Source organism: Micropterus dolomieu, linkage group LG15 (assembly GCF_021292245.1).
Source record: "Micropterus dolomieu isolate WLL.071019.BEF.003 ecotype Adirondacks linkage group LG15, ASM2129224v1, whole genome shotgun sequence".
NCBI classification, from domain to species: domain Eukaryota; kingdom Metazoa; phylum Chordata; class Actinopteri; order Centrarchiformes; family Centrarchidae; genus Micropterus; species Micropterus dolomieu.
The window spans coordinates 667530-720163 of record NC_060164.1 but is presented as its reverse complement, the minus strand read 5'-3'; the positions used below and the strand labels follow the sequence as shown (position 1 = coordinate 720163).

Genomic DNA, 52634 nt, shown 5'->3' with positions numbered 1-52634 from the left:
GGATCGGGTTCCTGTTCGGTCAAAATCTTTGTGAACTCTTCCCAATCAGAAAAAAGCAATGGACTAAATATTTAAATATGGTTAACATGCTTGTGAAGGAAAATAAACATAACTATATAACTCCACTGAATGATTGGAGGGGACTGTGCATTCTTGTAGTCCTTCCAACCACAACCAAATTTAATTTAGCTGATCAATTTCAGGAGTCAGAATTTCTCAGTTAATCTTTCATCCATTACATAACAATACGTAGAGTAGATCATCTTAATAGTTTGGAATCAGGACATCCAGTATTTGGAGTAAGTAGCTCATGAAAAATAAGGCATAAAAGTCAGTAGGTCATTGTGTCAACATCCCTTCTTTAATCAACATTTCTTCTGCTATTCAGCTTATTTTCAGGTTGGAACAACTGTTTCTGCCTCCTCAAACTACATATTTAAATGTGGACATTTGCAAATGTTGCAAGCTAAACCTAAGCGTATCTGTTAATTAGTGCGGCAACCAATGATTATTTTTGTCCTTAATCTGTTGATTATTTTCTTGATTAATTGATTAGTTGTTTGGTCTATAAAATGTCAGAAAACGGGGAAAAACTTCAGTGTTTCTGACCAAAGACAACGTCATCTCTTGTTTTGTCCACAACCCAAAGATATTCAGTTGAGTGCCCATTTAATCACCTGCATTACACATATTTAATCATATTTAAACGTCCATCACTGGTAAGAGGGCTGGGGCTGTGAATGGAGTCAAGTTACCGCTCTTGGTCTACAAGAAGAAAGGAATCAGAGAGTCATAGACTGCAATAATTTGAAGAAAAGAATGCACAAAGATAGATCTTTTTAAAAGGGCACTTGCTTTGGCTTTGCAAAGGCTGTAAGGATTGTCTCACATGGATGGATACTAAAATGGCCTTTAAGAGGTGGATACCAGAACAGCAGCAACAGTGCAAGGGCTGTTTCAGTACAATAGGATCTCTGTTACCAAAACTGAGGAACTCTTGGTGACACAATATAAGCAAGAGTTTAATGAAAGGTCTCAGGAGGAAAAACCTGAAATGTGAATGTATGACCTGAAGTTTATGGAGATACTGCTATCGCTCTGCTACACGTCATAGAGTTCGCTACATCCTGGATTTGCAAAAATTACAAAAATAATCATTGCCCAACAATTGTAGCATTCTGGAGTAGCGTCTTCAGAATTTTAAAAGAAAGTTTAAATAGAATGCAAAATGTCTAATATATAAAGAACAGTGGTTGGTGCGGCAGCAACCACTATCTTTAGCGCCCCTAGTGGTAGCGACCAATATCTTTAGGGGCCCTAGTGGTAGCGACCAGTGGTCTGTGTGGCAGCGACCACTATCTTTAGCGCCCCTAGTGGTAGCGACCAGTGGTCTGTGTGGCAGCGACCACTATCTTTAGCGCCCCTAGTGGTAGCGACCAGTGGTCTGAGTGGTAGCGACCAATATCTTTAGCGCCCCTAGTGGTAGCGACCAGTGGTCTGAGTGGTAGCGACCACTATCTTTAGCGCCCCTAGTGGTGGCGACCAGTGGTCTGTGTGGCAGCGACCACTATCTTTAGCGACCAGTGGTCTGAGTGATAGCGACCAATATCTTTAGGGGCCCTAGTGGTAGAGACCAGTGGTCTGAGTGATAGCGACCAATATCTTTAGGGGCCCTAGTGGTAGCGACCAGTGGTCTGTGTGGCAGCGATCACTATCTTTAGCGCCCCTAGTGGTAGCGACCAGTGGTCTGTGTGGCAGTTGATCACTATCTTTAGCGCCCCTAGTGGTAGCGACCAGTGGTCTGAGTGGCAGCGACCAGTAGCGTCCCTAGTGGTAGCGACCAGTAGCGTCCCTAGTGGTAGCGACCAGTGGTCTGTGAGGCAGCGACCAGACCAAAGAATTGACTACAACACCCTCTCCACATTTCTGACACATCGCCAACGTCTGCCAGATATCTAGCATGCCAAATATCTGGAAGATTCGGCCGACTCGACATCCATATTCAGCCAATGACAGCAGGCCGCTGGCAGAGCAGGCAGCTACTTTTTCCACTGCAAAACACTTTTTACTCACCTCCAGCTCTCTGTAGCTCAGACAATCCCTGCTGCCTGCGCATGCTAATCCATTCTTTCACCCAGATTCTTTGTCTTTATAATTGCTATCTTTATAATAACAAACACCAGCTGTTTCATGTGTAGGTTCGCGTCTTTTCCCGTTTCACATTTTACCTGTGTTTTCTTGACAAAACATGGTTGGGAGACCTGCGTCAGGTGATACAGCCGCTGTCAGCTCATATAGTGTGTGACCCCCTGTCACCGATCAGTCACGTAGTGTGAACGCCACAACCACTTCAAGACTCCCGTCACAAGACGGCAAGTGTGTAGTCTGCACAAGGAATGAGCTGCTAAACGTTTGTGTGCCATTTCGGCACTATACTGATTTTTGTTTAGAAACTTCTCCAAGAGTTGCTTCAGTAAATCACATACTCTCAAATGTAAAACTACTTAATCAAAGCAGATCCCAGGACTGGCTGATAAATCAGTAACCACACACACCAGTAAATACTCAACTTGGACTTGCCTTCAGTACTTTGCACTAAATAAATAATAAATAAATAAATGAAATTGTCATCAAAAGGAAGTCTCATCCCATTGGATGAATATAAACCTTTGGACCTTTTCAGAGACGTGTGTGATTGTTTCTGATTTTGTTTGTCTTTTCTTGTGCTGTGCGTCTTCAATGCTTTACATCTCCAGCATATCTTATCCCAATCCAACAGTACTGGCTACTGTCACTGCACAAAATGTAAAATTTGCATGTTTAAGGGACATCATCTGTCTCACCAGGGATAACTGCTTGTTTGTTTATCAATTCAAATCAGCTTTATTGGCATGATTGTATAACAACTAGGGCTGTCCCCGACTAAGGATTTACATAGTCGAATCAGAATCGTCAAGTCCTGCCTATAGTCCAATCGTGTGTGTTTTTGTGGGCGGAGGGGGGCGTTACACACGGTAGCTTCTCTTTAATCTTGAGAAGCTGCAGAGCTGCAGTCGCTATTCATTCTTACACTGTAAATTTCCAGCTAAACTGAGGCTTTTTGAAGACCCTCTCCCCCTCTCTCTCTCCCCCCTCCCACTCCAGTTCTGTGTAAAATCAGACGTTGAGCACCCCCATATCGCCAAAATGGTATGATCCTTGTTTCACTGCGAAGCTTCGACTGTGAGATTGACAGTCGAAACACGCTCCGCCCATCGAATCTTTGACTATTGGGAGTCAGCTCTAATAACAACAATATTGCCAAAGCTATAAATAAATTACATAAGAAAATTAATTTCATACATTTCATTAAGTAAATAAATAAAACAGTAAGTGTGTGTTTGTGTGTGTGTTAGAAAATGAAAATAATATAAAATATAAATATAAAATATAAACATAAAAATTATGTAAAAATAAAAGTAAATAAAACAGTAAATAAAACAGTAAGCGTTTGTGTCTGGTAAAGCAAAAAATGTTTAAAGTTTAAATAAAATACCTAATGTGTGTGTGCTTTTTCAAGCTCCTTTATATTGCAGTTCTATTTAAAATATGTAGCTTGCTTTCAGAACTTAGTTGTGGATTACTAGTGTTTCCCACAGAATGAGTGTCGCATGGGGGTGGGTGGGGTGGGTGTGCCTGCAATCGACTACCAGCTATCTACAGCATGCTAGCCTCGAAAACCCAGGTGTTTTCTAACCTTAACTTAGCTCTCCCTATTAGCTAGGCTCCTTACATGCTTGCTAATAACCTTTTTTAAGCTGGGTCTCCAACATTGACAGCGTTGTGTTAGACAGACTTGTGCAGCTGTGTTCATGAGGGAGAGGGAGGGAGAGCAAGAGCGAGAGGGACGGGTGAGTGAGAGAGAGAAAAAGAGTGAGAGGATGTGCTGCGCGAATGTGCTATGGCGCCCTGCAATAAAATAATATTTTAAATAGGCCTAGTAAAAAACAATCGAAAATCAATATGTGGCGGTCAGCGTTACTATTGTGGCGGGCCACCACAAATAAATGACCGTATGGGAAACACTGCTACAGCACAGTCAATGGAAGGAGAATCATTATAAACATAGACTCTAAAGTGTGCGGACGTTTTCTTTTTATCAATTATCACAGGAGACCAAACATTTAAAAAAGCTCTCTTCTCTTAGTAAAGCTCATGGCTGGCAGGACATCAGCAAATCTGTCAGTAGTTGACATGATTGACAATCAGCACATCCCTAGCAAGAGATGAAGAAATTAAATCCGGGTTATCTTTGTTCTCACCTGATGTCCTCCTCATTCTCGGGGAAGCTCCAGTAGGCGATGCGGAGCTGAAGCTGTTCTGGGACAGGGGGGTAGACCTTCTCCACCACCTCGAACGGGATGTGGAATGCTACCTGCTTCGCTGACAACTCCACCAGTGGAATCACCTGGCCATCTGAGGAGGACCACAGGAGAGAGGAGGATCAGCTCACAGGTCAGCCACATGGGACAAGACAGACTTCAGGTAGTGTGTGCATTTATGTTCCTTCACTCTGGCATCGCATTACTGAACACTGCAGGTTGAAGGACCTCAACTACCAGACAAGAAGTATTAAAGAGCAACTTTAGCCATCCACAGACCAACACTGCACAAAAGTTCCCTCCCTCCGATAGACAGCTTGCCATTTTTCCTCAAGGAGAACTGGAGGTTTTCAGGGGTCCAACCTGTGACCTGAGGTGGGTCCATAGTATATTTCGACTAATTGGGTTTGGCATGGTCCCCTTGGATTGTATTTAGGTCTGTGAATAAATCTGCCTAATACCCAAGAGAATCTACGCTATATGGACAAAAGGACTGGGACACCGCTGTCCTAATACTTTGAGAGGGGTTGTTTTTTCAGGGTGTGGTCTTTGTTAAGGGAAATCTTGTGTCTAAAATTGTATGCTTTAGCATGCATACAATTTTAGACAGTAGTTATTCCAACAGTTCGCATTTGTCCTGTTTCAGTATGACGATGCGCCTGTGCACAAAGCCGGCTCCAGAAAGAAATGGTTTCCCCAATTTGTTGTGGAAGAACTTGAGTGGCCTGCACAGAGCCCTGAGCTCAAACCTATCCAACACCTTTGGGGTGAACTAGAACGGAGATTGAAGCCAGGCCCTCTCTTCAAACATCACTCTCTGACCTAACAAATGTTCTTCTCTGTGAATGGGCAAAAATTCCCACTAGCATACTCCACCATCTTGTAGAAAGCCTTCACAGAAGAGTGGAAGCTGTTATAGCTGCAAAGGGGGGACCAGGTCCATATGAATGCCTATGGATTTAGAATGGGATGTCATAAAAGTAATGTAGGTGTCCCAGTACTTTTGTCTATACAGTGTAAGTGGACTCTTATCAGCTCTGATCACGTGTCATCATCGTCACAGGGGAAAGACTGAGTGCAGAAAATGTGCGTGTACTGCTGCTCTTTTCCAACATGTGTGGTTGTTAAGTGGTGTAACAACATGCTGCTGACAGTGCTCTCAGTCTGTTTGGCTCCCAGGGGGAAAAAAAAAAAAATGGTTGAATGTGAGTGGAAACTGAAACAGATCCATCCTTACACAAATCCAACACCTTGAAAAGCTGGTAAGGGAGGTGATCCAAAGCAAATCCAGAATGCAAGTCGGTGAGCATAGATGTGTCACTGACAGATTTCACCAGAATCCATTTTTGTCACAAAGTATGATAGCATGACACCTGGCTCTGAAAAACTAGTCCCACACAGGCAAGGCCCCAAGAACAGCAAAATCATCAGTATGTTGTTACTATTATATATATTGTAACCAATGAAGAAGTCTAATCAAACAGAGTGTGTGTGTGTGTGTGTGTGCGTGCGTGCGTGCGTGCGTGCGTGCGTGTAGTGAAGAAAGGGCTACAGAAGTACAATGACAGGGGCTTTATTGAGAGCACAGTGGTCTGCCACTGAGAGAAGAAAAAGTGATGGGTCTCAGATTACAGACCTCATTTCCAAGCCACTACTTGTGCTGCTGTTTACCATATATGGAGGAAAATTCTCTGTTCATATAATGCCATCCTTGGTGTAAAGGCTCATGGTTACAGGCCATGGGAAGCGCATCTATACAAGCAGACTAGCATCACTCATGTTGTGTGGGACTAAATTTGTGAGCTAAGCCGCAGTGTGTGTGTGTGTGTAAAAACGAACACAGGTGTTTGATATAGTGCATTAGGTGAAAAACAACTCATTTTGTCAGTTAACTCATAAACAGGCTAGTAAACCATTTTCCACTGAGTGAAAACTGCTACATAATTCACCCAGGCAGCTTTAAGAGGTCAGTAACATCCATCAGAAGTGCTTGTCGGATGCCAGACACCTTTCCTTACCATTTCTGGAACTTTCCGAAACCTAAAACCCGACACTGACACCCACTTCACGCCGTGATTGACCAGGTGTGTGGAGCCAGGGTTTAAAGCTCTCTCTGTAGCTCTCTTCTTTTATTTATTACACAACTACATGTGACACTTCTCTGTGCACAACCAGGCGTGACACTATAAATGCCTTCAAGGAGAGCCTGTCTAAAAAATGTATGACGTTATCCCCATATTTTAACGATACTGGGTTTCCCCTCTCTCTGAAAGTCAGCTTTTCACGCAGTCTTCCAGTGTGGCCATTTGGAACAACTTTAAAACACATTCATTTAAGAAGTGGTCGGACAACATGTCTTACAAACATCTGATCAAGCATAAAACAACCTTATTAGGTTCAAGTCAGCAGTGTCACGAAAACAAAGACCAAGCTGTACAGAGATTTTCAATAATTCATGTAGCCAGCTTCAATGAAAAAGCCAAGTAATTATTTTTCAGTAGCAGAAGAACGAGTGACTGAACAACAGGAGGAGACTCCTGTGAGCAGCCAGAGAAAGCTCAGTCTGAGAGACAGTCCTGAGTCTTCTTGTAGCTACTGTTGCGCTCGGTTGATGTACGATTCCAAGCGTCTGAGAGAGGACAATCTTTACAGAACTACAAGCTAAGCTAATGGCTGGCCTTTCACCAGAACATTCATCACTCAACACACTGCTTAATAATATAAGTTCTTGTTCGTCTTTCACTTTCTGTTGATATGAACTCATTTGAAAGTTTATTTTTAACTGTCAGCTGCATGACATACATAGTCTAGTAGTATGAGCGTTGTATTGGTGTATTTCATCAGTGCTACAGTGATGTCTTGCTGAAGTAGTTATATTGTAAGTAATTAAAGAAATAAATGTCAGCAACAATACTAGATTTCATATCGATCGATAGATATATATACACACACTAATACTCCTACTACTGTTGTATTACAACATATTTCTATTAACTCTTTTTCTACTACTACTACTACATCTTTAGGATTACATTTAAGTCACTGTTTGTTGTTGTTTGAAATTGGAGGTAATATTGCAAAAACTGCAGCCTGACTGATCTCAATCACCAGATGCCTTTATTCTATTCCTGCAAAATAATCCATTTTGAAAAACTGAAAGGTCATTTGACATTTGCATGTTGCGTAAACCACAGTATTAGTATATAGTAGGAAACGGGGACAGCCCCACTGTCTCACAGCAAAGAACTAAAACCTGGAGAGAGATGGGTGGCTGGGTAGTAACAGAGTTAATGTTGCGAGCCTATGATTGGCTGTTGCAGGTGAATGACAGCAAGCTGTCCACCAATCAGAGACCGGCACAGAGGGAACCCACAACAGCTGTTCCTTTGTGGCTGGCTGGTGAAGAGCTGAGGACTCTCTTTTCACTGGATCACTACTTGTCTCACTGCCTTCCTCGTTTCCTCCCTCTGTCCATTTCTCTCCACAGGGTGCGCTCCATTTGTACACTGACAAACGCTTATGGTGCGCCGTGTGGGATGTTCTGCTCACTATTCAAATGCTGCCTCTGCTGTTTACACACCGGATCCTCTGCTATGTTAAAGTGGCAAGTAGGTTATTCAGCGGAAGCAAAACAGGTCAAGTATTGGAGCCCGCAATGATGAATGATTATTGATTGATCTAGCTTTATTTTGGTCTTAAAGTTTAAATAAATGAATTAATAAAGCAGGAGTATCTTCTTCTGTTGTGGAACTACCACAAACAATTACTGCCCAAAGTAGGGCAGACTTGTCAGCTGGCCTGGCCCCGGCAGCACACCTGGTAGAGCGCATACCATTAAGGCAGAATCTTTACTGCAGCGGCCTGGGTTTGATTCCAACCAGTGGCCCTTAGCTGAAAGTCATCCCCTCTTTCTCTCACCTTCCCTGTGCGTGTCTGCAGCTGTCACTATCACATAGGCCGAACGCCCATACCAATAATCTAAAAACAAACACATTTGGCTACAACACATCCCTCTAATGTAATGTAAACTCAAGTTACAGGGAAAGACTGCTCACTTAAACCTCTGAAATCACACTTAAACTATTATTGCAATGCATATGACTGCTGGAAGTCACTGAGCAGAAACGCATAGTTTTTCTAGTAAGGGCTTGCAATAGGCAGATATTTTTTGATATATCATTGAAAGCTGTGGTAGGCAATTAATTTACTATTCATTTCAGAAGCATTTTTTATTATATTTGTTGAAATTCTCTTTACATCATGACAGCAATCAATTAATCAAATGGACTGACACACACAAAAAAAATGTTATCTGTGGTAGTCAGGACTGTCTTGTTTTTAGGGGAGTAGCTTTGGAGGGAGGCCTGAAGGGAGGGGGTGGGATTTCTTCAACTGGATACTGTCAAAATCTAACAGCCTCTTGCCGGTTTCTGCAACGTTGCCTTCCCCAGCTTTAATGTGATCAGTATCTGGATGCGTTATCTGGAGGACAACTCTGGTCACAAGGCTTTACTTTTACACCTGGTATTAATAAGTGTTCTTTTAATCCCTTAGCCTTGCTAACTAGACTAATGACCACAACCAGATGTCGAATGGCCAATCACATTCCGATTGCAAAGATTCTGTGTTTTTCCTGATCCAGATTAGATATCCAGATACAGATCAAATGTTAATACCTGAGCCTGTAAGGCGATAATACAATATGTTAGATGCCATGAATGTTAGCTGTTACATACATACACAATAATCACCTTATCCTGATGAAATCTTCCTTCGTTGGCAGTTACAAAAAAAGCGAGTGGGGCTGCCTTACAGTTGCATTTTCAGGTAAAGCTCTGATAAAGTGATGATTTAGAACGGTCACATCGGCCTTTATTACAGCAGCCTGTGTAGGATAAAACCTTCTTCACCATTCACAGCTCCCTTCCATTGCCATAGTGTTTCCATGTTCTCAAACCCCACCAAATTTATACATGTGGCCATCTCAATACCAAAGAAAATTGAAAGTACATCCCTATCTGTCACAGAGTTTAGCAACTGACACATAAGTCATTGGAGTACACAGCAAGATATGGACATGTTTCTGTCAGTGGGTCAGTTTTAAATATTGCACAGAGGAAGGTTAAAACAAAAAGTAGTCTCAGTGGGCTGTTAGACGAGGAGCAGCACACAACAGGCACTTTGGGTCTGCAGTTTGGGTAAACCCCAACCCTCCAACATGTCTGTTTCTGACTGCGTGTGTATGATGTGGGTCTACTTATTGAGGGTTCAACCCATGTTGGACCCATTCATATGAGACATCTGTCACCTTGCTTTAAACTGCCTGCAGAGACATTAGTCTGCAGAGTAGTTCATAAACTTCACAGGATTATAGAGCAGTGGAACTTAGATGATCCGCCTGGACCAATCATAGATGATGCATGGTTCTTAAACTCAGTTAAAATTGAGAGACTTTTTATTGTGAAGATGAAACCATGTTGTCATCTTTGTGCTGCTTTTACCTTTCAACCCAGATGCAATTTCAGAAAATGCACTGCAGAATGTTCTGGGAATATACCTGTAGCCTATTTAATAACTATTTTGTTTTGTTTTATGGGACTATATTCTAATATACATTTAATTATATGCTAAGTTCTTAATGTGTAGAATGATGAGACTACAAACTTTCTTTCATTATACAACCTTGTGCAGTATAATGATACATAAACTACCTTGTATCCAAGCAAAAAATGCCTTTTTAACCTTTTGAATAATTCTGGCCACAAAAACACTGTGTACTTAAAAAAGTTGCATCAACATGTTATTTGCATGCCATCAATGTTTTGAGTCAGTCACAAAACAAAGACACACTAATGCACACATGTTCTGGCCACTCAAGTAGGACATTTTTCATTGAATATGCAGCTTTCCTTGCAGTGAATACGTTTTTGTAACACCTCTTCCGCCATTTAACCCTTTGTGGCATGTCTTGTCACATGATGCCTTGTCTGGCATCATTTTAGAAATTTTTCTCCAAAATTCAGCCTGACATATTTGGCACCTGTGGAAACTTTGGGATCTTTTCTCAAATTTAAGTTCCGTGGGTTTGAATAACATTTGGCTGCACAACATGAGCTTGTAACAACTGACTGACTGGGCTTGCTTGCTTAATAAAATGATAGCATTAAGTGCGCTGTTTTCATTCTCCACAGAAAGTAGACGAGCATTTCTGTCCTACCAAAAGACTATACCCAGCTCTCGACCAAGAGAGCTGGGTTTAGTGACCAAGATGGAGCTGCTTCGAGCACTTGGCAATTCTGTTGTTGGAATACTGAAGCCACACATCATGGTCGGGAATCTCTTGGAAACTACTAAACATCCATCCAACCATCCATTGTCAAACACCTATCCTGCGTAAACATCCCAAGAGAGTAATTAAGAGAAGAATTATCATCTTTGGCACAACTTGTGAGGACTTTAAACCGGCCTTTCAAATGGAATTAAATTAATTTAAAAGTACATTTGTTTGTTCTGACTGACACATTTACATGAGGTATTTTGTTCTGACGGGGCTCTTATTCTACTAGTTAAAAGGGTAAAAGCTTGCATGTATAAACAGTTAGTGTCATTCAGAACCACCAGTTGCTGTTCCTGTTGCACAGGGCTTTCCGCCTGTTGATGGGTTTAGTAAACAAGAAAATGGAGGAGTCTCTGGAGACTAACCCCAGAGAAGAGCCTAAGGTTGCTGTGAGGAATCAACACACACGCCACTGGGTCCCCACATTGCCAGGACTCTTCCATAACATTACAAGCCACATAATGATAAAATACACAGCACAAGTGCTCTTCCAAAGGTGCTCTCGAGTCGCTGTATTTGTTGTTTCTAGCTTGTGAAAAACTGCCACCATGCTTTTGCTTAAGTCAGAAAAAGCTCAGAGACTAATGTGAGTCCTGCTTTGAAACACACGCACAGCAACAGACTGACTGAGTTAAGTGAAGCAGATTGAGTGCTATACTACAATAATGTCAGCTACAGTCACTGCTTTGTCCACCAGCCAAATGGCTACTGAATGTACCAGCCACTCAATAGATTACCAATATTTGTTTGGCTGCTTAGTGAAGTAAATCTAAAGTAAAGCTACTGGCAATTTGGAAATTTTACCAGCACTTGGCTGGTGATATGCACCTTCACAAATATTCCAGCAACAGGCACTACTGCTAATGTCTTTTAACCCTGTTGTTATTAACTTCAATAAAGCCTGTCACACTCACTATGGAAATTAATGGAAGTATTCATAATCAATGGACATGTATGTGTGAGTTGGTGTGTCCTTCTCCAACCTTTAATCTTGACAGTTGGGGAGTTGGGTCCCGCGGACTGCTTCCTCCATCCCCTCCAGTTCTGACAGAGGCTCTCGGCCTCTGAGATGAAGGAGCACAGAGAGTCTTCCTCGAACCGGTCCGAGTCTTCGAAGGAGAACCTCTCCCCATCCTCCCACTCGGCGAACATCAGTTCCATTACATCCACTTTTTAACTGCTTCGAAGTCCAGAGGACTGCGACTTGAGGCCACGGCCTTTCTTTACTCTAACAATCAAGGGGAAACCCGGCGAGCAGTGTCCAACACTCGGGGAGAATCAAGAGTCTCAAGACTGGGGGAGGGGAGGCCACTAGCAACCAAAACACAGCTGAGAGGCTTACCGCTGGGCCCTCAAACACAGCTACATAACACAAACTCTGACAAGGCGGTGGTCTCCTTTAAATAGGCTGCAGGGATATAACGCTGTACACTTCAAAACTACAACCACAAAGTAAAAGTCTAAATGTAACTTCCTCAGGTCTCTTACACAGTCAAATCAAACTACTAGTCATTTAGATCGATGTAATAACCCACTCCATGCTGCCTGGCTGAGTTATGGCTCCCTTTACAGCCTAACGTTATTACTTTGAACAGAAGGTCCTGTCGTCTGTGTGACGGTACTATTACCGACTGCCGCCGCCGAGAGAAACGAGCCAAACTCACCAGCTAAGTATTGTTGCGGTCATACACACATTTCCACCCACCATGCAGCCAAGAACGCCAATACGACATGTAGCTTTGCAAAAACGCTGGCTGTGGTTAGCAGTGTGATTAGATCTTCAAGAGACCACTAAGTTGTTTTCATTCATCCCGACGTTCTACTCTTTTCAACCAACAAACTGGACTACGATGACTATCTAGATTATTTATTGTAGCATTACACCAATCCTGTGTAAAAGTGTTTAATCACACTCATAGCTATTTTAAACGAGTCGATGTCAAAAACACACGTAGTATTGTCAAATTGTCTTCTTTGTTCCACATTTAGTGTGCTAGTTTAATGTTATTGTGCTGGGCTGCTAATGTAAAGAACATGTAGCCGACGTTAGGCTAATTATGCTAATAGCTGCATACTGAGAAAATAACGTTACACACCGCTGTCATTCGCTGCAGACGACTATGTTGAGGTTGAATTTGGTGTTGAAGCCGACGACAGACTTCTTCAGCTCGGTTTGCCTTCGTTCTGCTTCGGTACAACTAACGTTACCTTACGTTAGCAATAGAAAGCTAACTAAGCTAACTTAGCTAGCTTGAAGAGCTGTTTGTTTACATTTACTGGTGAGGGTATACACCTGTCGGACGACAGGGACTACATGCTTATTTATACCACCTATCTTCTGGACTTTTGCATTTTCCTAGGTTACATACAGTTCATATATCGATATTAATCCCCGCTCCTAGCTCAATGTTTCCGTTCTTTGTATTAGTATTAGAGCCTTCTGTCTGACGTTAAAAGCTGGTCCCTCGGTCAGCTCTGTTGCCGAAATTCTGATGAGTCCTTCAGAGATCTTCCTTCCCGACTGACACCGGTTGTGTTGGTGTCCTATAATCGTCTCAGCCTCCAAATGACACCGGGATCCTCAGTATTTTTCCCGTATCCCTCTGGTCCAGGCTCTATCAGAGTGTATCAGTCTGCCGGGGGAAGATGGCTCACCTCTCCCGCAGCTCCTCCTCCATCAGCTGATCACAGCTTCCGGCTGCCAGCTTTACACAGGCAGAGCTTCAGATGGGTTTTCATTGCGTGTGAGAGTTGACAGTAATCGGTTTGATCTGGCGGATTAGCAACAACTGTACAGTGAATGTAACGACCATGAGTGATGGGTGGAGATGTGTATGTCATGGGAGGATGTAAACAGGGAGAGGAAAGGTAGGAGCGGTTTCTGGAAGTGCACCTTCTGGTTTGAAGGAAGGCAACACTGCTGCCAGAAAAGTGAAGGCTACGAAGACAAGTGTGATAGAGGAGGATTAACAAACTGAATGGAAAGTGATGGTAACGTTCAAAAACGAAGGAGGGCTTTTTGACTTAACCAATTGAGAAAGAAATGGGTAAGATCAAGTTTGCTAAATATTTAAGCTCTGTTAGGTGTGACAGAATTGGAAAACAAGGTCTGAGGATGTGTAATATTATTTAAGAAAAGCCTACCTTAGCATATAGCTGAGTAGCGTAAATGTCCCAAATGAGAAATGTGTAGGAGATATCAAATTAGTCACAATTTATAATCCTTGCAAGAAGTTGCCAATGCAAATATTCCATCTCAGAAAGTGTTGATAGAAAATAATGCTCATATAATACTGTTCCGACACAAATTACAAAGGAGAGATCACTTGCTTGTCTAAATGATGGAAGAGGTACCAGGGTGGATGTTACAAGAAATTCAGTTTCATCTTAATCGTACTCTAGTCTTTGGAACTATGAGTAATTTATGTGAATGGAAGGTAAAGAATTATACTAACATAGGGAATGATCACTTACTGATACTTTGTTCTATGAATTTTGATATGTATGTACAGGAAGGTTACATAATAGAAAGAGTTTTTCTAAATCTGACTGTAAACAGTAGTGTGACTCCCATGATTATTAGTGCTGCATCAATATGTATTCCTAAGAACACAGTGAATGGGAGAAAGAAAAATGGTTTCATGGTGGATCGATGAAAGTAAAAATGCTGTAAAAGAAAGAAATTGTGCACTCAGATTTTTAAACATTTGTTTGAGTCAAGACAATCTGATTGATTACCAAAAGAAGAGAGCCATGGCACAGGGAATAATGAATAATATAGTCATCCAGATCAGGCAATTCTTCTCCTCCATTGACAGAGAAATAAATTTGGGTGAAATTTGATCAAAGATTAAAAAGATGAGTGGGAAAAGAAAATCTGTTAAAATCCCAGTAGATGGAGAATATCTGGCAATTACAAATAAGAAGAAAGCTGAACTACTGGGTAAGAAGTTTGCAAGTGTACATAGTGAAAGGCTTTTAGATTAAATACATAAACAACGAAAAGACAGAGTGAAATACTAAGGTAAAGGATAGTTGTGTACATGGATTTTATATTACATGAGTTGAAAATGGTCTTAGAGGGAAGTGGATATACGACCCCAGGACAAGATCAACTATGCTATGCAACCACCACATAGCATAGTTGATTCACACTGTACACACACGACTGCATCCCCCGACATGTAGAGAACTCTGTTATGAAGTTTGCGGACGACACCATTATCACCGGCCGGATTTCAAACAACGAGGAGACTTCATATCGGGAGGAAATTGATAATCTTGGAGCGTGGTGCTCGGAGGACAACCTACTGCTCAACGTCAGAAGGAAGAAGAAGATAAAGACACACACTCCTGTCTACAGTGGAGCTGAGGTGGAGCAGGTGAACAGGTTTAGGTTCCTGGGAATCAGCATCACAGAGAACCTGACATGGTCGTCTCACATCTCCACGCTGGTGAAGAAAGCTCAGAAATGACTGTATTTCTTGGGGAAGCTTAAGAAGGCCAAATTCCCTCGCCAAGTTCTTGTCAGCGTTTACAGAGGAGCAACAGAAAGCATCCTGACCGGAAACATCACTAACATGGGATGTGCACGGCCCAGGACCGGAGGGCTCTGCAGGGGGTGATTCAAACTGCTCAGAAGATCATTGATACCTATCTCCTGAGCATCAGTGATATCGGTGAGGTGAGGTGTCTGCAGAGCCCAAAGGATACTAAAGGACAGTACCCATCCAGCCACAGCCTGTTCACCCTGCTGCCTTCTGGGAAGAGATATAGAAGTTTCTGCTGCTGCATCACCAGACTGCAGAGCAGCTTTTCTCCCAAGCTATCAGACTCTTAAACTCTTAATTCATCCTCAGCACTGCTCCACTGATTATACATTATTTCTGTTTACCATTTTTCATAATGGATTGTTTATTAATGTATATTGTCTGCTATGTAGCAGAAGGGAGTTACAAAACACAATTTCATTGTATAACTTGTACTACATATTGGTAAGCCTGGTAAAGACCCGGCTAATGCAGGAAAAATCTCACTTGTGTAAATGGATGGAAAAGATAGATTATCATACTATTTATAAAAAAGCAGATTGCTAAGCACATATCAAAGAGGATTTTGTAAAGGAAGATCAATAGTAAATGCTTTGGTGAAAGCATTAGTAGTGGGGCAGAAAAAGTAGTTAGTATAAAAGAGGTCATGACTATAGTGTATTTTGGTATTAGATAAAACATATGACTCCCTGTGGAGAGAAGGACTACTGATTTAAAATGTATAAAATGGGGATTGGCCGAAGGCTATACAACTTAGTTTTAGACTTCCTGTCTAATCGGACATTCTGTTTTAAAATTGGGATGCTGTTTCAGATGATTTTGACATTGTAAATGGTATTCCTCAAGGTAATGTTATTAGCCCTATTCTGTTTAACATTATGATAAATTATATTTTTAGATATTGGGTCATCACTTTATTTACTTTCACTCATTCACCCTACTTTATGCAGATGATGGGGCTAAATGGGGTTAAAGAGGGAAAAACATCAGACATGTGTCTATGTCAGTTACAAAGTCACGTTACATGCTTTTTACCAGTTAGAGAAGCCTAGATAATGTGCAGCTTAAATTATATGTCACGGTAAGGAAAGGGTAACAGAGTTTAAATATTTAGGATTATGGTTTGATGTGAAATGTACAGTATGGAGGAACCATGTTAAACGGTATTCAACAAAAAGTAAAAAAGGACTGAATCTCATGAGATCGTTTTCTGGTTATAAATGGGTGCAGATAAACAATCACTACTGGATAATTAGCTGGAACTACAAATTTTCATCATTATGCAGCCTTGTGCTATATAATGACAAATAACTATCTTGTATAATCACAGGACCTTAATAGTGTTGTAGTCAAGACCGCTCAAACTAAGAACAAGTCAAGACCAAGACAAAACCAAGACTTTTAGGGGCTGAGACCAAGTCGAGACCAAGACCGGTTCCCCACATTAGATGAGACACAATAAAATGTGGAATGAGATCATAGGTATATACTTCTATTTATAATTATCATTATTGATTTATTACACAACATAATTTTTTGCAAGCATTATGCTTTCTGGGTGACTTGTAATGCTATTCCATATTTGATCATTCAATTTTGATCTGCAACTCTGTATTCAAACTTAAATGAGCTCTCTTAAAGTGCCATGTGCTTATGGTCCTACAGAGCAACCTTATTTAATATGTACATTTTTCATTTTAACACATTTTTAATTAGCGTTCTTTGCTGCATTTAAAGCAATACGTTTTACATCCAATCAGAGTTAGGATGTTAACAAATGAATCAGACAATGCAAAAGCAATTTATTGATATTCCCAAAGTTTCGGTCTTGACTGGTCTTGAAATAAAATCCAGAGTCCTCAATGTCTGAGACCGAGACAAGACCGAGTACAAATGCGGTCGAGTCCGAGACGAGACCATCAAAAAGTGGTCTTAAGACCGGTCTCGAGTACTACAACTCTAGGCCTTAATATAACCATGTGTTGATTATGGGTGGATGATCCGGTGAAGCAGCCAAGAGTATTTTAGAAAAACTAGATAGAATACAGTTCAGTGTTCAGAATTTGCTTCCACTACTGGTGGATTAATACTGTGTGATTGTTCACATCAACGAAAAGGAGCGGGAGTGTACATACCTGAGTTTGATGTAGTCATATGCAAAAGAATTAATGATTTTCTAACATTTCTGCTGTAATTTTAGGATTGCATTGGATAGAAGAGGTAAGGCCTGAGAGAGTTGTCATTTGTTCTGAGAGATTGAAATAATGCATTGACAACTTGATGTTTAATGGATGTTTAACTGTTTTGTGCTGCAAAAAAGAAGCTTCCAGCTACATAACTTAAACTGCATGAATGTAGCTGTTGTTATACTCATGGTGAGGATGGGCCATAGTTGTCTGTTGTCAGATCCTTTGCTTTTAAGTGAAAGTATCAATACCACAATGTATAAAATAGAGTTTCTACTTAATTAAAATTACACAAGTATTAAGAAAACATACTTAAGAATCAAAAGTAAAAGTGAAAACTGTTGGGTCCATGGCCACAGCTGTTTTTACTTATTTTGCCTAATTAGACCATTTTAATCGACTGTGCATGTATAGACTGGGCTTGATCGACAGTCCTCTCACTCTGCTGATGCTGATTCTGATTCTTATGTACTTAGTTACTTTCCATAGCAGTCTGTGAATGCTAGTATTTAGGAGCATGCCCAGTTATGATATTGTACATCTGACACAGCCTCTTTTGTTCTACCCTGCACTGTACAGGCAGAAGTCTCACTATAGAGATCATCACTACCATCAAGATGTGTTCAGTAAATGCATCATGTACATTATTTTACATCCTCTGCAACTTGTTCTTAAAGGTGTCTTTCAAACTACAAGCAGACCAGGCATTATCAAAATGACACTGTATCAATGACCACACAAGACCTTTCATAATAGAAATGTGAAACGCCAAGTTTTGTGAAACTGGGACTCTTAGATTTTATTCTAGAAACAATAGATTCACAGTGTAAGAAGTTCAGTATTATGCCTAAAAATGTGACACATGCCTGAGATACAATTTCAGTCCCATTACACACAACTTTGAACCTGTTCCTCTTAGTTCCAAAACAGGATTGACTCAGTTACTGGCATCCAAATGTTTTAAGTGATTCTCTTTCATGGTCTCATTCATTACTAAGAGAGAGAGAGCTCAATCTCATTGATATCTTTTTCAGATACCAGTAATGCAGAATCATCAGCACATAACAGAAGTGTTACAAACATAAGGAAGAAGAGAGACCCTAAGATATAGCAATGAGGCTCCCTACATGCAATATTCTCTGGTTCTGATATAATCCCTTCAGGTTGAAATGGCTGAAATACTGTTCGATCTTAAATGTGAGCAGTTAATATTAGGTTAGTAATAATGTGGCTAGATACATCTCTACATTGCCATTACCAGTATTTTCATGATAGACCGGACAAAATAAATTAAATATTTTAAACTTCAGACATCAAAATATAATCAGGTCAGGTAGTTGTAGTATTTGGTTACTTTAGAGAGACTGGGCTAAAACATGTTGTGATGTTGGCCTTCAAATATGGATGAGAGAGGAAAGGGCATTTATTGAAACATCACGTTCTGCAGAGTGACAAAAGAACGACAGCAAAAGTGGCTTCTAGAAAACCCATATTCCAAAAAAACACAAACCGAAATGGTTCACTGTTTTGAATCAGTTGATATTAAAAATATAAATATGGTGAATGTGTCTGTTCGCCAAATTCCTGGTATTGCATTTGTATGGATGGGATTAAAATGGACACCATGATGAAACAGTTTGGCAGACTATGTGCTCTTACTGTGCTTTCATTATTGTTATTTTGTTCAATAAACTGATCACTTTCAAACTCTAAGCAGCTCTATTCTGCCCCTCACTGCAGAGTTGATAAGGCAGAATTATGCTGTAATTACCATCCGGTTGGATGCAGGAAAGACAGCCTACCATCTGGATGCTCTTTCCTGCTCAACACAGTAAAGTTGTATGGCTGCAATGACCCAGAAATCCTCAGGTTTTCATCCTGCATCTTTTGCAGTGCCCTGTGTTCAGTCTCCAAAACAAAGTCTCTTCCAAGCAAGTAGTATTTCAGTGACTCTAAGCCCATTTTATTGCAAGATATTTTTATTTAATTGTTGAGTACCTGCTACCTCATCCACTTCTTGCAGCAGCACAGCTCCCATGCCTACTCCTGATGCACCTGTGTGCAGGATAAAGGGCTATGTAGGACTGTAGATTCTCCATTGGCTTAAAGTGTTGGTACAATCATCAGTCTGTCTCACGCTGTTTGGAGTAGAAGCTTTTTCCATATCTTTTAGCACTGCAGAAATCTCAGCAAACCTTGGAATTAATCAACTATGCCACCCCACCAACCTCAAGAAATATTTGACCATATTTCTTTTTATGGGCACTGGGAACTCCTGGATAGCCTGCACTTTCCCCACTTGTGGCCTGATAAATCCACTTCCTATCGTGAACTCCCGATACTGCACTTTGTGCTTAGATGAGCTGGAGAACCTGAAGGGCATTTGCCACATGGTCCTCCCAAGAGCTGCTGAAGGTGACCACCAGGGGCTAGTGGCTGGGACCTCAGTTGGATGGGCTGGGGGCTGGAGCAGCTCTGGAGGACGAGCAGGAGGCTGGGCAGATATCCGGAGTCACTCTGGTTGATGGGCAGAAGGCCTGCACTCTGGGAGTCTGCCCGGAGGACTGCAATGTAGATGGAGGTCTGCGATTTATGGTGGATCAGCTTTGTGTAGTCAGGTTTCTCCTGGAACAACTCTTGGTCTATCAGTACACTCAGGTCATGTTTTAGTGCATCTGGCAAATGAGTCAAGTCTACCAAACAATGTTCAGATTGAGCAGGGAAAACATTTCTGAGGGATCTTCCTGCCCACTATCACAAACACAGTCTTTAACATGGAACTCTTTCAAGATATTGAAATGAATCTTCTCACCCCTGTCCAGCATGTAAAGTTTATAAGTCCCTTTCCCAACTTTGTGACCTTATAGGGTCAACTTGCTGTCACTGGTGGGAAGGAAAAGTAGCCTCTGCTAGCCTACAGCTCTCTTGCTCTGGCCTTCTTATCATACCATAGACAAGAGGTAGGTCAGTCACTGGTCCCAGTCTGACACAAACTTGCAAAGCTTGTTTTTTAAGATCTGATTAAACCCGTTAAACCTGTCTGGGGGTGATTTGGAGTGAGTTTAGGCCTCTGATACCAGAGAGTTTATGAAATGTTTGAGAAGGTCTGACATGAAGTTTGGGCCCTGGTCTGTAAGGACTTCAGAAGAACTTCCTACTGCAGAGACCAGTTGGAGGAGAGCATTTGCTACGTGTCTGGCCTTGTCTAATTTTTTTACAGGTTCTGGGTATTCTGTTGCATAGTCCATTACTACAGGGTTGAAATGATTGCCTTATACACTTATCTTAAGTGACACTATAATGTTCATCCCTACCATCTCAAAAAACATCTTCTGCATTAGGCTGTCTCTGCTTTCCATCCTTTACTGACACTTTCTCAAACAATGACAAAAGTGTAGGATCTTTCCGTTGCAGTTGTGTACTGTCTGATATGTGCATTTCTATGGGTCGGGCAACTCCTCACTAGGTGACTTAGGACAACCAAAAAACTACATTTCGGGATTTTTGACTGTGATGGATGATGGAACAGGCTCCAATTCAATGTCATGAAAAGGTAACCCATTGAAACATTCAGTTTCTGTTCCTTACCATGTTACCATTTTCACAGACTTTAGAATCTCTGGACTCTTGTAAGAGTTCTGGCAGAGTTGGGATGTCCTTGCCCAACACTACTGAATAAGGCAGCTATGGTGCTAGTGCTACTGGAAGTAAAATTAGGCTTGACTGCTAGCTGTCAAGTAAATTACAGCAGTGGGAAAAACATTTTTATCCACAGGGATACAGCTTACTGTATAAATACTACTTCCTGATCATTTCACATCTGGACACTAGGCTTGCGAGCACTACTGTCTGCATGCTACCTGTATTAAAAGTGCATGTTTCTGCCCATTAAAAAGTACTGTTGGGATATTTATCTTGCATGCACCCTCAACAGGGTTTGTCCATTTGAGCTCCTTTATGGATGTAAAGGGAGGGACCCACTGGAACTGCTGAGGGAGCCCTTGGAAGGCCCAAAATCCAGTGGAGATAATGTGCTATCCTACACAGAGAATATATGAGAGAGAGAGAGAGACTGCAACAGATGACTGGCCCATGAAACTCTAGTGAGGACACCAGAGACTCAAAAAACCTGGTTTAATAAGAAGGCCAGAGCAAGAGAGCTGAAACAAGGGCAGCAGGGACTACTACTCCTCACCAGTGACAGCAAGTTGTTGGCCAAATGGCATGGACCCTGTAAGGTCACAAAGTTGGCAAAGTGACTCACTACAAGCTAGACAGGGGTAAGAAGAATCATGTCAGTTTGTTGAAAGAGTTCTAGGTTAAAGACCATAAAGAGGAGATTGTGTTTTTGAGAGCAGTGAATGGGCAAGAAAAGCCCTCAGAATTGTTTCAAGTAAATTATTGTGGAAATATGTTGCGGTGGTGCAGTGGTTAGCACTGTCGCCTCACAGCAAGAAGGTTGTGACTCCGGTTTCCCCGGCCTTTCTGTGTGGAGTTTGCATGTTCTCCCTGCGTCTGCGTGGGTTCTCTCCGGGTGCTCCAGCTTCCTCCCCGCGACCCTGTGCGCAGGTTAAGCAATGGGTAGATGTTAATGTGGAACTTAATATAATTTAAGTTACTTCCTTTTGTAAAAACATTTTACAGTAATGATTGCATTATCTTCCTAAGCCAACAGAAATAAGTTATCATTATCAGAGGCTTGTTTAAATTGTTGTAAACCCAAAGTCCGTTGGACAGAGGTCAACAATTAAAACAATGTTGCATTGGATGAAACCAGATAAATGTGGTGTCTGTCACAGTTGATGGGGTTCTCAATAGAAGGCATTAAGATGCATCAACAAAAAAAGTTTGTTATGTTATAGTATGTTATCTAAATCTATAATTAATCTAAAGAAAGTAAGTGATATATGCAGAAAATGCTGTCACTATAAACTCCTACTGCGGAGTTAAAGGTGCAAAACAGGGAGTCAAGAACATTTTCACACGTTTTATTGTACAATGACAATTCAAAATCTAACAAGCAGTTGTTATGTCCAGGTCTGAAGCGCATCCCATAGATTCAACACCATTTAGCAGATCAACAGCACATTCAAATAAAAAATCCATGTAGTGTACAAGATCCAACAACAAGTGCTGGTAAGACTTCTTGTTGACTTGCTTACCATAACTTCACCAAAAGTGGGCATGTCCTTTATTTATCTCAAGTGAGGAGAGTTGTAGGCCATTTCTAGACAGGCATTCTAAGTATATTATATTAATAATTATCCCTACTCAAAAGAACAGGAAAAAGAATTTCCTATCACACATAACATGTCATTTAAAGAAAATTAGGTGAAAGTATGAAATAGATGATATTTTTTTAAGTATCTTCAACTGAGGAATTTCAGTAGAATAAGCCAAAATAAGCCCTCAAACCCCCAAATATATTTTGGAAAAAATGCTGACTAAGGACGGTCTAAGTAAAGGTGTTGTATGAGAGTTTAACTACATTTTGTTATCAAGTTACCCAGATTTTCTAATCTAAACACTTGGGGAGAAGACTTAGAAAGTGATGGAGAAAAGTAGACTGTGCTGTGGCTCATTCTCAGTCAGTAAGTACTCACCTCAGATTAACACAGTAGAATTGGTAAATGTGAACATATGTCACTGTCACATTGTTACACTGTGTTTTCCAATACAGAAAAAACAAGACCTTCTGGGAATAGGTAAGAAATGAGAACATACAGTGAAGAAGACTATTTCTTAAAAAATTGCAATAGATCCTAAATGTTTTGTTTTAGGGTTGTATCTAAAGAAACACAATAAGTGATAGATCTAAGTAGTCTGTATGTTAAATGACTAATTGCACTTTTATGGAAATGAACTAGCTTTGCAACAATGGGTTAGGCAGATGCAATTAAGACTTCTGAAAAAGGTTACATATTTATTAAAATAGGTATTGCTTGAAAAGGTTTGGGACCATTTACTGCTTTTGTGAAGTGTATGGATTCAATAGATGATAAAGGAGAGGAATGTATTATCCTTGGTGTAAATCTTGCTGAACAGTTTGTATGATTTCTCCAGACTGTAACTATGTGAATGTAATTACTGATATTATGTGATACTTAATTTTCAATTTAGACATGCTCTGTTAGGGATTACCAATTTATGAAAATATTTTTTGTCACAGTTTCTGTGTGTTAGAGTTGTTTGTTTATTTCAAAGTGCCTTTATGTGTGCTATTGTTATCACAGCTTTGCTTATGTATTTTTGTTTGTGCATAAAGCAAAGAATAATTAATATATTGTTGGAAAAAATCCCCCTGTATTCTGTGTTCCTTTACTGTCTAAAGCAAGTTTAATGCTTCTGTCACATTGTCATTAAGGACAACTTAATATTGTGTATATACAGTATATATATATATATATATATTAATAATGAGAGAGAAGTACAATTGTCAGAATAAATAAACAAGTGAGAACAATATTTTTGTTAAAAAGATAAAGTGAGAGTTGTAGAGAAATGGAATTAGAGTTGTGGAATTGTACTGTGTTTATTTTTTTCCAGCTTTTGTTTGAGAACTTTACAATTTTATAGAGCATGGATCACACAGTAGGAGAGAATTTGAGAGGGGATCGGAAATTTTAATAATTTTAAATGAAAAAAGACATTTATTGAATAGTCCCGTGACCCTGTACGCAAGATAAGTGGTTTACGATGGATGGATGGATTTATTGAATAGTATCTGCTACATGAACAAAATGCTTCAAGTTTGAATAGAAACAAGTCAGCTAGTCCCTGTTAAGTGTGTTGTGGTTGGATTCTGGTTCCCAGTAGCTGAGAAACATATTAAATGTCTCAGCAGCATTGTTACCTACAGCAATGTTTGCATTTCTCTAGTCTCATAGTGGAATGTGACCATGTTAATATGAACAATACGTAAATAGATACAGCTTAACAAAGTAAACATTGATGTTTTTTCAAAATAAATTAAAACAATAAAAAATTAAAATTGCACTGACCAATGCAGAACAGAACACATATACCTTGTTGTAAAGCTTCAGTTGTACACACCAATGTGTACAGTATTCCAAAAATAAATACAAATAAATTTCATATTATTCACCATATAAACACAAAATCTTAAATTCTGAAGCTTCTACATGTACAGAATATTTTGACACAGGGACCCTCTCTAAGACACGGCCTCAAGCTCAGTTGAAAGCAGGGTCCTCCCATTTGATAATATACATCTTCCCACATCCCCAAACATAGTTACAGTTAAATTACCACAAACCAAATGCCAAACAGTGAACCAGTGGCTTTTTTGCCCTGGGCTCTGGGGCCCCAGGTGTTTTTGCTGATTGGTTATGCAGTCTTGATTATAAGCCTCTCTTAGCTACGTGTAGACAGCCTATCAATGGACTTGCACTTTGTATATGTTGTCTTATAGACCTGTAATTAGTTACATTTTAGCAAACAAAAAATAAATTGGCGACAATGATGTCATGTAATGGTTAGAGTAATGATAAATAACGGTTAGACCTGTGGGTTTAGTTCAGAGATGCACACTTGGAATGTTAATAAAACAAATAAAATGTCTACATGCAAATTCACTGTACTTCTACTTCTACTGCTTACACATCATTCTTCAAATGTATTTGTTTTTTCCTGTACTGTCATTCCTTCACTAGCTCGGGCCTGCATGAGGTTCATTTAAAGGTGACCCAGTGGGATTTTAAGGCATGCTTTCTAGTGCAATGTTGTTCAACCGTTTACATGACTGGTTTAGTACAGCACTGTTAGCACTGTTTAACTGTACCCAGCAGAGGTCTTCATGGGTCCACTTGGTTCCTAGTAGCCAGAGACAAATTTGATTGTCACAGGTCTCTGGTCTGTGTGTCAACATGTCCTCTAGTCCAGTCTGTTTAGATGGATACTATTCTCTATCCGCAATCCTACCCTTCACTAAATAAATATATTTATGTATGTTGGGTTCGGGCAGGTTTTTCCACTGTTCCACTTCAGATCAGATCCTAAATTTTGGACCCATGAAGGCCTGTATTGCGCTGCCATGATCATATGCATTTTCATGGCCTCACAGTAGGGAACCACAGCTTAGACCATGGTCAACCCACATCTCTAACCTCAATGCTTCACAATAATAGCTTTCAACAGGCAAACCATTGGAACACTAATATTGTGAAGCAGTGCAGCCTTATTGGTCAGCAAAGCACTGCTAACTCTACTAACACTGATAACAATCAGTTTACAGTGAGAGATATGGCCATTTTGTTAGTGCATTTATGTTGGCAGAAACCCTTTTGTGAGTGTGGGATGAAAGAAGAAGCAACCATTGAACTGGTTTGATGAAGACGTGCAAGAAGCAGACACATTGCAGTTCGGGTGAATGTCAAAAGTACAACATGTCATGAAGGTAAGCTACGTACTAACCTACCAGCGCCTCTGCATGAAATATTGATTGTAGTGACGATATTATACAATGTATTTTACATGCTTTTTGATGTGTTGTGAGAAAGGAAACAAATAATCCAACAAGAGTGTAAAAGTCTAGGAGGCACAACACACAAGCAATGGCCAGCGGGCTTAATTCTTACCTTCTTCTAACACACCTCCTGCCACAAGGCCACTTACTAGCATTGGCTATTCATTATTATTAGGTAATATCCTCCATCATTAGTTCTTATAGGGTTTATTGATGACCTTGTCAATCCATCGCAGGAACCTGCTAACACGTGTGTACACCCCAGGGAAAGCTGGGTTACCACAGCCATGACCCCAGGAGATGACCCCTGTCAGAATCCAACGGCCCCCCTCCCCCTGGCAAACCAGCGGACCCCCACTATCACCCTGGCAACTGTCCACACGGTGGTGCTCCGACAGGCTCCCGGCACACAGCATGCGGCTGGTGAAGCGATCACCATATCGCTTCTTACACTTCCAGGGTGGAAGAAGGGGGACCCAGGCCTGGAGCAGAGTCCGGGAGTACTCTGAGTCTGACAGCAGGAAGCACACAGGAAAAAAAAGTGTTCTCATCTTATTTACATGTGAGGACAGTGATGTGAAAGCATTAAGTAGAGGATACCCAATAGAAATACAAATAATGAAGCGAAAGTTATTTAAACATTCGGGAGGACCATAGGGTGCGCTGTACACAGGGCATGTTATGTAGCATTTGACGTGCAAAGCACACACCGGACACACCACAATGCAGCAGTCAAGACACAATAACACATGGGGCGTGTTGCCCTTGGACATGTACTACAGGTATATGTATGCTGATACCCAAAGCTTATTTCTTATCGTATTCATATCTATCCCTTACTGTTTATTCTATATATTACCACTATACATTATGTGCATCACTCTGCACTATACTGCTTGTGGCACTTCTGATTGGATGCTAAACTAAAATGTCCTGCTTGTCGTTAGGTATAGGCAATTCAACGTTTACTGTCAGTGGTGGATTTTTTTCAATGTTTCTCCAGGACTACCACCTTACTCTAACCATGACAGGGTTGCTAAAAACCTGCTGTATCTTTGTACTGGACATAAAGACTATGGCCTTGACACCAAAGTGGCATATAAACCAAAATGATGTAATAACCCTTTATGATGAAAGTTCATTTAAAGACAAGCAGATGGAACTCCCCATGTCATTGTAACCCTTTGAGGACAGGGCTAAACATGCAATGGTCTGAGCAGTGTAGTTACCTGTGATACCCCAGCCAGTGATTACACAGGCAGCAGGCCTCTTCTCCCACTTGTGACCTGGCTCTGGCAGACACACTGCACCAATGTGGGGGTTGAATGCCACACAGTTGCCTTCTGAGCCTTTGAGCCGCAGCAGGGCGATGTCGTACTCCCAGCCCTGAGTTTGGTACTTTCTGTGGATAATGATGCGTTCAGGGGATAAGGTGCGTTCAAAGTCATCCTGCTCCGCAGTGTGATAGTCACCCAAGCGCAACACGTAGCGGGTGGGGTCTCTCCCAAATCTGGATGATGAGACAAATGATGGTCTTAATAATGATTTAATGTGCAATTCATATTAGATGACATGCATAACCCCAAACTATAGTACTACTCATGATTAATACTCATACTATTTTGACAAATACAAAATACACAACACTAGGTAAAGATTTAAAATTTAAAATTGTTAAAAATAAAAACGCTACCAAAAGCTGAATACAAGCAAATAGATTGGATTTCTAATTACTTACATTTGAGTCACCCAGTTAAAAAACATAGTTTAGACTTTCATATTTGGTCTTGTGTGTGTGACATTTACCAGGAAAAATTACAATTTTAATGGTCAACAATGCAGCAGAATTACTAGATTCACAAATCCTGCTAAATTCTTGTCCATTTCAGTGTGAGGTCCATTATGTCGTAACAATCAAAAACATACAGATTCCATTAATAATGCATAGCTGGAAAAGAACTATGTGACAATCAATCAATAACAAGCATGCATCCTTTTTGAACTGAAGAAGCCTCTTGGATTAGAGGCAAGTTGACCATTAGAGGGAGCTGTCTCCTACCTCTTAAAGCAGTGGGCGGCGGTCACAACCCAGCAGGGGTTGATAAGTGATGCTCCACACAGAGGATGATTGCCTTTAGACTGAGACCTGAGCCACAGAGACACCTGCCAGGGCCACTCCCCCCTGAAATCACACACATACACACACACACAAGCGCACAGTTGGACTTCAGGGGGGCTACTGCTGGCTGAAACAGCTGCATATTTCCACTGACTTGTCAAGACATCTGCACACACAGAAACTCAAAATAGGCAAAATCTGACATTTTTCAGAAATTATAGACATATACCAAACTATACAGTGAGGTATATCTGTATTGGTTGTAGTGGTCACAATGAATGTCTCCCTACATTCGCAAACACACTGCAGCGCCAAATTCCATGAGGGGGTTTTTCTCACAGTGGACTGTATTTTGCCGTACTTCTCAGTTTTGAATAAACCTCTTATGAAAAGGTCCATCTCTGTAGGGATCCTTTTAAAAATGTTGTCATGTTGCGCTTGTAGTGGATGTAGGCTACTCTGATGGGCGCATTTGTCCCCAAGGATTATGTTGCAGCCATTATGGCTCGTTTTGCAGCTGCTGGCTAAGGCTTAGAGCCAGAATATTTCAGTGAATTAAGGGTTTATTTCAACCAAACCAAACTGCTGGGATAAAGGAAAAAGTAACAAAGTTTTGGTGAGCTTTATTTGGTTTCTATCCAAGTGTTTTTAACAATGACCCAAGAGGTAAAATTACCTGTTTTTCTCATTGGAGTCTGGTAGTGAATGTTGCTTACATCTCCTTTTGTACATGTGAATCTGCATCCATTTCAATGAAGCCAGAGTGTTGTGTATGCTAACCTAAGTGACTTATCTCCTCCAACGATCCTACGTCGACGCCGCTGCTTATTGAGTCGCAGGCCACAGGTCTGCATTGCCATGGCACCATCCCCGACAGGGTCCAGGGTGTAATCACAGATAACACCGGCATCCTCACTGTGGCGACAGTCATGGCCATCTTGACCCAAAGCCGGACACTGGCCTAAGGATATCTCGGTGCCCGCGCATCGGACGTTGTCTAGATGGATTGGACCTTGACCCTCACCAAAGTACGCCATGGATCGAGCTTTAGCAGAGCCACTGGAAGGACAGCACACAAAGACACACATCATGATTATTATTTGTTCCTTTTAGTACTATAAATACATTTATTACATGTAGTATATTTATGTATTTTTTTTAAAATTTCCAGTCCATTTTATTTGTCTGCTGTCCACTGTTACTACTGTGATTGTACAAATCCTTTCATTACAACAAATCATACCTTCTCATGTTATATGTTGGTATATACATATTCTGGTGTTAAAATTGTTTGATACAAATAAAATGTAAAAATAACTTTTAGTATTTAGCTCTGATAAAGATCGAAAGAAGTTGGCATTTGAAACATTTAGCAATAAAATATTATTCACCTAAATAAAAGCTTTAATCTACCTTTTCTCCTGCTCTGCCTTAGGGTGACTGAAGAATGTGTCTTTTCTGTGACCAGCTCAGTAGCTCAAATCAGCAGACACACACTGTACTGTGTGTGTCTGTTCATCTAGGTGGCAAGCTGCTTTATACAATTGAATTTGAATTGAATTAGTTTATTCATGGTCATGAGTACCTTAAGGTCAAAAGCACCACATCAGTTTCCATTTGTATCTTGATGACTTCCACGCAGTGTTATTGAGCAAACTACAATCCTGCCATTTAAAACTAAACTTGGAAGCTATTATAAACAGGTCCAGAATGCCACAGACGTCTCAAATGATCCAACAAAAGAATCCTCAGAACTCCATGATTACTTTAAAGCCATGTATAGGGTTGACGCCTTTATATCTCTGGCCTGCTAACCCCCTACAAGCCTGAGTGCAACCTGAGATCCTCTGGTAGTGGTCTGTTAGTTGTTCTTAGGTCGAGGCTAAAACCAGAGTAGACTGAGCCTTCGGAGCCAGGGCCCCTTGATTCTGGAACGACCTGTGGAGAAGATCAGGCAGGCCAGCTCTGTTTCTGCAATGTCTATAAAATAAACCATCAAAACTAGCATCAGATAGATTATATTATGCAACCTAATATCTTCTAATACACCTGGAATGACAATTGGAACTGTAAATTTGATGAAAATGAACTAAAATACAACAGTTATACTTTTTTTTTTTTAATATACCAGGTGAATGTCCATATTTTGTTAATATTTACTTTGTTGTTGTTGTTACTAATGTTGACTTTTATAGGGAGTTATCTTTAACATACTATTTCTGTCCATAAAACAACGTTCCAAATAACATAAAGCTTCCAAAACATTGAAATATTAACATTCCTGTGACCAAAAGCACCCCCATGCTTTACAGGCGTGTAACTTGAGAATCGATCCGGATTGAGCAGACCTTTCATTTGATACCCTAGATGTCTATGTAGCTACTACGAGTCGGCCACCAGACCGAGAAAAAGGCGAGAGAAGACAGGCACAGCTCCCAGGTACTGTGCAATAATCAAGATGGTGCCGGCAATATTTTTAGCAACAAATCAGCTGATTTTTGGAATGAAAACGGCGAAAACAGTAAAAGGTTGTAAAGATCGTGTGCTGCCCCCAGTACTAAGGGGGTCGGTGCTCAGGAGGCTCTCTTAAAGAGTTATACATCATTTAAGAATTGCATTCTCTCAAATATGTATTTGTTGTTTTTATGTTTTTATTCTGTATTTTAGTTCAATTATGTTTTAACCTTTTAACTGGATTATTATTATTATCATCATATTTAATTATTGGGTTTGTTATTATTATTATTAAGGTTCCTAAGACCTACTGCATGTGAAACTGAGTACTTGGCCTCTACATTCATTATTTTTATTTCACCCTGTGGCCCCACCACCTGCAGAGATAGGCATTGGGGTTGAGTGCTTTACAAGGTGAGTTCCAGGCAAAGGCAGGGACCTAGGCATGCTGACTGCCGGCATCGCAGACTTGTCTGTGGGACATGGCATGTCACGTCTTTGGTGGGGAAGCAGCAATGGGCTGTGGGAGGTGGTGATACCAACTACATAAAGTTGGGCTCACCTCTAAGCATGGCACTGGTTTGGGAACCAAACTCCGGGAGAGTTGGAGGGCTGGACTCTCTGTTTCTCCGGAGCTGCCCAGGGTGTGAGGTACCAGACAGCTATGGGGATACTCACAAGGTCCCCCTGGCTGAACGCAGCTGTTTTGAACTTCTCCCCGGAGGATGAGAATATTGACTCTATGCGACTGCGAGTCCCTGGGGCTAAGGTTTTGCCTGTTGTGTGTGCATATGCACTAAACAGCAGCTCGGGAATACCCTCTGGGTGGTGTTCTGGAAGAGATTCTGGCTGGGGACTGGGAGACTTCATCACTCACATGGGCAATGATGGAGAAACCTTGAGGGGGTGACTGGGAGGAAGTGAGTAAGTGATCATAACCAGGATGTTGTTTTGTTATTGGACTTGTGGACTAGCCTGGATTGGCCATAATGGTTGTTCAAGTATACTTGTGACCAGACAACCTTAGGCCAAAGGTTAATGATGACGACTTTGTGGTGGTATCATCACACCTGCGGCTGTATGTATGTATTGAACACACTGGTGAGTTGGATCAGATGGCAGTGGAGGTTTTTGGACAGACCTGGTAAAGTAAAGCCCCCTGTTCGTGGGATCTTCAACTCCCACCTCCGGATGAATGTATTACGCATCCTGGAGAAGGTTGGGGACATTGGAATCCAAGTGGGCCATGTTTAAAGCCTCCATTGTAGGGGTGGCTGGCATTAGCTGTGGTCAGAAGGTCATTGGTGCCTGTCATGGCAGCAAACTAAGAACCAGTGAAGGAAGCCATCAAGCTGAAAAAGGAGGCCTTTCATTGTTGGTTGGCTCAGGGGTCTCCTGAAGCGGCAGACAGGTACATGGAAACCAGAAGGTCCGCAACGTCTGTGGTTGTTGAAGCAAAAACCTGGTTGTTGGAGGAGTTTAGGGAGGCTTTGGAGAAGGCATCAAGGAATTTCTTCCAAACAGTTTGATGACTCAGGAAGGGAAAGCAGTGCTTCGCCTGCACTGGAAAAATTGTTGAGCGGTGAAAAGAGCACTTTGAGGAACTCTTGAACCCATCCAACACATCTTCTGTGGATTAAGCAGGTTGGGAGTGAGTTGCCTGTTCACGAGTTACGGCAAAATGGAGCATGAGATACAGGAAGAGCTCTGACATCCAGAGGGAGCTTGGAGCAGAGCTGCTGCTCCTTAGCATAGAAATGAGCCTGCTGGGAGGAGACCCCGAGGTAGACCCAGAACTCACTGTAAGGATTACATAGCTCATATGGCCTGGGAATGCCTTAGGATCCCCCAGCACGGAAGTGGGAAGTGTTGGTGCTGAGAGGGATGTCCGGAATACCCTGCATTGCCGGCTGACACTGAGACCCGACCCCAGATAAGCAGAAGATAATGAATGGATGGATATTTTGTTATTTAGTTAGTTAGTGAATGTATGGAAAAATGTCCCGACTATCAATACAGTATTTGCTGAGATCTTTTACTCTGGACTAAAGTGTGAACTGACCAACCAACCAACTGTCCTTGCCATCCCAAGAGCCACACTGCTAGCATGGCTAACACACTGATGCTACCATGAGGATGAACCCTTTCCATTTCAGACACTGCAAACACCTTTGTCTCACTGTCTTTTGTAATCATACTAACGTGAATCCCAGCTGTCTGCAAACTACAGCTGCATTGACATCATTCCAGCCATCATCACACACGCTTCCCCACTGGCCATTAATGAAGACCTCCACTCTACCCTCCTTCCTGCTCTCTCCAGCAACCAAACGCACCACAGGGCCTGCAAACAAACATTGCAGGAAAAACACGCCATTAGAGTGTTGTTGATGATAGTTATTCATGACCTAAGGTTTTCAGATGCTAGCAAGTTTTGACATATCCTGAGATTGTTGGCCTTTACAAAAGTAATATGGTGGTAAAAGTAACTGTTTGCCTTCTGTCCTCAATAGCCACCAATGTGTTTACTTACCAATAGGAGGCAACAGGCCTGGTATCTCATTGGCATCACCTCCCTTCTCACAGCGGACACCTACATCCTCACTGTGGGAGCAGTCATGTTGGCCCCACTCAGAGTGGGTGCAGGCCAGTAAACTGGCCTCTGTTCCCTGGCACTGCAACTCGTCCAGCAGGATGAGACCTTGGCCTTCTTCATAAACCCCATCAGGTGCCACCTCTGCTCGGCCGCTGCAGACAAGGCACAGCCACAGAACATCAATGCTATCTCTCTATGGACAGTCATTTCAATAGCATACAGAACAACATCACCAAAACTCTGTAACCTAAATAAAGTTTTATGATTTATGAGTTAGTTTTGTTCATTAATCAGTTATCAAACATTCATGTCTTATATATCAGAGATATACAACTGTTTTTTTTGTCACCATGTTTTCATTCTTACCAACCGCTACAGGCTGATTTCAGTTTGTTGAAATTATGTTATTGAAGGCACCCATCAGTAAATCAGTTTTCTTCAAACACCACCCATAGGCAAAACTATCAGCTTTGTACACAATATGTATAACAAAATGTTCAATTTGCTATGGACCTTACTGTGGATACTCATGGTCATTCACGTGTTGCTTAACTGTTTCCTCATTTGCCTCCCTTGTGTCTCATCCTGGCATCTATAAGATGCAAGTCCTTTTTATCTGAATAGTCATCTTAAACATTGTCAATTTCTGATGACAATGGCATAACTAGATCAGCTGTCAGTCTTCAAGTGTTAACAGCTCTGTATACATTGGAGTTTGTATTTGCACAGATGTTGTGATGTACTGTACTGGGCACACAGTCGTATTATTGTACATTGTAGTGATCATAATGCAATAATCCAAGTTATGATGAGATTGTCTCTTAATTTGTAGGAAATATTCAGTAGCCTATGTTTTAAAGAAAGTGCAAAAAAAATAGACCTCACCAATTAAAGACCTCCACAAAGGATGTGTGAGAAATGAATAATCAAAGTGACTGTAAGGATTAGAGAATTTAGGAACAGATGAGGAAGAGGATGGGTGACCATAGTGAAACAGAAACACAGGACACAGCTGTAGATTTTGACTGTATGTATTGAACAGCAAACCAGGAAATAAGCAGGTGGGATCCAAGCTAAATTCAAGTTACAGAATAGATTTATCCTCAGATTCAGTTAAAAATAACAACAGGGACATTGGTGTCTCACAGTGGATTTGAACAGTATGTGTAAAATTTAATGAGTTTATTTATTTTAAGTGGAATTGTATGATTTTCTCAATATTAACACAGAGATTAATCTCTAATTGTTGATTTAAGTACTCTGGGCTACAATGGTCTCTTGTGTCCTTGCTCAAGCCTCCAGGCAGCCTAATAACTCCACCATATTGATTTCCCTGTCACAGAGGAGCGAGGATTGAGGAGACATGAAATAGGGCAAATGAGAAGCAAAGATGGTCCTCAGCAGATGAACCCTAGTGATTGTAGTGATCCTGTGGCCATTCAATCCCAGTCTTACACCACCATGTCTATTTCCACAAACAATGTTCCTTAATGTTACAGGCAGACTGCTATGACATTTGCTGAGCACATTCATGCTCCCAGAGAAAAATCTGTTTCAGTTTTAAGTTAGCTAACCCTCACTGATGATCATGGCCTCTTGGTAGTGACCAAAAGCATGAGATCATGAATTCAAGCAGATGAAATTAGATTCTCTTGCAGGGGTTCCTAGGGTCACGTGAGGAGCTCAGACATACTGAAGGACCACAGAAGCAGTAGGTAGGTGGAAAATAATTAGGAAGGTGTAGAACATTTGCATTGAAAGGAGAAAGTGAAGGTAGTTTTGGCATTTGATCAGGATGCTTCATGGACCCGTCTCTGATTCCAAGCACATCCAATTCTGAGGAGACGCCTGTGCAGACCCCGAACATGCTGGAGGGTTTATATTGTAGTTTATTCCAAATCCCAGTTAATGCCTTTGTATCCCCCAGAATAAGTTGAGGATGTGACGGGCCTTGCATAGCCTGCTGCCATCTGGACTGGAGCCCATATAGGAGGCAGAAAAAGGGATGGATGGATGGATAGTTATAAGGCTCTTAGCCAAATTGTCAGTTTGTTGTTCAATCTTTGTGGGTTTTTATAAAAATACTTCCTTTCATTTTTGAGGTAAAAGAAACAGTGAGCGCTTTGACAGAATGATTATCTGCAGACATGATGGCACATGGTTGTTCCTCCCTACTTTAGATCGATATGTACCATAGGATAAATGCTCTGTATAGCGCCTTTCTAGTCTTTTTGACCTCTCAAAGCATCTGCATTCACCATTCATTCACTGAACCTAAGTGCTCAAACAGAAACTAACATTCACACACTGGCGGAACAGCCACCAATATGGGGGTTCAGCATCTTGCCCAAGGATACTTGAACTGCCGACCTTCCGATTAACGGGCAACCCTCTCTACCTCCTGAGCCACAGCCGCCCCCATATACACAAGCTCCAAAGGCACAGAGTTGTTCCATAGTGACAGAAATGGTGTGTTACAGATGTAGTGATGCACTGACCTGAAGCCCAGCTGTCTACACACTACCTGGGCGTTGAGCTCGGTCCAGTTGTCATCACACACAGTGCCCCATTCTCCTTGGTGGTAAATCTCCACACGACCCTCCATGTGGCTGTCTGCTCCCACAAGACGAACTGCACCATCTGCAACCACACAGGATCTGTTTTAGTGTTGGTGTAAGTGATCTCTTTGAGCTAACTTCAGATCACAATGATCCACCCAAGTCATAAAATATCTACCAGTGCTAAGTCAAAGGCAACTGAACTTGCTCTAGATTCTTGGAAACCTTTTCGCCAATTGTCCAAAAGGTTTCTTCAGTTCTGACTGACTGATGAGGAGTCTAAGGCAATTAACCTATGTAGCGTTGTTAACATACAGCAAGGAATACACAGACCTATGCAATAGGGCCACGAAACACCCACTAAAACAAGTGCATGGCCCACCACAGGAGAGCCAACTCCTTAGGTCAAGACGCAGTAGTATACCTACATCTAAAGCACATCTTTGAGGACAGAAATGTACACATTTTGGATAGAGAAGAAAGATGACTTGAAAGAGGAGTGAGGGAGGCCAAACTGGAATGTCAAACTGAAACAACGATCATAAAATAAAGTTACATCACTTTCCAGCCACAAAACAAAACTATGGGTTTATAGCCATTCTAGTGGCTTTGTGAGACTGTACTTAGGCATTGCAGTGCTTTGAGCTAAATGCTAATGCTACCAGAGCAACACAATGCTAGCATGTATAATGTTCACTAACTTAGTGAACATTGTACATGCTAAACACAAAGTACAGCTGATTATGTCTTTCGTTTTGCAGGTATTTGGTTCTAAACTAAAGCACTGGACAAATTTTGACCTGATAATAGTGCTCGAGGAAAATTTAAGGGGTCGACAAAGTTCTTTCAGAAGGGATATGAATGTCTGGAACAAATTTCATGGCAATCCATCCCGAAGTTGTTGAGACATTTCACTCAAAACAAAAAATTTGGACCATGTGGTTGTGGCTAGAGGAAAAGTCAAGTGATCGCCAAAGTCTGTAGGATTCACCCTCCGGGGTCCACAAATGTTTGGACAAACTTTCATGGCAATTCATCAGATATTTGTTGAGATATTTCAGTCTCAGATATTTCAAAGTGGTGGACCATCCAGCTGACCGACCAACTGACAGACAGATGTGAAGTAAACCTCCAAATAACTTCCTGGGGCTGCCCCACACTCAAAAGTGAATGAGCAGTGCAAGTTGATAAAGGTTTAACGCAAATATTCTCTGTTGCATGAAAGCAACAACCTGGAGAAAACCAATCCTGCTTGTTTGGGTTCAGTTGGAAATGGAGGCACATAGTTATTTTCTCTTCCACTTCATTGTTCATGTTAAAGATTTTGGGGACAAGGCTGATATTCGCTGTGAGCTTTCTGATTCTCTGTGATTTAACTATATTAAGCTACGGGACTTACAGTTGCAGGAAAACGTATGTGAACCCTTTGGAATTACCTGATTTTCTCCATAAATTGGTCATCAAATGTGATCTGATCTTCATCTAAGTCACAAAAATATACAAACACAGTCTTATTAATCCCACACAAACAATTTTATGTTAATGTTTTTATTGAACACACTGTGTAAACATTCACAGTGCAGGGTGGAAAAAGTATGTGAAGACTTGGATTTAATAAGTGCTTGACCCTCTAGTGTAAATCACTCTCTTGAGGTCATGCCACAGCATCTCAATCAGGTTGAGTTCAGGACTCTGACTGGGTCACTCCAGAAGGCACATTTTCTTCTGCTGAAGCCATTCTGTTGTGGATTTACTTCTGTGCTTTGGTTTGTTGTACTGTTGCTTCACTCATCTTCTGTTGAGCTGTTTGCGGGTCGATTGCAGACTAACATTATCCTGCAAAATTTCTTGATAAACTTTGGAACAAATTTTTCCGTCAATGATAGCAACCCTTCCAGGCCCTGAGGCAGAGAAGCAGCCCCAAACAATGATTCCCCCTCCACCATACTTCACAATTGGGATGAGTTTTTGATTTTGGTGTGTTGTGCGATTTTCCTCCACACATAAGGTTCAGATCAGAAGAGAAAGATCAGATCATACTTTCTGACCAATTTATGCAGAAATCCAGGTACTTCCAAAGTGTTCTCATACTTTTTCCTGTGTCTTTAGATAAGAAAAAGGGTGTGTAGAAAAATATTTCTTGGCAAATTAACATCTTTGTGGTAATCCCACATAGTGGCAATGGGACAAAATAACCAAACTGAGTATGTAAATGATTGACACTGAACATGCTCGTAAGCTTCAGGCTGGTGAGAGGCAGTAAGGAGTCTGCCTCTTTGAGTTTGTATGTGTGAACAGGGTATTGCAGTGGAGTCCTGACATCTTTTCCAGGCTGTTTTAACACACTTTCACACCTTAAATAACCCTTACATCACAGCCATGTCACCTAACAATGTGACCTCAGTGATTCTCATTGTGACCTAAGCAACTCTCATTGAAACAACAGTCGTTAAGCTCCAGGGAATGCCCACCATTGGACTACAGGCGAAATAGCTTCAACAATCTACAGCAAGTCCAATTGCCCTTAACTTCTAGATATCACAGTGATATGTATTATTGGAGGATTCCTGCTTATATAAACACAGTAGACATTTTGCTATTTATATAATTTTTCATATTGGTTTAACCAATCAGTTGCTGATTCCTAGGAATCATTATAGTGTCATCTAATATGACCCGGTGAGATAATGTTTCCTCGGCTCTGACCTGTGTATGGGTTGCAGGACACCCCTGCATCTTCCATGTGGTCACAGTTGTGTTGCGCCCAGACGTTATGAGGACACTCCTCCAGACAGAGTTCATTGCCTGTACACTGAACCCCATCCAGCCAGATGGGACCAACACCCTGGCCGAAGTGGGCCCATGTCCATGCCTTGGCCACGCCCCTGTTGGTCAGGACAGACAAACACCACGTTTTTGTATAGCACAAGGTCTTTTACACCCAAACAATGTTTGTTATATATTAATAGAATATGATGCCAAATGTAGTTGTTTGAATAGAGCAATGAATCATTTAAAGACAGCAGGAGAATCTGATCATTGTTTTTCATCAAAAAAAGTTTAAATGTTTTAGAGATTTAACATATTGCCCAGTGAAACAGCAAAATGTGAAGAATGGTTTAGCTGAAGTTTAGTTGAACCTACACCTACAGGTGCAATTGTTTTTGCGTTTTTAAACTTCTGCATGTGTCCAGTTTAGCTGGACCTGTTCTAAATCACAGCTAAGCTTGTCAGATGTGAAGTGACACAGCAACAGACCCCTTATGTTCCACCACTGTTGCTGCTTGGACCGCTGATAATGTACATGAACAGTATGAGAAGGGCCATTCTGCATAATGAGTGCTTTTTCTTTTAATACTTATGTACTTATGCTGCTCTCCCCCTTTGGGGCATAAGGCAGCGATAATGTTTTACTACCTGTCACAACCTTTAGCTGCTACTTTTCCCTCGCCCCATGAGAGACCCATTTTTGGCAGCTCAGTCTCCATTCTTTTCTTCCTGTCTTCTGCTCTGTGTTTTTTAGATTTTGTTTTTTCCTTGTTATTTAATCATCCCCCTCCTCTTATGTTTGGTATAACTCCCAGCCTTTGTATTTGCTCATCCTCTGTTGTGTTTTTTTCCAGACCTACTATTACTAAAGTATTTAAGTGGAGTTTAAATACTTTAGTATTTAAGTGGTCTGTTCACAGTCTGTGCCAGTTCACTTGTGTTTTTTGACCCCATTTTTCCCTAGTGCCTGGTTCCCCTTAGAACATTGACATTCTTTATGTAGCAGTAACACAGCAGTTGTTTTTACCCTAGGCCCAGCTGTCGGCACACCACCTCAGCATCAGCGTCATCCCACTGGTCATCGCAAATGGTTCCCCACCTGCCACCATGGTACACCTCAACGCGGCCCTCAAAGTCCTCCAGGCCTCCCACCAGCCTCAAGGGGATGCCAGTGCCTAAAAGACAAAAGGTCAAGAAAAGACTTCTGGAAAGCTTTCAGACCCAAGTCTCTGCAGTAGTGGGCATTCGCTCTTATATACGCGTACCCCCCAGCTGTGTAAAATTTGCCTGTTAAATTTGTCTTCTTGTTTTGGACTTTCTTTCCGTTCACCTTCCTGCTCGTCCTTTTATGTTGCTTCCAGGATTTAGTTTCTTTTATCAGTCAGCCAGCCAAGGATTATAACTTTTGCTGTTGTCAGTGGATTTTTGTATTTCTGCTGTGCCTATTCAGATTATTTCTCTTTTTTATATTGTTTTAATAAACTTAACAACTTATTTCTGCCTCCATGAAGGGTTTCTGCAATTGAGTCCAAAAACCTGTTTTCTGCCTTGTCCCCTATCATGACAGCTAAGTTCTGAGGGAATGCTGATATGTGTGTCAATCAGAGTCTTGAAACTATGGTGAGATAAACAACCAGTGCGAACAAGACAAAATCCTAGCCCTACTGTATGTATCCAACATTATATGTGGATATGATGCATCCACAATACGTTTATTAGTGATGTATTTGTTTAGTCTCACCTTCAGGTTCAGCGCAAACCACCCCTGCTTCATTGCCATGGTAGCAGTCGCTGGTCACAAACTTCCTGCTCCGGCATTCCAGCAGGGAATTCTCATTACCACGGCAACCCAGACGTTCATAGTGGAAGATGGAACCTGGCCCGAAGTAGGAATGCTGCAGGGCTGTGCCAATCTCACTGCATGAAAGTAATAGAGACATTGAAATGTTAATAGAAGACATTCAAGTATTTAAATGATAATTCTAATGGAAGCTATTAATGCCATAAGCTCAATGCATTCAGTAACATTACTTCCCAAAATGTTTACATACTTTGATTTTCCCAAGAAAAAAGAGTCAAGAGTCCCTCAGTTTTATACAGTTTTATCTGTTCAAAGCACCACCACAACACTACAAGTATTTTTAATTAATTAATAAAGTACTTTTAATTATAGTCCCCACAGCAACTATGTTTCCATTAATTAATTCTGTGATATACAGCGACCTCTTAGGAAACTGCTACCTCAGTTGGTTGCTGCTCAGTCTGCTCCTGTTTCTGTCCCTCCAGCCACTTCTCACTTCCACCAGACCCATGCATTTCTAAGGAATTTTCCAGACCTGCCATTCTCCACCTGTCCACCAGATACCTAGGACTTTCCCACCAATCCAGGTCACCTGACTCACATCCACCATCTCATCTGTTCACTTTGGCAAATCATCCCCACCTGCTGACACACCCGTCTCTCATAATCTCATCAGTGCTTCAGTGTGTAGCCTATAACCATAGACGGCATATTACTGGACAAAGCCACCCCGCGGGTTTGAATGGAGAGCAGTGGGATGGGATGCCACAGGTTTTGATGTCACTTTTCGGCTTCACTATTCCAACTCTGGCTTACCGCCTTGCCTATAACCAGCTCAACAGTCCTTTCCCAGTCTGACATGTTGTGAGCTCACATTCCACTAATCTGTTCCTGTTCCTGATTTTCTGCATGATATCTGCTTCCTGTGTTTTGACCTGCTGTCTTTCCATGCGCTTCCTTTCTGCATTGCTCCTCTTGTTTGTGCTGCCTCCTAGTCACTCACTGTAAGCACATGTTCATTTGAAAGTTGGTCAGTAAAGTCCTTTTTCTTCGACATGTTCTCCTCACTTTCTGCATTAGGGTCCTTAAAGTAACTGTGAATCTCAGAAAAGCCATATCCAACTTATTTTAAAATATTGTTAATGAGGCTAAAGGCAACTGCAAGCTAATTATTAACTCACTCTAACTCAAAGGCAAAACGTATATACAGTATGGGTTGGAAGCATACCTTTCCAACAGCATTGACGTCAGCCATCATAACACCTATTTTTAAAGCTGGTACCCACATGAACTAAACTACAGACCAATAAAGCTTACAAGGTAGCATTATTTATCATTTTACAACATAGGGTTGTATATTAAGATGAATTGTTCTATTCAAAATTATATACACTAGATAAATACTATCTACATTAGGGTAGAAAAATAACATAACTATTTTACATGGTGGAGTTCTGAGGATGAGGTGGAGCTGAGGAGTTTCAACCTGAGGCCATGTCATGCCAGTTGATGATGTTTCCAGTCAGGATGCTTTCTACTTGGCATAGGCAAGGCCTTTTTAAGTTTCCAGGCATTACTGAGCTTTCTTTACTAGCATGGAGATTTGAGATGACCATGCCAGGTTCTCTGTGATGATGATTCCCAGGAACCTAAAACTGTTCAAATGCTCCACCTCCGCTCCACTGATGTAGAAAGGAGTGTGTGACTTCACCTCCTTTTTCCTAAAATCAAAGATCCGCTCCTTGGTTTGCTGACGTTGAGCAGCAGGTTGTTCTCTGTGCGCCACTCTGCAAGACTGTCAACATCCTCCCAATATGAAGTTTCGTGATTGTTTGAATTCCGGCCGATGATGGTGGTGTCATTCGCAAGCTTCACAACAGAGTTCTCTCCATGTCGGGGGATGCAGTCGTGGCTGTACAGCGTGAACAGGAGGGGGCTGAGCACACAGCCCTGGGGGCTCTGGGGTTGAGCACTAGAGTGGAGGAGATTAGTCCACCAATCCGAACTGACTGGGGTCCGTTTGTGAGGAAGTCCAATATCCAGTTGCAGTATCCATGTTGTATTTAAACCCAGAGTGCGCAGTTTGCCAATCAGTTTCATGGGGGAGATTTTGTTGAATGCTGAGCTGAAATCAACAAACATCAACATGATGTACGTGGTGTTGCTGATGTCGGGGTGGCCATGGCACAGTCACTGAATAAGACACATTTACCAATGTGTCCTTGAGCAAGACACGTAACCACTGGTTGCTCCAGAGAAGTGTGACCTCTGTCATATATGGCAATTTAAGTCGCTCTGGATAAAAGCATCAGCCAAATGACTGAATGTAAATGTTTTTCTCAAGGTAAGAAAGGGCTGTGGAGAGCAGGGGAGATGGTATCGTCTGTGGATCAGTTGGATCTGTTGGATCTGAAAGAAAACTAGCGATGGTCTGGTCTGCCAGGGATTTTGTTCTTTATGTGCTGGAGAGGGTTAACCACTAACCCCTTGTAATGAAGCAAATAACTGCATATCTAAATACTGGTAATGTCACTCTTCACCCTATGCAGGTTAGCTTCAGAGTCAATCACTCAGCAGATTGCTGCTACCTTTTAGAAGCCATCAACTCCAAGTTAGACAAAGGGGGCATTGTGGGTATAGTCTTTCTTTCTGTTTCATGTCTTTCTTGGTGATAAAATCTCCCACCTTGTTCTCCTTGTCTGCATGTTCACCTCCTGTGTTGTCCCAAAGTTTCATAGTGACAGAGATGAACAGCATCACCATATGTAACCAAAGTAACTCACTCTCAATCTTGCCTGTGTGTGCACGGTGCGAGAGGGGAAGGAGAGACGCTGACCAAGAGCAGCTAGCAGGGGAATACATTAGCCTACAATAGAAAAAGATTTTTTATATGTTACATTACATTTACATTTAGCTGACTGGTGACCAGTACCAGTTGCCACGGGCTTTAGCCTCCTCATCAGCGTGTCCACCTCCTGTACCCGAGGACGCCAGTTTGAGTCAGGCCTGTGCAGTACATTCTTGGGAGCAGCCGCATACACTCACTTTAATCTTCTTTTTAACTTTGTTTGTTGACTCCATCGTCTTAGCGCTACTGCTAACTGTCCGCTCCCTCGCGATTTGTGTTGGGTCCTGCGGGACCCGTGGGATCCCAATCCCAATGCAGCTCTTTAGCCCAAATCTTTAGTCATGGAGTAAATGTACACATGTATGCTGATGACACCATTATCTACACTCATGGAAAAAGTGCAGAGGAAGTGGCAAACCAAATTACATCTGTAATGGAGTAGCAAGTGGCTTAATCACTCCTGCCTCACTGTAAACATGGAAAAAACTGTTGCTTGTTTTTTTCCAATCGCACAGAATAATCAATACTATCCTGAAGTCTAGATTCAAGGCAAAGAAAATGTAACCATCAATGAATTTAAATACTTAAGGTTGTAACTTTTAAAAACCACAAACTGTTTTGTAAATGCTATGTGCATCCTGTGACTATGCACATAGTGAACAGTATAAGGATATATCTAATGCTTGTTGTATGTAATGTGCATCCTGGGGACTGGGAATGAAAATATGCTTTTAGCTATATCTCTGCATAATGCATCACATTTCAAGTATTGACATTTATGTATATTTTTATATGGGTACCTGTCAAATTAACTTAAAAATAATGGTTTCAACATGTCCACATATATATTGTCGTTAGAAACATGTTTGGCTCTGTGAGACTGCCCTCACCCCAGTCCAAGTTGTCTGCATATGACACTGGCATCACGGTCGGTCCAGTGTGTATCACATACCGCCCCCCACTGACCGTTCAGGTAGACCTCTAGGCGGCCGCTGTTGCCCGATGACCCCCCTACCAATCTGGCTGCACCTGCAAATGGAAAAGGAAGAATTCCCACAGGTAAACCTGTTACTGTACATGGAAATATGAATAATAAAGTTTTAGTTTGGTACTTTTTTATATGTGAGGTATGCGAATGTGGAGAAGTCCAACAACATGACAAATACCAAGATGTAGAGCAAATAACAACACAGCTAGTAATGTAACTAACATTACCTAAGTTGTGGGTTAGCACACTGCTGCTCCAGTTGCTGCTGCAATTCTAACATGTAGTGAGGACAGTAATATTCCAACACTGACAAACTTTACACACTGCACAGAGTGGGAGGAACAGGGGGCTATCCATCTGTCTATCCATTCGTTCATCTGTCCATTCATCCATGCATCTCTGCTCAGACATCCTCAGATACCTGGTGCCCTTCCACAGCTCACCCTGATGGCAGTCGCAGTAGGCCCAGCTGATGGCACCGGAGCTCTGCCTGAAGAAGCACCAGGGATTGGGCTCTCGGTCTGGGTTTCGGCAGAAGCTATGTTCCCCCAGGCCTCGGCCCGGGTACTGTCGTATATAGTCTGGGAAATCTGTCCACTTCAGGCAGGGGGAGCCTGAGTCCGTGTGGGAAACTGAGCCATTATAGTAGCCCACTTCTGTAAAACCTTCTGAACAGGAGAGCGGAGCTGCAAACACAGATCATCACAGAGTCAGTCATACAGTCTTTACTAAATCACATTTCATGAATAACAACAAAACAATGAGCTTTAAGATATAAGAAATAATTATTAAAAACAAAGACAGCACCAGATGTAGTAAGATGAATGACTATGTTTTTAGTCAAAAGTCTTTACAAACTAATTTTCTCTCCATGAATACGTTTACAAAAAGCACAAACAGAGGGGCACAATTTTGGCAGTTGTTTAGTCAGTTCAACACTTTGGTTCAGAGCAAATTATTATATAATAATAATTTGCTCTGAACCAAAGTGTTAATATATTATATTAACCAAATATTAATATATTATATTAAAGTCTCTAGGAGCCACTAGTGAAGCTTTCTACTAACAGAGCAGGGTACCTTTTTTGACATCTCGCAGGTTCTGTTCCTGTTAAACACAATAGTTTAGAGGTCAAACTGGCGACCTTTACATTTGAACAGCAAAGAGAAGTCTTAATGTTAGATAAACATTCCAGTGATAATTTAGCTAATACCAGCTCTTGAGACTCTTTTATGAGTTTGTGCCTTTTTCCTTTGCTACTGATGAGACTGTTGTTTTCTGAGGGATGGGTTTGGTTCCCGTCTTTGGTCCGCTTCACAAAATAAAAATGGCTTGGTGTCTGGTGAATTGGGAGTTTTTAGTTGAAGGGGTAGACATGATCCTGTTGATCTAAACATCCTCCAGCCATGTTATTCTCAAAGTCACTTCAGAGTGTGTAACCTGAAGTCAGTGGTTTGCAGGACCATTTCAAATATTCTAAAGCATTTAAAGCTATGCCACCTTTTTTGTAGTATTTCAATGAAGTTGAAAGGTGTGGGAATTGGTTGAACTCACCAACAGTTATCCTGAGTTGACATTGTCGTTTTGGCAATGTCATGTTATGAGCTGTCTTTCTTTTTTTCAGTTTTTTTTTTACGCCTGGGGGGTTGTTTTCTATCAATTACATTCCATCCATCTGTCCATTCGTCAAAAAGCTCTAGGTACCAGGTTGCAGAAGGGTGAGAAGGGAGACATAATTTGGCGAGTTGAGACTTGGGGGTGACCCTTCCTTCTACTCTGCCTGGCCTGCTTGTGTTTTCTCCTCCCCTAGCAGGAAGTGGACTGGCAGAGAGCAGGTTGTTAATGAGCCGGCTCACTGGGACTGATGAGCTGGCAAGCCTACAGAGCTGGCCAATTCAGTCTGCCTTTGCACTCTCAGCTTTTAGTATTCACCATCTCTATACACTATTTTTCACTCACGTTGACACTCGCATACATAATACAACACATTTTATGAATTTGTTTTTTAGATATGTACTTAATGTATTTAAGTAAAGGATCTGAGTGCTTCTTTTACTATTGCCTCTCTGTGGCGCTGAAATGAGTATGTGGTTGGTCAGAGGTGACCTCCCTTATCAGGTCTAATAATTGAGAGTCCCATAAATAAGCAAAGAGCTTACATGATCCTCTGGGATGAACAAAATACTTGATTGGTAAAAAAAAACAAAACTAGTTCTATGAAGCTGAAGTACATGTCCAACATGACTCATGCATCTGGGGGGCAGATGGTGGTTTAACAAGACAATGATGTGGCTAGATGCAGGGAAGACACTTAAGAGCAACCAGAAGCACTGCCAACTGTAAAACGGATCTATAAAACTGCTTCCTGAGGAGACACTATGTGACTGGTTCTCACAAACACACACACACACACACACAAACAAACAACATGAACAACCCTGATTTATACAAAATCCCACAGTCAATTACTCAACATTGGCACATGTTGATTCTTGCCAACACAGCTGACAAGCATAAAATACTCAAGAGACAGCTCATCCATTTTCCAGTGGGAGTATCTGACAAGTATGAAGTCAGTATAGGTCTTTGTTCCAATTAGTGGTGAAGCCTCATTGCCATAAGGCATGAAGCATGAAATTCAGGTAATCTACAGGGAATCCACTGCTGTGAGCTATAGGCACAGGATAGATACACAGGATGCTGTTGTTGGAGACAGAATGAGCATAAAGGCTATACTATAGACTGCAAACACTAGACAGAAAGGTAAAGGATATTGGTAATTATGGCTTGACTGGTGGGAGCAGTTTTGTCTGAGCAGAGGTTGAGAATACATGGAAAACCTCTCAACCTGGGATTATAAAATTTACAATAAAAAAAAATTAAAAATTAAAATACATGGCCAGTACCTACAAAAATGACTGAACCTCATCTTGGATTTTTCACAACATTCAAACACTGTGGATGTTAATATTGTTGGACACTGATGAATTGAAAAAATCCTGAAGGTGTTGGATGGAATGAGGTCGGGGCTCTGGCAGGCCAGTCAGGTTCTTCTAGGCAAGAAGGGGGATACAAAGGGGGAATTGTATGCTGTAGTATTAAGATTTCCCTTCACTGCAAGTAAAGGGCCCAAACCAGGAAAAACAGACCCAGACCAAAAGTATATGAACAGGGGGCTCCACATATTGCACAATCAGCATTTCAAGTCCTAACACAGATTCTGGATTGGAATGAGGTCTGGACTCTGACTAAGCCACCTCTGGGCATTAACACTGTTGTTTTAAAGCCATTCCTGTATAGCGTTGGCTTTGTGTTTGGGCTTGTTGTCTTGCTACTTAAACCAGGTTCATGCTGGGGAGTCTTTCTGCTGTCTGTGCTTAGTCTACACCAAACATGGTGTTTAGTGTGACGGCCAAACAGCTCAGTTTGAATTTTCAGTTCATCAGACCTCAGAACATTGTTCCACCTTGTTTCAGAGTCTCCCAACACTAGCCTAGATGTCATGTACCATTTGCCATAACAACAGCTGGACTGCTAACAGATGCAAACAAGAAGCAGGACTCATAGTTAGAGTAATGTGGGCCACCAACTGGGTATGACAGTGTGAAACAACAGGTAGGATCAGATGTGCTGCCCTATGTGCCTCGCTCATCTACATACTTCACACAAGTTATGAGGCAACACATTTTCAGTAATGTTCATGTAGCTGTGGACATTCCCCCAAACAGACCCTCATATTAATAAAGATTTTCAGATCACCCTTACCTTTACTCTGCACAACATTCAAGTGCGCACCTTCATTGACCTGTGGAAGAAATACAGTGTCATGGAACAGATACTGAGTTTGAAGTAGAAAGCAGATGGATTACTGCAAGGCTTTTAAACAGTTTTCATGACACAGACCCAACTTTAATCTAAGATATCACACGGAAGACCCGGAGCTCACATGATGAGAAGCTCCTTGTTGGTACATCTGTTAACTATGCCAGCTTTTCATGAGCCTGTTTGGGTTAGCAGTGTACAGAATTAGGAGTTTGTCACCACTGAATAATGACCTCATCAATCAGAAGGGCAGACACTGTTGTGACTGACAGATAGCAAAGTGTTGCAGATAGTCAAGGGGGGCGGAGTCTTCGGATCTGAACAAGGAAAGATTATCGCAATGAATGAGGTGCAATGCAATGAAACATTGTTTTTGTATCATTAACATGTATCAAATTCATTCTGACAGTTTTCATTCAACATATATTTAGGATTGAATTAAATGAAATAAAAAAATGACCAGACAGCTGTGGCTAAAATGAAAGTTTGGGTGGAATAAGAGAAAGAATAAACTTTTTGAAGTGGATATAATGCATTTAATAAGGCGACCATGAACAGGTTACTGTCATGAACATCAACAGTTCAATAGTGCAGTAACAGTAAAATCTCCCTCCAAGGACTTTATTGTGGCCTTTCATATGCCGATAGATAAATAGTCAGGACATCTGGAGCCTAGGCAAACCATAGGGCCCCTAAACAATAAACTCTTGTCTTTTCTAAAGTAAAGTGGTAAACATTTAAGTAACTTTTTTTGTGTTCTTTGAGCTTTTTTTTAAAAAATTGCAGTGTTGGACAGGTTGGATCTGATCAGGGTTTGGGGGTTTAGGGTGTTGTAAAATCAGGTAGACTTGAACCAGCCTTACCTGAAAATGCTGTTAAACTGTGTGTTTCATGTTCATATTTCTGAGCCATGTGAGTGTGAGTCACATCTGCAGTGAGTGTGAATAAAAATGAGTGTAGACTTTGGCCTGCTGATAATATAAAGCAAACAGAACAATCACCAGTGAAAAAATTAACAAATTGACAGACTGTGGACATTTATTTAAGTTTTCTCTGTAGTCCAGCACACTGGATCTGAACTGAAACAATGACTATGAGCTCAAAGCACTGACGCTCAGTTTGAAATTGTTGAAATGCATACTGGGTGAAACGTGAAGGAATTACAGTTCTGTAATTATCTTCCAAAACTGTGTTGTACATTGTTCACCCAGTGTAGATATGCAGTTACTATGACAACATCAAATTCCTTAAGGCCGACAGTCAAGCCTTACAGACTGCACTGATCACACATAGACCTGTAGTTTTTGGAAAACACATCTTGTAATTTATGCATCAATGTTGTCTTTGACTCAACATGCCTACTACAAACATATCGTGCTGATTGGCTAGCTATTGGTAATCTATTCATAGTTACTTGAACCTAAAAAAAAATGTATTTAAATGTATTTTTTATATTTCCCTATGTAGCTATCATGTTTTCTGTTTAACTGTAAAGCCTTGTTGCTGAAATGTGCTTTATAAATAAACGTGCCTTGCCTTACTTTATCACTACTGTATTATTGTATTATTATCATATTGCATGCGTGTGTTCTTTGTATTCCCAGTCTGTTCATGTTAAAAAAGTGCATAACCCCCTTGTCTGTTTACATTCTCTTACTGATTTGATTTTCTTCTTTCTTTTCAATTGTCTGATCTTCAGAGGGGAGATGCTATGAGCGTAACACAGGCTAGAAGTCAATTCATCTGAGGCCATGGCAGCTCAGTTAAATATCTGATTCTGAAATGTTTAATGAAGTTGTTTTTGCACAGCAGGTGTTGTTTGGTAGACAGCCGGACTTGTAGGAGAACCCACAGACTCTGGAGCTTCAAAAACAAAAATTGAAGGTAAATTTCCAACTTAGAAACTGATCACATCACCAGATATTGTTCATCATTTTTTACTCATCAATATGTTATCTTAGCCTGGCTTAAGATCATATCAGAAATCTTAACTGATCAAGGCTATATGAAGAGATGGGTAAGGTTCAGAGTTACAAGTGTTCAAACTGAACAACGCCTTCCCTGCTTACAGCTTTCTTTTATCCCTGCTGGAAGCTGTTAGCGCCCACCTCAGGTTTCCACAAGAGATTAATCAACTCTTGGAGAAAGAAACAAAAAAACAACTCATGAGGTGCAGTGTGAGGGTCTGATGTGGATCTATGAGTTAGTAAACTTGTTTAAAGTGTGGTGCTTCAGATTATTGTCTCTAGTTACCCTATTATTAGAAGGCTGCCTACGTTATTTTCAGGAAACATCCTAGAAATTTTTTGACATGTGACATAGGAACATGACACAGCCTGTCCCGGTCCAGGCTAAATGACTAATCGTAGCCTAAACATCAGCTTGATATAGGCTGAGAGAGTCTGGTCTGCTTACCTCTGCAGAGACAAACAGGGCCAGAAACAGACAGCAGGAGACAAACCCGGGCACGACTTTCCTCCGGTCCATCCTGCTGAAGTAACCATCTCCTCCACACACCTTCACCCAGCCCGCCTTCTGATCAGCTTTCCTCTCCGTGCGATCAGAAACGGACGAGAAAACACGCTCAAAGACAGCCCGCCGGCTGTGGTGCGCTCTGAACTCCAGACATCCAACCCACCCCGGAGCTAAAAATGACGCGCTGTTGGCGAGCAAAGGACATATCTCTCTCTCTCTCTTTCTTTCTCTCTCTCTCTCTCTCTAACACACACACACACAGTGGCACGTCAAAGCTGTTTCCCATAAATAAAAGGTGTGACGCCTTAACCTTCATACCAATGACCGACATAAGAGCCTCTGTAAATAATTCATCTTTACACTTTCTTAGTAGTCTAAATAGTCTTAAAACAGCCAGTTTACAACAGTCTATCCTGAGGCGCCAGATATATTTTAGATAGATAATATGACTAGAATAAAGAAAGACAGGGAGACAGGGAGTCCAAGTTTTGACTGAGAATACCAATGAGTCTAAGCTAAGCCTACCTACTGCACACAGGACTCCCCGGACAGCAGGACTGAATGGACCTGATCCTGGTGAAATAACACAGGTTAACCAAGACCAATGACGAATTTAAACGGGTTTGATCAGTTTATCAGAATTTAATCAGTTTGAATGGAACATATATTACTCATAATTTAACTTAATGACCTGGAAAGACATGTTCCTCCCTAAACCCAAATGTTTTATATGATGTAGGCCATTTAACAAAAAGAGTGCAGCCAATCAACTCTTCAGTTATCTGACAGGGAATGTACACTGGATCAATCTAGTTTAGCCAAAACTAATGAAGTCCAATTCAACAGTCCTGCAATACCTTCTACGTTCATGAAGGTTATAATTTTCATTTTGTGTTGAAACAGTTTTAGAGAGGTGTTGATTGAACTGAACGTAGGCTGTACATTTTGGATGATGTAGTTACATTGCATTATCCAAGAACTGGTTATTAATACAGTAACTTAAATTACATAAAACCTGATGTGTGTCTTATCAAGTAGTGTGTGGTCATAATTTTATACACTAATACAGTAAGTTACACTTACTGATAGTGACAGTCTGGCACCTGGGAAACAATGGAGGCTCTGAAAACAGCAGCAGTGGAAGTCACCACCCGGAGATTAGCAGGGGCAAGGCCATGGTTTCTCTCCAAATAAAAAAGCCTGATCGTGATAGGCTGGATTTCAACGGGCGACTTTCGAAGCACTGATCGTTTTTCTGGCAACCTCTCACAAACACAGATGATTATAGAGCAATCGTATCATCAGAACTCTTCAGTGTGCCTCTTGGGGTAGAGGCCTCAGATGCATCATGAGATGGATGTGAAAGATAGTAATATTTTCACAGATTCTACTGAACAACCCTGAAACAGCTGAGGACTCCAACAAGGCATGAACAGGGGGCCCATCATTCTGAGGGTCTGTTTCAAATAAACTTGCAATGAACAAGTTTATGAACCAAAAAAGCATCTTAATATAATGTCAATACTGAGCTGCAGCTAAAATATTTGTCATTAGGTATATATTGATTGTTATGTTGTGCAGCTCCATAGGTTAACATTTGGAGTAAAGGTCTACAAATCTTGCTCTGGAAGTTCTGCACAACCGTCAGCCAACAGACCAACCATCTGTAGTCTCCACATCACCAGCAGCAAATACACTATACACAGGGATCTGAAAATAGCAAAGTTGTCTCTACTAGAGAAAATATGCTTTTTACTAACTCAGGCTATTGTTTACATCTATGATAATGAGAAATCAAAACATTACATTTGGTATGAAGGAGTGAAGCCTGAAGACATGCATATGTAACAGTGAGAGTGATGGCTGCAGACTGTGCTGGAGTTTCCTCTGCAGTCTAGATGTTTGGGAGGAAGTGATAAGCAGGGTGGGGAAATGCTTCTGTATAATGATGCACAGATAACCAGGGAAGCAGCAAAAAAACTAAATAAAAACAAACACATTCTGACAATGGTGGGTGCAAACATAGCACAAAATCCTTCCTGTCCCTCAGACAAAACATGAAACAAAATCCATGCTTACAGCATCATTAAGAAAATGTCAACATTTCTGCAAGGAAAGGACACATGATGAACATGGGAAATAATCTAAATTGGAGGGAGGTCATTAAAAAAGGATGACAGATCAAAGGAACAGTTCAACTTGAAACATGCTTGCTTTTCCAGTCAGATGAGAGGAGCAATTCCTTTTATGCATGCTATTTCCATCCAGTGAATATAATTTAGCC

At 41.2% G+C, this 52634-nt stretch overlaps 2 protein-coding genes across 7 annotated transcripts in view; both read right to left on the bottom strand.

Moving 5' to 3' along the window:
- zswim8 (zinc finger, SWIM-type containing 8) overlaps nt 1–13363 on the bottom strand; it is a 41725-nt gene extending 28362 nt beyond the window's left edge. For all 6 annotated transcript variants that reach the window (XM_046070242.1, XM_046070245.1, XM_046070244.1 and 3 more), the window contains exons 1-2: nt 11682–13363; nt 4302–4455 (exon numbers count right to left, since the gene is read on the bottom strand). In XM_046070242.1, coding sequence (XP_045926198.1) covers nt 4302–4455; nt 11682–11859 — 332 coding nt within the window. In that variant the 5' untranslated portion in view covers nt 11860–13363. The remainder of the gene's footprint in view (nt 1–4301; nt 4456–11681) is intronic.
- Nucleotides 13364–23981: 10618 nt separating this feature from the next.
- Nucleotides 23982–50362, bottom strand: si:ch211-51a6.2 (neurotrypsin). Its single transcript, XM_046071371.1, has 14 exons — nt 50291–50362; nt 47819–47858; nt 44496–44738; nt 43955–44093; nt 40157–40332; nt 39443–39590; nt 38353–38531; nt 35587–35728; nt 33026–33240; nt 32695–32836; nt 28819–29097; nt 27979–28101; nt 27149–27429; nt 23982–26430 (listed from the first exon to the last, which is right to left on the bottom strand). Exons 1-14 carry the CDS (start codon nt 50360–50362, stop codon nt 26111–26113), a joined length of 2499 nt encoding a protein of 832 aa, XP_045927327.1. The 3' UTR covers nt 23982–26110.
- Between the last annotated feature and the right edge of the window lie 2272 nt (nt 50363–52634).

What these genes read in the sequence shown, in the direction of transcription:
- si:ch211-51a6.2 (XM_046071371.1), bottom strand. Translation starts at nt 50,362, where the DNA reads ATGGACCGGAGGAAAGTCGTGCCCGGGTTTGTCTCCTGCTGTCTGTTT. An exon ending in TGTAGACAGCTGGGCTTCAG is followed by an intron (nt 33,241 to 35,586) that starts GTCAGTGCATCA and finishes CCTTGTCTGCAG; the next exon opens with CGGCCGAGCAGAGGTGGCAC. An exon ending in GGAGGAGATAAGTCACTTAG is followed by an intron (nt 28,102 to 28,818) that starts GTTAGCATACAC and finishes GTGTGATTTCAG; the next exon opens with GGGGGAGTGGCCCTGGCAGG.